The following is a 72,089-nucleotide window of genomic DNA, read 5'->3' on the forward strand; positions in this document are numbered from 1 at the left end:
TTAAGTGTCAAAGCCAGGTTTCAAAACTAGATCTCTCTTAACCCAGGTCTGTGCTCTTTCTATCCGTCCCCACAGCACTTTGTGAAAGGGCCTGGATTTGTGCCCTGAGTCATTGCCTACATTTGTGCAATTCCTTTAGTCCTTAAGTGCATGCTTCATCTTTACCCTGTTCAAAGTATGTTTGCAGCTGTCTACTCTCCCAGACCCTAGTGAACAGAAGGTCAATCTATTAAGTGCTGATATGAGCCAAATTCTCCTATCTTATCTTAGCAACTTGGTCTCCTTAATTTATATGCGCTCCACTCCTCATTCTTACAAATTCCACACCCCATCCTTGATTCCACCATAAGTTCCCCTCCCAGGTGTTATCTTATTTATCTGTCCAGCTGAAACAGAGCTGTTTGAGCAGATACCCAAAGTTCTAGGATTAGTATGGAAGACTTTCGGGAATATTAGATTTTCTACCACAGACCGCTCAAATGTCAGATGCAAAGCGCTATTAAGTGAGGTCTTCTAAAAATGATATATGAAGCTCAAATGAGGTCTGAACAGGGCATTTAAAAGTATTTTCTTCAGAAAAAAAATTAAAGGTACTGGTAGTGGTCCTGTTCATTAAGGTTATCATTTAAATCAAAGCAGGCAAGCATAAGTATAGTTATTTTACAAAGGACAATTCTTGGTGATTAACGGTCCAAAGCAAAAAGACAGTAAGTTTCCAAAGTGGACCAAAGAGGTGTTACTTTAGAAAGATTATGTTACAGTGGATATTTCCATATTTACTAGTGCTCTGGGTATTAACAGGATCTCCTTGCAAGAGATTAATATCACGTCAGAAACCTGCGTATCAAGATGGTATCTAGAAAATCATTTAGGTGTCGCCTCCTGAAAGAAGGAAATTGGCTCTTTGGGAAACAGCTGGCCTTCAGGACAGTGATTAAGTGTGAACCCAGAAGGGAGGAGGAGGACCATGTCTGCTGAAAAGACAGCTATGTTTAAAGGAAAAAGGAATGTGCTGTGCTCAATTTTTTTAATCTTTTCCATTGTCTTTTCATTTATACTTCAAGAGCAGGATAGAAAACAGAGGTGAAGAGGGAGGAAAAAGAGGTGTTTGGGGTTAAGCACCAGGTCACGTTTTGTTTGTAAACCTGAACCTAGGTCCCCACAGAGGCCTAACGGGAGGGGAGGAGGACAGATGGAGGGTCCCGGACGTCCGGTGGGTCTGGCTTCTCTGTCCGGGTATCTTGCTGCTTCTCTGCTTGTAAATTTTTCAAAATCCCCAGCCTCGCTGCTTCCACATGATCCTCACCCCCCCCCAACCATGGTTCCCTTAACCTCCGATTTCTGGGAGGACATTGACCCTTAACCTCTTTAGGCATCCTAGGCATTCTAAAATCCAGGTGGTGACCTAGCTCGTTGATAATTTTGGGAAGAATAACTGTTTGCTCTTGGCTCGGCATGGTCATTCTTCTCAAAACTACAGCGGTTGCCATCCCCCCGTCCCCAACACACACACACACATCCATGCTGATGAGTGAGGAAGTCTGTGGGTGGTGCGCTTGCTAACAACAGGAGACGAACTGACCTGGCAAACTGGCCCCATCCTGGACTTCCTCTAGGCCCTCTAAGCTTTTCCTTCAGCTATTCTTGATCAGTACCCTAAGGTTTTATTTTGGGTTTCCATCCACCATCCCTTCATTTTATTTCTCGAATTTTTCATAATTCAGGAGGAGAATAAGGAATGATCCTGTGGAGGCCTGTGGGCAGCAGTATTAGAGACGTGGAGCCATCAACATCAGAATAGGATATGTGATCCGGAATCATGTGGACGAGTGCTGTAGCATGGAGGCCAGGGAATTTTAAATTTGGTGACAGGTGGAGTCTCATATTGGCCGGTGGGTGTTCACAGTAGACCAGGTGGCCTGGGTGAGAGGTTTTAGACCATTCTGTGAGCATTTTGGATCTGGAGGGTCATGGAGCTCCTGGTGCTTTACTCACCAAATGGGACTTTCTGTGGAGTCTGAACGGCCCTCCTTGGGCCTTTGAAACGGCTGAGTAAGCCTTTAAGCAAAAGGCATGAAGACCTCAGTAAAGGAGTGGGTCACCCATCATAGAAAGTGTCATTCTTTCAGGGACTCAGAAGTTTACGGGCCCAATGCCAGGAGTCTAAAGTGACTCAGTTAATAATGAGACACACAAGATCACCACAGCATTTGCACCACCTGTTTTGAAAGTCGGCCAATCTCCAGCCACTAGAGCAGTTATCCCAGGCAAAGTTCTACTCCCAGAACACAGTGCGTAGCATGCCCAAAAGCTATGGTCCACACTCAGAGGTTTCTGAGATATGGAAAGCAGATGGAGAGATTCCTTGTATCAGTTTCCCCCCAGTGCTGGTCTGTCAATGCCCACTTTCTAAAATCTACTACCTGCGAACTCAAATTCAATTGGAAGGAATATCCCCAATAAGGCGCCCTTTGGTGGACTGCAGGAGCCTTAGAAAGTGAGTGCAACGTAGCATCGGTTAAATCAAGCTGCAAGCAGCAGGGCTGTGGATGTCCGAATACCAACAGCAGGCCCTCAGCCCAGCATGCAACCTCCAGGCACCCCTGCCGCAGTTTCCAGGCCGGAAAGCACTCTACGCCAGGCTTTTAGGCAAACCTGGGAAGAACATGTGCTTCTTCCAGCTGTTTCAAGGCAGCTAGGGGCCAATGCAGCAGAGAGTGCTAGCAGGGTTCTAGTCCTGACCAGCAATGCCAGGCCAGTGTCACCAGCACTACAGCCACTGCCCCAAGTGACATTTTGTGTTCAGGCCCAAGGAAGGAATGGTGGAGGGACTAGTGTTGGGTGCACGTGGCTTGTCTACAGTTGGCACTGCAGAGCTTAAGTCCACATAAAGGAGAAACTATCCCTCGGAGGCAGCTTTCTCAGGCCTAATTCCAGAGTTTGCTTTCAGCAAATTCACTGGGCAAAGCGGCTATAAAGCTGTCTTACAACCCGGCCTCCATCAGCAGTGTGGACTTCACCTACCATCTTTTTATTTCTCAAATGGTCCAGACCATGCTCTAGACTGCCAATAGCTCTGAGCAGCTGCTCAAAGCTTGATTACAAGGCCTGATTAGAAGTTGAATGGAACCTAGTAGAGGTGACTCAGCAGATAAATCTTTAAAAATTAAGAGGATCGGGCTCCTGGGTGCCTTGGTTGATTAAGCAAATGATTTTTGCTCTCAGCTCAGGTCTTGAGCTCAGGGTCATGAGTTCAAGCCCCACATTGGGATCCATGCTGGCGTGAAGCCTACTTAATAGGTGATAGATAGATAGATAGATAGATAAAATTAAGGACTAATATAGTACCCCCTTAAAAGCCCTAACAACCCTTAAAAACACCCTACAACTCTATCTGAAGATGGAGATTAAGTAAATCAGTAATCAGGCTAAAATCTGTGTTTCCTTAACTATCTGAGTGCTGGGAATATTTTTTTTCAAGCATAATAAACAATGAAAGATTATCTCATACAAATTCTGTAAGTCATACTGATTTGGACCAAAAGCGTAAAATTAGTAAATTCACACGAAAGGTGAGAAAATGGAAATGGAATGTACAACTGTATTCAATTAGAGGCAATTTTAGATAATTTTATTATCTGTCAATTTATCAACCAATATCTAACATTTATGGTTTTGCTACATTTGGATAAGCACATTGAAGAAGAATGTAAATTAAATACTGTAAAAGTTGCCTTTTAATGAATCATGACCTTAACAGGATATGGATATATAAATTTAATGGTTTTATTGCATTAGAAAATTATATTGTGAAAGATACAAAAAAATCAATAGATGTTATTATTTCCGTTTATTTCACCATCAGAATGCCAACTTTTACCATTATGGCTTTAAATTTTCAAACTGCCCAATAGATCTCAAAGAATAGTTTATTACATGCCTAATAAAACACTTAAAATATTTACAGATTCAAAATAGATGTTTCAAAACTGAAAAAAGTTCACCTGAGAATTCATTATAGCATTGCCATTTGATTTTTTTTCCCAAGTTGTTAATGTGGCTAAGTGTCCACATGCAACCTGTATCGTCTACTGCATCAAATATATTTAACTCCTTATTTAAAACTGGTTAAGCATTAAGCTACAGTAAATTATGTTATTAAATTTACAGATGGAGAACCAAGATTTAATTTATAACCATATTTGATCTGGATGTAACAATTTAACAGATTATTTGCTGTAGCTGTAGAATTCAAACAATGAAAGCAATTTTAAGGTAATGTTACTTTACTGAGTCAGACATAACTGTCTTGAAAATCATCAAGCACTGAGAAGGCCAATTAATAAAATAAGGAACAATGATCATGTAAATATGCCATACACAAACTGAAAACAACCTTTCCAAAATTCTGCATGAAGGAAAAGATATACACTGTATATACATAATCCTGTCATTTGTCCTCTTCTGCAGCCTTAAAAAAAAAAAATCAAAACAAACTTTCTTAGAAAAAACTTCTTTAGAAGTTAATGTTAAAATAGGCATAAATGTGTAATGCTATGCAATATATAGAAAACTTCCCCACCTTATGGCCGAAAAACAAAGATAAAATCTTTTTCTCTCTCTGTCCCTCTGTATTACAATTTGAAAATCATGTAGGTATGAGGTAGTGTAGTTACTTGTATTACATGCTGGCTATTAAAAGTAATGCTATGTTTTACAAAATATTACAGTTGGCCAATAATCAGAATTATCATGAAAATAAACCCCTAATGCTGAACTTAAGTTTATATGCAGAGAGAAATTTAAACCAAGTGTCTTAAAAATCATATTTAAATTCTGGAGACAACTGGGTTGTATCATAAAATATTAAGTAACCTTTCAAAGCAGTTATTTACAGTAGCAGTTAAAGCAAAAGGTTATGTGACATTTGCACATACACAAACCGATACGACAAACAGCTGAGTGTACACTGAGGTAGGAAATCAAGGATTCCACTGGTTTGTATAAGATTTTACATTTTGTAAACCAGAAAAGTTTTTATATTATTTTATATTTTGAAGTTAAAATTTAAAATTACAAGTATCAAAGAAATAGCTACATGGGGATATTATATAGATAGGGTATACACACACACGTCTTTGTAGCATGGGATGCATTATCATAGAATTACTCTCCCTGACAAGTTCTTAAGGGTACTTATAAAAGCCTCTAGAAAATAAGCAAGCCCAACTAGTTTTCTCTTACAACTAAGTCAGTAACAGAGATAACATACAACCACTGAAAATATACTAGCAGTATCTCCCCCAACCACCCACCTCCCCATTGAAAAGGATAAACATTTGACAAAATTACTCGGAAGTAGTAAGTCTGGTCCCCATAAGCTGTCAGGACAAAGGTCTACTTGCTTCAGACTCCCTCCTGCGGGATGGATGCTCGTCTCCCGGGTCAGCTACCCAAGTCCTTCACTAGACTCAGAATGCAAGCGGTTAAAGCCTCTCGGCTATCTGATCCCGGTGCAATTCAGTACTTTCCAGTCCAACACGGTCAGTTATTCCTGTGTTCCCTTTAAAACTCCGCTCTGCAAATGCTTCTGCCCACGTGAATATATGCAATTTTTAGAAAAAATTGTTGAGAAGGTTCATAATCCATAGGTCTATCTGCCTCTCAAACAAGCCTGTAACATCAGAATGGCCAAGAACCACTGAAAAATGTTATGGGGTATGTGCTGAGATTATACACACTTTATTTTCAAACAGGAAAAAATGAACGCAAGGACCGATTACAAAATGCCCAAGTCAAAATGATCGGTGTGCCCTTATATACCAGATTTGGGGAAGAAAGATTACATCTGGTTCCCAAATTCAAACCCACAATGGAACAAGATTGAGTTGCATCCTACTTCACAAACCTTTATGTTTGCAGATACATTTTTATCTACAGTAGTGCTTTATACAAGCAAACCACAGGACTTCAGAAACCAGAGGAAGAACTAACTGCTGCTCCGACCAATGTCAGCAGTCGGCCCTCCCCGCAGTGGAAAGACGCACGGGTGACCTCTGCTGGGAAGACCAACAGCCTTGGATTCTGGAAAGCTCTCGGGAAGTCTAGGGAGGCTACAACAATGCTGCCAACGCATCCTTCACACCACTGTATCCCAAGTCCTATTTCTTCAAAAAGGAGAACATCAGGATGTCCGTCATATGGACCTAGATGTGGTAGAGACTGCAGAGAACAAAGGAGGGGGCACAACACCTCTCCTGTTGACACGGCCAGAATTTCTGAAGCTGACGCCGGGGGAGCGCAGGAGCCTCTGCCTCAGGCCACCCGCATGCTGCTGTCTCCTACCTACTCCCAGGAGAGGTAAGCAGTCGTGGTGTCGGCCGACCAATCCCTGGCTTCAGTGAAAGAAGAGCAGAGCTCCAGGATTCAGGAAAGACAGTGTTGTTCTCACACTGCGATTCTACACGAGTTTTTCTCAGTTAGTTGACTTCTAGGCAGAACTGAGCTCCACCAGCATGACCCGGGGAGGCATCTTCTGTTAAACCCAGTGTAATGCAGAAAGGTCAGATTACAACACTTTTTCGGGCTCCTTCTTCAGTAGGAACCCTGCAGACATTTCAGGCTGTAAGGCTGTTGATTGATACGCTGCTTTCATTCTCAAATTTATTTTGCGTGCTGGGAAGTTACTACTCACAGTTATTATTCTTAATAACATGAGCTTTTAAAGCCTTACTGCTTTATCACAGGTGGTTTTTCGGGATCCAGGGGGCATGTAATTTCTGCATCTCATGGAAATCAGAGAAAAATCAGGATTCACTGCAGAGGAATTCTCTTAACAGCAAACTACCAGGGGCAAAAAACAGTATCATTAAGAGACAGAAGCTATATTATGCATTTAAGACAACGAAACAGCAGTAGAAAACGAGTGGTGTGAAGGACATGAATGCAAGTTTACTCATCAGTAGTACATTTATCCGTCATCTGCTGGCAGAAATCAGAGATGCCTCCCCCCGGCTGGCACAGTTCTCCGAGCCCGGCCTGCTCAGGCGCAGTGCTGGCAGCGGCCCGGGGCTCCTGGCCGGGCGCACAGCCCGCCGACCCGCCGCTCTGTGCACTGGGATGGCAAGCGCTTGGTTCGCAGGCGGGTGGCCCTGCTGGGGGCCCCTCGGGTAAACTCAAAAGGGACGGTAACACACGTTCACCATCAGGAGTACTTTTTTCTTTTTCAGAAATTAAAAGTGAGAGCGGGCAATCTGAAGCTGAGTACTTCGCAAGTATCTGGATCTGTTCTTGACTTAGCGCTGCTTCTTTACAGACCTGCTGGCACAGTCCAGTGAGGTTCTGCTTCGTCTCGCCCAGCGTGGACAAAATGTGATCTCTCTCTTTCAACAAGCTCTCCTTTTCATTTTGCTGGGAGGGGGAAGGAGAAGACAATGACTCGTGTTTAGTTTAGTAGCTCAATCAACATTTCTAAGGTAACCAAACATTTCGTATCTACTGCTGTCTTCTCATTAAATAAGATCACATAGAATTTTTACTTTCAACTCAATCCAAAAATCTACTAAGTACCTCAGAGGCCCATGATCCCTCATCCAAAATTCTGAGGCCCAGATGTATCACAGGATTCAGAATATTTCAGATTTTAGAAGACAACGTGGATGCACACATAATCCCTCTAGCAGGGTCTGGGGCAGTACCCCCACTGTCAAACATCTTCACATTTCTAAATAAAACACATTAAAATATAAAATTATGCACAACGTGGGAGAAAGAAGGACACAGCCCGATGTCAGCCAACATCAGTTTTCTGATCAAATACTTTATGACAAACTTGCCAGGTCTTCAGAGCTTTCTGGATTTGCAGATTGTAAACAAATGTGGGCCTGACATTTGAGACAGAATATAACCAAAAGTACAAGTACAGTCATCATAACTATGCAACTCTAATCATGGAGCATTTAGTTCATGACAGATATTGTGCTCAATGCTTTCAGATATGCAATCTCAACTGTCATTCATGCAATGACTCTGTTGATTTAAGTACTAATGAACCCATTTCATGGATGGGACACTGAGTTTAATGTGCTCAGAGTCAGAAAGCTAGTGAGTGAATTACTCAAATGTGAGGAGTTTGGGGAGGAATTTTATGCTTTTTAATTACTATTTTTGGTGCTGTTATTATTACTACTTAATTTTTTTTTTTTTTTTATCCCTACAGGAACGATCCAACCACAGAATGTTTCAAAAGTTTTCCTGGTTCCTGCCTTCCTATCCACCATCACTTGCTGATGCTGTCTCTTTCCATCAAGGTCCCACCTTGTCCTTCCTATTCTACCAACCCTGCATTGCTTCTTACCTGTATGAGCCAGGAAACCAAATAATCTTTAATCTTATAAATTAAGAGTAAATAAATGTTGATAGGTGAAAGGTTTCTCCTATACAACTTAATGACACTCTCTTGGCTTTCTGCTCACTGGCAGGCCCTGGAGAGCAGAGGTTGGAGGCTAACATCAGACCATTTATTTCAGAGTGATAATCAACAATGACCATCCTTTAAATGGATTCTATTCTGGAACAAAATCAGCTAAAAGGGTAAAAAGAAATTTACTTTATATAAAAGTGCTGCTACGGTTTTACGTAAAAGTTTTTCTTAAAAAATTATACACGAATCTAATTATTGATAGTTTTTAAATATTTCAAGGCATCTAATGTTTTGAATATAAAGTACTAAATTGTATTTTTTTAATTTATTTTATTTACTTATTAGAGAGAGAGCACAAGTAGAGGTAGAAGGAGAGAGACAAGCTGACTCCCCACTAAGCAGAGAGCCTGACATGGCGCTGGATCCCAAGACCCTGTTATCACAACCTGAGCCAAAGTCAGGTGCTTAACCAACTGAGCCACCCACCACCCCAAAGTACTCAATTTTATATCACCAAGTATTCTCCAGTTTGTTCATATTTTTATAGAATTGTTCTATTTTGGAAAGACACGTACAGGTCAAGAATATATATATATTTTTTAAATATAAATGAATAAATAAATAAAACCAAAATCAGTGTTTGACAGTGTATTTTTGGTTACAGAAAGTTTGTCAGTTGTAGGCTTCTGATAAAATGAATCCACAGGTACTGAGAGGGCAAGAACAGGGCCTACCACTCTACCTGCCCAAGAAGGAATATATTTAATGTGATCAGTACCCACTTCCTTTTATGGTCTCCTAAAAGCCAAACCAAATGAGGATGGAAACAAAGCTTCTAGAGGAAAATAAGAAGTATTTTTCCTGAGTCACAATACTCAGCCATGGACTCCTCTATCGAAGCTGAATGAGTCTCCGCTCTAAACATAAACAGATGAAATGTTTCTCGTTTGTTGTTTTTTTTAAAGATTTTATTTATTGGACAGAGAGAGATTACAAGCAGGGGAGTGGCAGGCAGAGAGAGAGGGAGAACCAGACCCCCTACCAAGCAGGGAGCCTGATGTGGGGCTCAATCCCAGGACCCTGGGATCACAACCTGAGCTGAAGGCAGATGTTTAACTGACTGAGCCACCCAGGATGAAGTGTTAACTGCTGATTGGTCTTTTAAATTAAACATGGCTAAGCAAAATCATGAGTTCTAAGCTTTCTCCCAGAAATCAGAATGGCTACTTTAAACCTACAGATACTAGAAAGATGACAAATACTTTATAACTCCTATTATCTTTAGATAAACACTGATATGACCTTAAATATTCTCCCTACTCCTACCCCACTAAATAATGGGTGACATGATGACACTCTTTGTGTGTCCCATACAGAATGACCTGCTTACAACTAAAACCAACAGGTACAACCCTGGAACTCTACCATGATTAAATGCTCCCAGATTTTCCCCTGTACTTAAACTCCCACACAGGTAAGTTTCCAGGCAGTTAGCTGATTTTTCCATTTCATTCTAATTCTAAAACACAAATTTACTTTGGTAATATTCATTAAATGAAAATAACTCAACTTAATTGCATCATGGTATCTTATTAAAGCTACCTCCCAAACATGCTCTACCAGCATCTATATTTTTTACCTACTCTACCTATTTCTACAATATATTTTAATTCTCCTATATACACCTATATTTCTATTTGTACAATACACCTATTTCTACAATATATTTTACCTATTTATACCATATATTTTAATTTTTCTACCTACTTCCACTATATATGTTTATTTTTCTACCTATTTATATATTTTAATTTTCCTGTAATACAATCATATAAAGCACAAGTCTGAGGTACTGTGGCTTTAAACGCAGATCTATAAGAAAAATAAAACTGGCATCCTGGTGCCATTCTGCATTTTATCACAACAAATTTACATTCAAATCCACATTTTCAATAGCTAGTATGCAATATTCACTCAAACACAGGAAGTTTAAAAAATATATTTTAAATATAACTCATCCAATAAAGATAAGGGATAAAAGACTTTGGCACCAAAAGGACTAGCTGACAGTGACAATTTTTTAGGTTAAAGAGTACTCACTACTAGGCAATGGTGATTGATGGTTCCTTATGATGTAAAGCCTCTACATAAACAGGAGAAATATACAAGTGGCCCTTAAAAGTATAAATACAAATGCTCAATTTCACTTATAAGAGAACAAAAATAAAAGCCACCATGCAATACCAATTCTCATGATCAGAATGAAAAAAACCCAAAGCTGAGGAAAAACTCCTTGCTGAGGCTGTGGGCAGACAGATACACAGATGCAGCTAGCTGGTGGGAAGGCAAAATACTACAACCGCTACTGAGCAGAATTTATTCATATCTAACAAAATTACATATGTATTTACCCTTGATCTAACAATCCTACTTCTAAGAATCTATCCCTAAGGACACATCTCCTTAAACACACACACACACACACACACACACACAAAAAAAAATGTATAAAGTTATTCATTGCAGTGTCCCAAATGTCCACCAATAAGAAACTGGTATGGACACTATGCTATAGTCACAGCTGAATATATGGAGCTGTAAAAGGAATGACAACCTCGGGGCACCTGGGGGCTCAGTCAGTTGGGTGTGTGACCCTTGACTTCAGGTCAGGTCATGATCTCAGGGTCATGGGATCGAGTCCCACAGCTGACTCTAAGCTCAGCACAGAGTCTGCTTGAGATTCTCTCTCTCTCTCTCCCTCTGCCCCCCACCCATCACACTCTAAATAAACAGATAAACAAGTTAATAAATAAAATCTTTAAAAAAAAAAAAGAATGACAACCTTTTTGAACTAAAAGTGTTTCCTGTAAACCACTTCTTAAGTGAAAACAGTAAAATACAGAAAGTACATATAGAATGTTTAGTAGCAGAAAGGGTACTAAGATAAACACAAAATACTAACCTGTTTTTAGAAAAAAAAAAAAAAAAAAAAACAAGGAAAAAATTCAGAGGCCAATAAAAAGTTACCCATAGGAAATAGCTACGAATAGGGTATAGGGAGAGCATGGGCTCAAGACTTTTTGGAGTACAGCTTTTTTTAAACATAGTTTTAACTTCTGAAACATATCAATGCTTTATATATTTGAAAATTACACAAAAACTGTGAAGAGCAAATCATATAATACAAACAGAAACAGATTAATTTTATCGTATATCAAATTGCTAGCACAGACAAAAAAATTACTTCAATTTCAATAGTATGGAATATATTTAAGGACAAAAAAGGGCAAACAAATCTTAAATTTTACTCCATCTGCTTATTGTTAATAGTAATACTGATGCTGTAATTTTGTGATTACATAAAATATATAATTATATATTTTAACATATAATTATAACTATAATATAGTTATGATACATTTACTATTTGCTTTATACTAACACATACAATTATATTTACTATTACTTTAACAAAATCTTTCCTGTTTGCTTTATACTTATATATATGTAGTCATATATTATAAATATATTTGCATAAAGCAAAGAGAAAATATATTAATATAACCGGGAGCCAAGATTTTCCCTATAATGGAAAGAGACAAAAGACAAACATAGAAGCAAAGAGAAAAGCTCTATACTACGAAATTTTTACTGAAAATATCTACATGAACTTGTGATTTCTATTATTTTTTTTACTTTTATTTATCAAAGCATGACAAACATACTTAATGTACACATGATTTTACACACAAACATACACACACAATTTCCCAGATCAACACACCCCAGCAAAACGCATGCTTTCTTAAGTTTAATACCTGCTAAAAGGAATCAGGGAATTTTGAAGAAATGATTCCAAATCTTGGGACACAGGAGATCTAAGGTGAGCCTGTGACATATTATTCCAGGGGGCACAGAACCACTAATGGGGTCATGTCAAAAGGACATAGCAGCTGGCTTGGGCGGGGGGCGGTTCTCTTTGGCCAAGTTTGAGAAAATATCAACATCAAAAAGGCTAATGACTACTATGGACTATAAGAAATTCAATTAGGAAAAAATTAATCCCTGAGTCCATAGTGATACTAAAAGAGTGTGGTAGGGGGGAGGGAAAACAGGAGGAAAGAAAAGTTATTTTTAAAAGAGGAATACCAGAACGCCTGGGTGGCTCAGTCAGTTAAGCATCTACCTTTGGCTCAGGTCATGATCCCAGAGTCCTGGGATCGAGCCCCACATCAGACTCTGCTCAGCGGGGAGCCTGCTTCTCCCTCTCCCTCTTCCTCCGTGCTCTAACTCTCTAAAATAAATGAGTAAAAATCTTTTCAAAAAATTAAAAATAAAAATAAATAAGAGGAATACCAAAAAATAAATAAATAAGTAAAAAAGAAAAGAGGAGTATCAATTAAGCATGACTGTAAGTGGAACAAAGGACAGAAGTGGAAAAGTCACTATTTCGCAACATCCATGGTAAAGGTCACCAACATATACTAGAAAACAAAAAATGTCGGAGTAGTGGGGAACAGGATGCTCCTAAATGGCCTAAGTAATACTTCACAGATTACTGAACAATTACAGAGGAAAAAACATAACCTGGAAAATCCCCACCTATGCAAGTGGGCCACCCTGCCAGCGCGTGCCCCACCACACAACACAACAGAAAGGACACAACACCAATTCACATTTCACTTCACTTCAACATCGTAAACTTTTGCAGTTTATGTGAAAATGGAAGAACAAGCTAAAACTAATTGTTAAAAACAATCAATTTTTTTTTTTAAGATTTTATTTATTTGACAGAGAGAGATCACAAGGAGGCAGAGAGGCAGGCAGAGAGAGAGGGGGAAGCAGGCTCCCTGCTGAACAGAGAGCCCGATGCAGGACTCGATCCCAGGACCCTGAGATCATGACCTGAGCTGAAGGCAGAAGCTTAACCCACTGAGCCACCCAGGCACCCCAAAACAATCAATTATTAAAAGTGGGACATTTTAGAGAAATTTGGCCGGGACTCCTCAAAAAGTTACTTTTAAAAGTGATTTTAAAAAGGGGTTGGGGAGCGCTCTAGATTTAGAGACTAAAAGGCATAACCAGATGTGTTCTGTGATGACTGGACCCTAGTTTGGGGAAAAAAGTGTATATATGAAATATATCTGGGGAACAATGAGCATAATCTGAATAGGAAGTAAATATAATATAGAGGATTTATTTTTTCTCAGGTGGGATAAAAATACTGGTAAAGATATGTAAGAATGTCTGTTTTTTAGGAGATACATGTGTTAGCATTTAGGGGTGAAATGTCATAATGTGGTGGCTTTTAAATGATTCAGAAAATAAAAGAAGAGCAACAGAGACCAAGAGAGAAAAGACAGTGAGACCAAGATCAACCAACTGTGCTTAGAAAGAGACCAAAACGGACTGACAGGGAGAGACACAGACAGACAGACAGACAGACCAGCCTAACCAGAGCAGGGACATACATCTGCCCAGAAAGACCAACAGAGAAGCAAATGTGACAAAATGTCAGTAACTGTTGAATTGACATGAGGATGTTTATTACACTATTCATTTCACTTTCCTGAAAGCTTGAAATTTTCAGAAGGCAAGGGAGGAAGACGAAATCTAAAGAAAACATGAGAACACATAAACCTGGCTCCCTCTGAGAATACACGCATTTTATTGGCAAGGACTACCTCTCGTTTATCTTTGATTTCCTGGTACCCAGCACAACATTTAATATGCTTGGCAGATGCTCAGAGAAAGAAAAGAGAACTACTTTTATTTAAAAATACTACAAGATTTGTTGAGCCCTGGACATGTGCTGAGTAATACAAAAATCTTCCCATCCCTAATGGCAAGTGATCTTTGCACAGATCCTGTGGGAGATGCTATCCTTATCCCCATATCACCAATGAGGGAATGTTGGTATTAGAGGTAAAATAATGTCCCCAGGCCACAAAGCTACCAAAGTAGTCAGACAAAATTTCCAGCCATTTGACTCCATAGCCTCCATCTGAACTCTGTGTCCCAGTGCAACAGGCTCTCAAATTTAAATGGGCATAAAGATTTTCCCTGGAAACACTTATAAAATGCATACTTCTGAGCCCCTCTCACAACTCTGGGGTGGGATTAAGCAACATGCATTTTATTTTCCTATTGATCTTTTTTTTTAGGAAAGTGCATTTTTGAAAGGACATCCCCAGATAACTCTGATGCCAATGGTCCACAAACCACATTTCAAGGTGTGCTGCTCAAAGGTATCACAGAATGGCAATGGGCAAATCCAGAAGGGCCCAGTGGGTGAGTCTGGAGAGGGCAGTGTGCATGTGGGTAGAGCAGCCAGTAGCATGTGGTTTATTCTTAACCTGTGCTGAAACAGGTTTATTTTTAATAAAATAATGTAATCTTCCCATAAGATGCAAACATTAAGGACAAATGAGGTCTCTGTACTCCTATACCATCACAATGGACAATGGCAATGAAACAAAATGATGTCTTAATTCAAGTGGTTTTCTGAAGATTCTGATTCTGATATCAATCAATATTTGATGCCATCTAAGAGAAACACACTTTGATAACTTTTTTCTTTAAAAGCTAAATTCCTTGGGGTGCCTAAGTGGCTCAGTGGGTTAGCCTCTGCCTTCGGCTCAGGTCAAGATCTCAGGGTCCTGGGATGGACTCCCACATCGGGCTCTTTGCTCGGTGGGAAGCCTGCTTCCCCCTCTCTCTCTACCTGCCTCTTTGCCTACTTGTGATTTCTCTCTCTCTCTCTGTCAAATAACTAACTAACTAACTAAATAAATAAATAAATAAATGCTGAGTTCCTTTGGGCGCCTGGGTGGCTCAGTGGGTTAAAGCCTCTGCCTTCGACTCAGGTCATGATCCCAGGGTCCTGGATCGAGCCCCACATCGGGCTCCTGCTCAGCAGGGAGCCTGCTTCCCACCCCCCTTCTCTGCCTGCTCTCTGTCTACTTGTGATCTCTGTCAAATAAATAAATAAAATCTTTAAAAAAAAAAAAAAAGCTGAGTTCCTTTGATTTCAGGGTTACCTTTCCTTGAGGCCAAAATGGTATAGAAACATATTATTTGCTAACTTTGGAATTAATGTTCCAGAAAAAAAAAAAAACATGGACCTTGTAAAGAACCCTATAAAGATAAGAGCTTTGTAAGCCAAATACATAAACAGAAGTTGAATGATTCTTGAACTTTGTATATTGGTTTAAAAAAAAAAAAGCCATGTTATTGGTTGGTTTGTAGATTATACATATTCAAAATCCTTATTGTGAATATAATGCCAAATCAACACTTAACCTCTAATACACTATCAAATTTTAAATAAATGTTAGAGTTACCATCAATTTAAATAAATACACATCTTTCTTTTTCTTCAAGGGTTCCAGTTAGATTCTGCAGGACTTCTTGTTGAGAAATACAGCTCATTAATTTACTGAATTCGAACTAACATCACCCTTTCGCTTCCCCAGCACACTCAGACTATTAAAGTGTTTTTTATACATGATCATTATTCCGTGGACCCATCTTGAGGACTTTTTAGAATCACTGTTCTTACTGTAACTGAAACACTTCTTTCATGTGTTGATCCATCCAGTCTATTATGCTATGACTCTTAGGACAAACCACAGAAAGTTTATAGCCAACAGCCAAAGACTGAAGCTTACTGAAATATGGGACCCTTCACATGAATATCACCAGACCAGTTACTGGGCATTTATTTATATGTTAACCTAATCAGTTAGCGGCTATAGTAACATGGCTGTTTAGTTACAAAACAAGTATTTTCCCTTAAATAGGTTTGCTAAAATACCACCCAGACTATAAATACTGGGAAATAACTGCTTGTCTACTGGCCATGTTTCCAAAGAGTATCATTTAAAAACAAACGAACAGATCTGTCACGGTCCCCCACATTCTCAGCTCTCCATACTAGTAAACACAAACTTGCGGTAGAAGTGTGGCTGTTAACTACTATAGGCCCTGCTCTCTTTACCAAAAGACAAGACCCATAACATCACCCAATAACCAGGGTCTAAATTCTAAGTAAACTTCTTAATGTAATAAATATCTTAAGGCTCAAATTATTTTACTTCTAGGAAAAGGGCCAGCTTTCTTAGTCCTATAAGCTAATAAGTAACACACTCTCTGCTTATTTTCACCAGAGAGAGATCTGTGGCAAGACTGAACTTTACAAGTGCCCCTTACCCTTTGCAACTGGAGTGTGTCTGGATAAATTACTAGAACCGTGAGCAGCATGAAGGACTGGGCAGAGTTTAAGGAAGCTAAAGCACAAGGCAAGTCACTCTGCTCAAAAAAAAAAAAAAAAGCTAGCATGTCTTCTCTGGTGATACTGGGGAGAAGAATGAAACTGGGCTGAGCTCGGACCGGCGCACACCTGGGTGAGCAGATCGCTGGCAGACTATCTACTCTGCCTGCCCAAGGGGGGCTCTCAGCAGCTACGTCGCCGCTATCTGTTCCTGCTCTCTCATCACAGAAGAGGACACCTGAGCTGAAATAAGCCAATTAGATGCTCACCTCCTTGGGAATTTAGAACTAAAACTGTCATCTCCATCTGCACTAGACCCTGGAGGAGAGTGAACTATACGGAAGTCACACTGCAGCCATTCATCCCATGTGCACTCAGTGGCACAGAGAGCCACCCATGGAGTGCCGCGTGAGCAGGTGCAGAGAGAGGAGCTGAGAGAGAAGACTGTCTGGGTTCCTGGCACTTTTCCACTTGCTCGTTCTATGCTACTTACAAGGCCTGCTCCATTCTTTGGTCTCTATATGAGACACGCCTCTATCCTTACAACAAATGCATTCATTAAGTCATTCATTCATGCTTCAGATGGTTTGTTTCTTACAGCCAGTATCCAAATTACTGTAACAGGTAAACAGGGTACTGACCACAACGTATGAGTAAGTTTTTATTTTTCCTCTCTTCTGAAGGTATATAAAGGCACAGACTGGTTTTTTATTTTGTTTTTGTTTTGTTTTGTTTTCTGTGATGAGGGCAAAGATGGATTCAATGGAGGAAATCACAACATTATCATAATAATCAGATACAGCATAAAATAAGGATGCATCTCCTGGACAGACTGTTTCTTTTTACTAAAATGTTGCTGCCCTATTGTTATTCATAGGTAGAATGTTTGTGCTTGAAGACTTGCTACAATCACAATTTTAAACTTTCACCAACAATTAACAAAGACTCAAAACGAAATATTCAAAGAATGTTTTTACTACTTCTAGGGGCTGGCTTCCCTGCTTTCTCCACCACAGTTATTTTCTTTCATACAATGCTTCCTTCCATCAACCATCAGGAGAACAGAGAAACTTGGGTGCAAATGAATCCATTTTTCAATTAATTTATTTTGATGGTGGAGTAAATAACAAGATTCAATAAAGTAAGCATTCTTCTACTTAGAGTCTCATTAGATCTTAAAATTTCTATCCATACCAGCGTATGAGTTTTTTCCCTTAGATGAAAGATCCAAGTTGTTTTATTTGTTCTGGTAGCAACAAAAACAAGTTATTCAAGTTTACAGTTCATTTAAATGAACAACTAGAACATTAGCTTTTATAGACACCAAACACCGACAAAGAGATTAAAGTGTTTCATCATTTCTTTAATCTTTACCCAGACACTAAAAATTCGGTAAACTGTGGGGCACCTGGGTGCCTCAGCTGGTTAATCATCTGCCTTCGGCTCAAGTCATGATCCCGGGGTTCTGGGATCAAGCCCCACATCACTGAGCTTCCTGCTTGGTGGGGCGCTTTCTTTTCCCTCTGCCTCTGTGGGCAGCCCCCCTCATGTTATCTTGTGCTCATGCATGCATTCTCTCTCTCTCAAATAAATAAATAAAATCCTTCAAAAAAGAATTAAGCAGTCAGTAAAATTACCCTTTATTTATATATCATTAAAAAACCACCCAGAAATAGTTCAAAATTTACATGTTATAGCATAACACCCTAAAAAGGTAGAATACTCACATAAGGAAAACAGTCTATGAAAACTCTCATTTTCTCATTTCTTAAACTTTCTGAAAATGTCATATAATTTATTTTCTTAAAATGGTAATTGGTAAATTTTGAAATTAACGTATAACTGAGCATTACAGCTGACTTGGGAATTGAAACAGTGATTTCCTCTATAAAAAAGAAAGAATGAATGAGTTTGGTAGAATTTAAGCAGCAAGAAACTTGTATCCTTACCAGCTTCTCAATTTCTGATTCAAGATTCTGTATGCAGTCAAGTTTCCTCTTGCGACAGCGCTGTGCAGCAATTCTGTTTTTACTTCTTCTTCGAATATCATGGATACATTCCAGTTGTTCTGGAGTCAGCTTGTGCATTTTCAACAAGGATTGAAAATCATTTCGAGAGAGTGAAATTATTCGTTGTGCATTAAATGGCAGTTTTACCTAGAATGTAAAATAAACATGAGTAATTGTTGCCATACTATGGAGTTACACTTAAATCTAGGAAGAGGAAGATACACATCTATATTTTCCAGGGAATTTTATTTAAACTTAAAAAAAAATAGACCTCTATTCCCAATTTCTATATAATCCCTTATTAAAAATGACTGATAATTTGATATTTCTAGATTATTTAAGAGCATTCAGAAAACAAGAAAATTGAGAAGCATATTTTTTTAGCAAATAAAAATATTAACACAAATATTCATGTATTTAAAATAAAGAGAATTTAAGTTCTTTTACTAGGGTATTTTAATAACACAAAAATATCTTTAAACTTCTTTTTAAAGCATTTTTAATGTGTCTGACCAAACTAAAAAATATATATATATATATTTTATACTTTGACTTATATTACTGGGTAGCACTGATTGAACACTGGTATAATTACACTAGTAATTTCTAAGGCATTTCAGAAAATCAAGTTTTCTGTCAAGAGAATAGCAGTTTCATATAACTCAACTTAAAAATCTACACATTTCACTTTCCAGTATAGAAATGGTTAGAAAAGCCTTATGAATATTTCAAAGTCATTTTCAACATACTTAAATTTGGAAAAAGGAGAAATTTTTTTTTTTAAATAAACTGTGTGACAATTTAATGATATTATCAAAAATGCTTACAAAACACTGATCAAGTTTCTCTGGAAACCTACTTAATCTGTCTTTCAAACTTAGAGAAACTAGTTATACAAAATGTTTTAGATTTCTTAAATGTTTTATTTTTTAATATTATTTTCATAGTTCCAAACACTGGGTTTATAAATGCCATAAATAGATCTATAGAAATATCTCACACGTACATATTACTTCTTAAATTAAATCACCTATAACCTCCCTTCAAAGCCAAGCCAGCGGTGGGTGGAGGGGGAGAACATCTGTCCCTCTTTTATTAAACCCATGTCATCCAACAGCTAGAAACTAAAGAAAATGATAAAGAACCAACAAGCATTTATTATCACTGGAATTATGGTAATGTTTTACAAAAAAGCAGCTATCAAATACAAACATTTGTACACAAACTACACAGGTCATGCTTGGTAAGGTTAATACCATATCAGCTACATGTAACTCATGCCAAATTATTAAGACATTAAATTAATGGCTGAAATGGCTAAGGAAAATAAGGAAAAAATTAATGGCTCTGAAAAACTAAGGCAAAGAAAACTCAGCATTAGAAGCCACATTCCTACACCTAGTCACTACTAAGTCACTGCTAAGTGACTAGTCCAGGGATCCTGTGGCAATGAATAAGATAGGAATATATGTTGCATTTTTCCAGGAGTTACCATGTAACAGTCACAGACTCTTTTCTTCCCTGTCTTGGGACACGGTATTTGATTTAAACAATTAAACAGCCAACGTGTGAATCCACTCCAAGGCAAACATAAATATACCTGCTTGAAATACATGAACGGAGAAGTCCTGTTCTTCACCACAGAAGAGTGGTCACACTCTTTTGGTACTGATCACATGGTCTATGGGTTTCCAACCCCCGAGCCTGCTCATATTTCCCTAGTGGCACAACAGGAGCTGACACAGAGTGAATCCTGATTAACACTGGTAAAACAAGGACTTAACAACACACACATTTTCCCCTCACCTCACATTCTTGTTCTCTGGCTGAACAGGGTTCGCTGTCACCTTCAGTATCGGTCTCAGAGTCATCTCCCAAGCTAATCACACAAGCGTATGGGCAAGGTTCCTGCTGGGGTTCTGAAACATACTCAACATTTCCAATTTCCAAATTGCTTGAACAGCCTTCGGTACTCAGAGTACTTATAAAAGGGCAGTTGACAGAACTCAACGTTGTGAAAGTCCTCTGACCCGGCTCTGGGCTCTCACTAATCCTGATACCTAACCAGGGACACTCAGACCGTTTCTGTGAGTAGATCTGTTCTGAGCCATCTTTGGCCACAGCAGGTGATAACTGCATTTGGCAAGAAGAGTCTGTGCTGCAAATGTCACTCCAGAAGCCTTTTGCTAGGTGTTCTGCCACTTCCCGTTCCACACTACTCCGATCGCTAGAGGCAAGGCTACTGTCTTCCCTGGGGCCAGAGTCAGATTTCAAATGTAAATCCTGACTTTCACCAAATGTTTTCTCCTCTTTAACCTCTGTACCTGACAAAGGCTTTTCTGTTAACACTGCTGTGTTTTGCATTCCAGCAAAATTCAAGTCACCATATTGGTCATATGTGTGTAAAAGAGACAGAGAATAGAGCCCATGAGGGTCTGCAGAAGAATTGTGGGGGAAAGGAGTCACTTCCGATTTTTCTGACGGGCAATGAGAAGCAGGATCTTCCTTCTTGGTTTCTTCATGTTCTGTTGCTAATTTACTTTCTTCACATTTTAATATCACCTGCAGATCTGCACAGTCCTGGATTCTTCCCAGACACTCATTTTCAGGTGTCTCATTCGGCTGAACAGAAGCAGCATGAACGTCCTTGACACTGGATTCCACAGTACGGACTCGGTCAGTGCCGAAAGCTTTTTGGAATTTTCTGTATTTGGGGCATAAAGATGGCAAAGCCAGAGCAGCATCCTTTTCTAAGCACATGGATTCACAGGTTTGACTGGCACTGTCTTGCAGAGGAGATGATACTTTTGCATTTGCTTGATACCTATGCAGTTTCCACTGAGAAGTCTGGACATTTTTATTTTCCAAAAATTCCTCCACTTCGTCAATTTCTAAATCCCTCTGGTCCAAAAGTGAAAATTTAAGGTCTGCTTTTTGACAGTGTGATGGGATGCATTTTTTTCTTAGGCATTCTTGCTGGTCAGCAGTGGAGTCCAAAAATTTAAATTTGAGAAACTGAAAGCAGGACTCCTCAATGTCACGTACACCTAAAAATTCCACACACTTGCACACTTCATCCACATTGTCCTTATTTAAAATCAGTTTGGCAGTGTAGGCAAACTGAATCAAAGGTTCAAATCCTTTAACTGTCACCTGTTTAATATACAAAATAAAAACAAATGCATCACTTGAAAGCAGTCTAGTAGATAAAGAAAAGTAGAAGGGGAATAGAGAGATGAATAACTTACTTGGATCATTATAAAACAGGTCTTTTAATTTGTAAGTAAAAATATTCTTCTAGAAAATATAAAGCTAATTAGGAGTCTGGAAAAGCATGCTTAACATACCCCATTCACTGGAACCATACCCTCCACTTTATACCTTACACTCTTAAAGACACATGAATTACAATTTTACTCATATGAGGTAAAGACGGTAAACACAGCCATTATGATATGTGTTGCTCCTTTCTAAAAACAAAGGCTAACCTATAGTTGGCCTTTATCATTTTCTTGGTATTGCCTTATTCACTGATCTCTGCCACAGAAGTGACAATCTGTTGATTCCCCAAACCGTAACAACAATTTCATGGAAGCACGAGTGACAAGCGTAAGCTAAACTGTATGTAGGCTTAGTATCCATCAGAGAGTTGCCCACACAGACCTGTCATAAACAAAAAAGTTCTATATACTTTCTCCAAACTCCTCCTAACAGCTGCTATTTTGTGTCCCAGTGTCACAAGGCTCAACATTCTTCTAGCTGCATTCACTCACTAAATAAAAGCAAGCTATTCTATTCGAGTAAGAGTAAGTATAACCAGCACTTCGCAGACCCGTGAGAGGTCTCTTGGAGGCAGGACATAACAAGGACAGAAACATTTACATGCTTGAGCTCCACAACAGGTTGCTGGGAAAGACATGTGTAAAACCAAGCTCTACAATTATGACACAAAATCACCTTTTGTTTACCAATGCAAAGAAACAATCTCAAGAAAGAAGAAGGGGGGCAGTAGAACACTTACGGAGTACCTACTTTCCATGAGGCCATGTCAAAAATGATTTCTAGAACCCTAAACCCACTCAGTTTCCCATTACAGGAAAAGATCAAAGGGAGAGAATGTGAGACAGTGTGTCCATGACTCTAAGCATGATCTCTCCCAATGTCTACAAACCACTGGCTGTGCCCTGCTTTGGTCACTGTATCAGAAAATAACATAGGGCCACCTGGGTGGCTCAGTCAGTTAAGCAACCAACTCTTGATTTTGGCTCAGCTCATGATTTTAGGATTATGAGATCAATCCCTGCCTCAGGCTCCATACTGCACATGGAGCCTGCTTTAGATTCTCTTTCTCCCTCTCCTTTGCTCCACACTTACACATATACTCTTTCTAAAAAAAAAAAAAAAAAAAAAAAAAGACTATCACAGTAGGTCAAGTTATTCAACTGCTCAATAAATATCGTTAACTAACATCCAAAACTAACAATTCTACATGTAAAAATGTTGTAATTTCCATGAAAAAAGTTAAAGAAATGAGTTGCTACAGAACCTGGGAACTGCTCCTCAGCCTCATGACAAGAAGGATTCTGTTTTATTTTTAAATTTATAAACCATAAAGAGATTTAATTAGGTTCAGTTAAATTAAAATCAGGTGGCTTCCAGAAGCAAGGACCTCTCTCCCACCTCTTCTGGTAGAGTAATGTTAAGCTCTGCATCGGCCTGTCCTACGATTCTCGAGTGGAGGTAGCTGCTGCACGCCGCCAACACGGATCGGTGGGCACGGAACCGCTGGCCCTCCACAAGGACAGTGACATCACACAGCACGTCCTTCTTCCGCTGGTCATTGAGGCTGAGCAAGACATTGGTGCTGTGCACCGAAGATTCATAGGCAAAAACCGCGATCTCACTCAGAGACATTCTGCATAACAAATGGTGTCGGGAAGTTCAGTGAAAGCATGCTTCTCGTCGTCATCAAACCTGCAAAAACACATGCAACATTTCACTTGAATAAAGTCTTATTAGAAGTATTTTTAAAAATGACAGTGTCAAATATAAATTACTCATCACAAAAACAAAAATGAAAACAAAATCCCCTAGAGAACCTAGACATATTTATTACTTTATTTCATTTAAAATAGGTTCTTCACCACCATTTTTAGTTAGGCTTTCTAATTTTAGGGAAAAGGATCTCAGGATGAGGGAGGGAAGAACTTTTTGTTCTCTGAAAGTAAGTCATTTCACCCTGAGAAAACACCTCCAATGAGCAAACAGACTCACTGGTCCGGGAAGTTTCTGGGTGGTATCCCAAACCTGTTGCTTTATGACATGAATGGGCGTGTGTGCCTAGTTCCCCAGAGGTCACCCTTGGGATGGGACTGGCAGTAGAACAGGCGTATGGCATTCCACCGTTCTCCATGCACCCTTCTCCGATATTTGACAGCTGGTAGGAGGCTTTGGTGCTTTATAACAAGAGACACACTCTACAGAAGGTAAAGTTCCTCCAACATAAGGAAGAAATGACTTGAGAAAAAGACTCAAATCTGTCAAGCCAGATCTTAACGAGTGTTTTTATAGAACATTTCATACTTTACACTACAAAATAGAGGAAACGAGTACAACTATTTCATCATTAAGAACATGATTTACCACAGAAACTCTTAGTTTTCTGAAAATGTTCAAAGATAAGTTATCAAAAATGTGTATGTATTTTAAAATATACCATATTTTAAATATTATGACATATCATAACCACCATTTTTATCATATACAAACTACTAGCAAAAAAGATAGCCACAATATATGTATGTCTACACAGTTCAATCATGTACTATTCTTATACATTATCTATTATATAACAGAGACTGAAAGTAAGAAATTAAAAGAGAGGTTCTAGTATCTTCCTCCAGAGCCCAACGGCCAGTGGTGAGCACACCCAAGGAGTGTATGCATACCTCTTTATGGCATGATTAGACTGAGAAACTCCTCACAGGTATCACCTGTCATTCACTTTTGTTTTTCTGAACTACTGCACTGCCTAAAACAAGAAGGTCCTCAAAAGTTCAGTGACTGAATAAACGTTATTATTTCCAGATTCGTTATACTCCAAGCAAAAATGAGAGGAGGCAAGAGGACTACTAAAGTTCAGGCACACCAGGCCCAGATCACGGGTGACTTCTGCCTCACAGACGGGCTGTTTTAGTCACAAACACATGAAATGCATCTATAAATTCTACCTTATGTGTTTATCTTTGAAGTACTCAATATAGCTAAAACGTTAAGTTCTTCAGAAGTAGTCAATGAAAACAAAAGGTCTCGTTATGTGGCTAAACTCTACCCTAGGTTAAGGCTTACAACTGATCACTCACTGATTCAGCACATCACATAAAATCATGGCAACTGCAAAACAGGCACTAGAACTAACTTAACTTTTGGATTGTGCCCATTCAAAAGAGTAGTAAATTCCCTTTTGCAACTGGTGTTAGTATTTCACTTACCAAAACAAGGAATTAGAGTTAGGAATCGTAAGGAAGAACTATCAAAGAGATCACGTGCCCCATGTGTGTGGTATCACACAGACCACCGCCCTCCACTTTCTCTAAGAATATGTACACCTCCCCCAGCCAAGCCAGACTGAACAGCTTGCCTTTCTCTGTCCCTGCACCCAAGTCCCCAGCCTCTTTATTTGTTTCTGGCATCTGCCTTGCAAACCCTTGTAACTAGACTAATCTTACTTTTACATCTTGTCATTCTGCAGACCGCTGCACAGCCAGGCAAAATCATAAAAACACACAGGCTGGTGTCACTATAAATTCATGGTCTCAGCACTGTTTATCAATTCTTTCGTGTGCCCTGATATCCCGTTCTCCACAACAACTTTCCAAGTAGACACTTTTGTCTTCAGTAAATGTCTTTCCCAGTAGACAACCAAAACGAGGATCCAACCTCGGAAATTATTATCCCCCACCACCACCTCCACAGACCCCCTCTCCTACTGAAAACAGTCCCCAGTGTCCGCTCTCAACCTCAAAGCACCCTTGCTTCTTCAATCCAGTACCTTCCCCTAACACCCTCTTCTCACATTTGTCCAAACTCTCTCTCTATGCCAGCTTTTTCCCATTAGACGTCGCTCATAAGTATGCTTAAGTCTCTCAAGAAACTATCCTAAAAACACTAACAGCAAATATTCATCGAGCTATCATTCTGTACCAGGCACAGGCCTGAGGTGCTGACACAGCTTACCTTACCTACTCTTCAACATAGCCCTATGACACTGATGCTCTTACATCATCCCAACCTTACAGATAAGGAAACTGAGGCTCAGTAAGAAGTATCTTGGCTATGGTCAAAAAACCAGTAAGACGAAGAATGAGGATTCAAACCAAGTACCCGACTACTCCATATTTGTCTCCCGTTAGTAGCTGCTGAACACACAGTATAGAAAGTCACTGCAGTACTGGCTCCCCACAGTATTACTAAAAGGTTGTGCATGAAAACAGGGAAATGGGCTTCCCAGAGCGCCAGGAGCAAATGAACTGGACCTGAACTTCAACAAAGAGGACTCTGGACTCTTCAACACTGCAACCTAAAGGTACGCTGGGGCTCAAGGAAACCACAGCAAAAACAGCTCCCACACCTTCACTTTAAAGCTGCTGTCAGCACACATCTGTGCCCTCACTACTCACCTCAAATCCCAGAAAGAATTTATTCTTGGCTCCGCCCTCCTGTTTAGGCAGTTTGGGGTGACAGATCACGTCAGTAGTTCTCAGCCAACTTAGAGATTTGCTGTGAGATACAGATTTGGGAGATAAGCCAAGGAGAGAGGAGCCAGAGACCCCGGCAGTACCACAAACAGCCTCTCCAAAGAACCCAAAGGGTCTCACGTAAGCGGACGAAGCATGCGCACGCCATGACTGATCCTGCTGCCCGCAGAACCTGGGCGCATCCTGACACCTCCTTGGGCCCTTGTAGGCAATCTCTGATTGAGACCTGCCACCTCTGCTTCTAAACACTGAAACCCACTTCTCCCCATCTGCATTGCCACAATTCTAGTCCAAGCCATCACTGGTTCTAGTCTAGACAGGTGCCGCCTACCTTTTGTAATGGCTTCTAAGCTCACACATGTACAAATACACTAAATAAAAAGTGAAACTAAGTTTCACCTGTTAATATTTTATCCTTACTAGTGCAAAGTATCCTAATATCTACTCTGCTCTATTAAATAAATAAATAAATTCCAGTTGTGATCCACTCGATTTCAAGAACCACCAAGGGACCACCACCTCATGTATGGAAAACACAGTCCAGTGGCTAACTTCACACACTAGGTTCAAATTCCAGCTCTGCCATTACCTGCTGTATGACCTTCAGGCAAGCTGCTTTAACCTTGCCAGGTCTTGGTTTCCTCACCTGTAAAATAAGGATAACAAGAGCACCTCACTGGATTGCTGCAGCCTGCACTTCTCCTACTCCTCACCCGTCTAACCCCCCACCTTTTAGGTCTCAGCTTAAAGGTCAAAATCTTGTCTGACTTGTTTTCTGCCATAACTCAAGCACATAACATAACTGTACCTGATTCCATGCAGGAACTTGCTTCTGAATGAATGATTTCATATATTTACTACAAATCCAAAACTCAGATCATCTACATTTTCTTCCAAACACACTGCAATCAGCTATTCTGGTATATATAGGAACAATGCAACTAAGCCCAGCACTCAGAGAAAAGTCCTTGGATACCAGCTTTCTCACAGTCAGGAGCAGCAAAAGAGAGCCCACCTCTGGGAGCCAGAAACATATCTGCAAGACAACTGGCCAAAGAAGAACAAGACTTGGCAACTATAAACAAAGCCAGTACAGCTGACTTGCATGAACAAAGACATCACGACCCTGGCCTCATCAATATGGGGTACTACAGAAACTTAATCTGAAAATCAATTTTCCTAATTCTGAAAACCACCTAAGTGGTCAGTAATCTATTTTTTCACCCAATAACATGATGACTAAAGACTGGCACACATCCTTCTAGCATCTGTCAGTGTGACCTTGTAACATTTCTCAAACCTAAAAGGTAAAATACACCACCACCCAAGGAACCTTCCAGATTTATAACTGTTAATTTATTAACACCAAACTTAGATTCTTACATTACACATGAATCTTTCTCTATTCCTGGAAATATACACTACTGTTATAATTCAAAATAAAGGTTTGTTGACCTTTGTAGTTTGCTGATTCATTCAGTAATGCTGATAAAGGATGAACAAGCATTTTAAAGCTTCCTGTACTTCGATTTAGAAATAACTTCTGCTCTCTGCTCAACATACACAATTCAAGTTTTAAAAGTCACCAGTTGATGTCTTTGCTTTCAAAATGATAAATAAACAAGATGCTACTGTTTCATCCCATTTTCATAATTTAAAAGATAACCTACTTTTAAAAAAACTTTTAAAAGCCTAAAGTGGTTATCTGATCATGGACCAAGTACGATACTTCACAACAAAAATTCAGAAAGTAACTGTATGAGGATGAAGTTCCACACATACAAGAGCTGGAATTTTGTTTCCCTCAAGTACCATAGAACTTTGGTTTCTTGTTTTTAATTATCAGTGTGGAAGGGCACACAAAATAACCAAGGAATCACTTACAAGGAAAAACAAAAACAAAAACTATCATCCAAACATCCTTTATCTTCACTGAACAATGACGAATGTCCTTTCTACAAGTGTATACCCGAGCTACCCAACAGATTTAGTGCCATGAAAACACAAGTAAAAGACAGTCTCTACATTCAAGAACATAACCTACAACATGTTCAAAATGAAAATGATGTCTTGGAGCAAAAGCAATGACAATGATCGTTATAATCAATTTACACAGGAATGTGAACATTCCTAAAGGTATTTATTTGCAATAACTCTTCAAACAAAAACTACTTCCTAGTCAATTCTCATTTAACCATAATATTCAATTAATGAGAACGATGATTTCCAAAACAGTTGTTAGCTGAGGGTGTGTGTGTGGGGGGGGGGGGGTGATGTGGTTGGGCATCAGTTGGACATCCCATACGGCAAAATGGGCAACTGAGTTGGCCTTTAGAGAAAAAGCAATACTCTTCATCTGCATACATCTTCATCTAAGGAAGAATTCCTTAGAGCCGCCCTCCCCTTCTCTCCAGTGGCCGTTTGTAATTTCTACGTCTTTCTCCTTATTGCTTCTGCCCACCACCAACTCCATCACACTGTATCAATGACCTTTACCTCACTCAGTTTCAGGTCAGGGTCTCCAAAGGCTCAGAAGACAGGAAAATTCCTCTTAGCACACCATCCCTCTCAGCTCCCTCCTAAGCTTCAAGCTCCCCTAAGCCAGTTTCTGTTACAATCTACCCAAGATACCTAGCGTTTGAGTGTTCTTCTGCAGTTGGGTGCACCTTGTCTTCTACTGTTCAAGTAGATGGCAAAGACCAAACAATATTGTGTGTGTACACCTTTAGTTCTTTGTCTTTCCTTTTGAAGCCTTTATATATTTATATATTAATGCATAAATAGATACATAAATAAGTTTGCTTTTAATGTAAGGTAGAGATGCCCACAGAAAAGTGTCTTTTTAAAAAGAAGGGCTTTTCTTATTACCATTTCCAATCTTGAAAGAAGCTTAATATCAAAAAGTCTGTGGGAAGACCTGTACCCCTGGGGCAAAGAACACATTATACGTTAAAAAAAAAAAAAAAAAAAAAAGTCTGTGGGAATTTAAATCAGAGACAATAATTTAAGTCTACATTCTTTCCTATATTCTCAGAGCTGAGTCATCTGCCAGGAAGAGCCAGGAAGAGTAACTCAGTTTCCAAGAATTGCTATTTTCTTTACGTTTTTGCAGATCTTAAACATCATACTTGCTTAAACAAATCTGATAACCCCATTTTCTAAATCCATTCCTCTTATGAAAAAATCCTAAGTATGAATAGATGAGATATATAAATGTGTAGATCAAAAAAAACTGAGTGAAAATAGAAAACAAAACAAAAATTTGAGTAAGTATCAGAAGACCTTATAAAAGCTCCAAAACATGGATGTTGTTTTTAGAGGACTTTTACAATAACATATGGGAAAATGACCTGGAAATCGATGTTAACTATGTGACTAAAGATGCCACAGCTTTTTTAAGCCACTGAGCCACCCAGGCACCCCTGCCACAGCTTTTTTAAAATGAGATGTGGAGAATGGAGAAGGTGAGCAAATCACTAAAATTTTTGCAGCTCATGGTTCAATCCCTGCTTCCACAAAGGGAAAGTTGGACTTTTCTCCACTTACTCTTCCTCATATTAAAAATTATGCATTTAATCATGGATCTTTTATTGTATTTACTTGGTCTAATTCCATATCTGAAGTGATAGAGCTAAAGTTAAACATAGAGGGGAGACATCTGAACGGTTAGAGAAGTGTGAAGACCCTATTTACAGACTCACCAACTAAGAGGTCAGAAACAAAAGGTTTTTTACTTCCCAAGTCAACAAATTCAACTTTGATAATTCTGGATAGTACATTTAAAATAGCTTGGAAAGGAATAAAGGAAGAAAAAAAAGAATTAACATAGGAAACCTGAGCTCGAGAACCAAAACAAAAATAACAGACTCCACAATTATACCTTTTTAACTGAAAAGAATTTAAGAAAACAAAGCAGTCTTTTATTTGCTTATTTGGCGGCTACCTGATCCTTAATAAGACTGTTATATCTCAAGTGAAATAGATCATCTTATGAAAATATGAACTAGCAATTAGAATTGGCCCACACCAATAAAGCTAATTTACTGAAAACATTCTTTATCATGTACTTGTCAGTCACTATCTTCTGTATCAACATTGAGGTATGATTTACATAGAACTGCAATATTTAAAGTGTACGGTTCAGTGAGTTTTGACACGTGCATATGGGCATGAAACTACCACCAATAAAGGTAAGAAATTTTAAAAAAAGATTAAATTTCCATCACTCCAAATTCCATATGCCCCATTCTGCTCTCTCCTTCCCAGTCCTCCTAGATCCAGGTAACAAAAGATTTGATGTCACTGTAGATTAGCATGCATTTTCTATGTTTTTTTATAAATAGAATCACACATTATGTCCTCTGCTTCAGGTTTCTTTCATTCAGCTTAGTGACATTCATACTGCATATATCAGATGTTCCTCTATTGCTGAATAATATTCCATCGTATGACTGTATCACTCTTTTTTGTTTATCTAGTTAACTACTGATGGACTAGTCTAACAAAAATGGACGTAACTGGATTGCTTCCAGTTTGGGACTACTGTAATAAAGCTTCTGTGAACGTCCAGATGGACATATACTTCATTTCTCTTGGGTAAATAAATACCTTAGGAGTAGAAGAGCTGAGTGATATGGTAGGTTTATGTTTAACTTTTCAGAAATTGCTGAGCAGTTTTCCAAAGCAAGTGTATCATTTTGAACTGCTCCCAGCAGTGCACAAGTCCAGTTGCTCCACATTCTCAGCAATCCTTGGTATTCAGTTTTTTTAATCTTAGCTACCCTAATAAATGTACCGTGGTATCTCAGTGTGGTTTTAATTTGCCTTTCCCGATGGCCACTGATGTTGAGCATCTTTTTATGTGCTTATTGGCCATTTGTCTATCTTCTTTTGTGAAAATCTGTCCAATTTATCTGCTCATGTTTAGTGGGCTGTTTTCTTACTGAACTGTTAAAGCCAGCAGTATTTTTATTAGGATTGCAGTGACTCTATATATGAATATGGGGAGAACCAAAATCTAAATTGAGTCTTCTCATGCACAAACATGGCAAATCTCCCCATTTACTTAGATCTTCTTTCAGCATTATTCCGGTGTTTTCAGTAAAGAGGTCTTGCATATCTTTTGTTATAGTTACTCCTAACTAGTTCATGGGGCTTTTTTTGTAGTTACTATAAATGAATCTGTTTATTAAACTTCATTTTCTGGTTTTCTGCTGCTACACTATAAACATAAAATCAGTTTTTTAAATATTGACCTTGAATTCTGCAATCCTACGTAATTCACGTATCAGGTCTTAACAGTTGCTTTGAAGATTCCTTACGAGTCTCTATGTACCATAATCATGTCATCTGCAAACAGAGACAGTTTTACTTCTTTCTCATCTTTATAGTTATTCTTCTTCCCTTACTGCAATGACTGAAGAGTGACAGCGCTGAGAGCTGGCATTCTTGCCTTATTCCCTTATAAGGTAAGTTTTTGATAATTCACCATTAAATATTATGTTAACTGTAAGTTTTCTAATATGAGCAACTGATTGGCAGAAAAGGAGGTGTGGTAGTTACTATCCCAGTTAACTTCGGGCTGATATAAGAAACTCAAAGGGGGGAAAAAAAGCAAAGAGTGAAAATTCCCCAAAATTCCCCAGAAGAGTGAAATTCCCAAACTCACTCAGCCTCCTCTAAGGGCACCCTTCATTCCTACACCACTTTCTAAGTATTCACCCAAGACATCCAAGGATCCCAAAATCAGGGGCTGTAGATAAGAAGGGCACTGAGTGGTTATCAGAGGGCACACCCAAGACTGAAAGACTGTCAGAACCATACAAACATAGCGCCTTTCTGCTCTAGAGATCAGTAGGGTGGACAGAATAGAAGAGCATTCTGTAGTTCGATGACAAACCCTGGCAGCTGGGCAAGGTACTTTAAATCTCCTGTCCTGTACATTTACAGCATTTTCTTTATTTTTAGGTAAAGTAGGGACAAGAATACTACTTTCTATTGGGAGGATCAAATAAAATAATACACATAATGTTTTTAGAACAGTGCCTGGCACATAATGACTGCTCAATAATTACTGACTAATTAATTAAATGTTAGCTATTATTTGATTAAATGTTAGTTATTATTTGAATCTGATGCTAGAAAGGTTTTTTGAGTGGCATAAGGAGACACTGGAACTCTAGTTAAAGAAGTGTAACAGCATACAACCTAGCTTTCCAGGGCCCCTGCATGAGAATATGGACACTTAACTGGTTTTCAACGTTCAGAATGACAAATAGTGGAAGACTTAATTATGGTTATAAAATGGGATATAGACATTGTTAATCTTGACAAAATGAAAGTAAAATGAAGAGGCTGGGAGATGGAATCAGAAAGAACTGAAAGGAAAACTAGTATTTCTATATGACTTACAATGTTGAGTCAAAAGATACTTCAAAAAAAAAGGTACTTCCTTAGATGAATGAGACCAAATTAAAAAATAAAACAAATTCTGGGGTTGTAGAGGTGACCAAGAACAGAAATGAAATAATAGATTATAAATATAGGTGGGGTGATGGTGGAAGCAACAAAATTAATATCCAGAGTAAAAGGAAGTCAACAGATAATATATTAGGTTCATAAACTGAGGTCTAAACATCTTAGAAATACACAGGTAACTACCAAAAAAATTGCACAGCGGAAATGGGTAAAGATGAATATTATCCACAAAGCAGAATTAGGGGTGGGATGGGGTACAACAGATAGGGTTGCTTCATGATAAAACTTTCTGTATTTTTTAAACCAAAAACATGTAATACTTTGACTAAGAACATAAACTTATATTTAAATAGTAAACAAACTATTAAAACAGAGTTAAGTCTAAATTGTTGATAACTTGGTTGTGAGACTTAAATTTTTTGAAGATTTTCCAAATAGAAAAGAAATTTGACAAAGAGGAAAATCAACCTTTAATTAACATTTTACATTATTTTGACTAAACTAGGAGGTGGGAGGGTAAGGAAATATAGTAAGATTTCTTACTTGGGAACAATGTTATACATATGGTTTAATATTTTATACTGATAGCAATACCAACTGAAACAGATTCTTTAAAAATCTTCTAAAGAAAAGAACTGTTGAACTGCCAAACCACTAGAGCCTTAGAAAATCTGATGAAACTTATTTCCACCAAGAAAACTACTCACATAATAAAATTTTGCATTTGCTTTTAGTTGAATTGATAAATGAAATCAAGAGCAGTTGCTTTGAGAAGACGAGTAAAACTGACAAGTTTCTACAGTCTCACCAAGGAAAAAAGATGAATACAGAGAATTCCCATTATCACACAGAGCATACTATAATGGCTCTTCTCCCAATGCCCTTCCATCTACAATAAAATTCTCTACTCCCCTTCATAGAAGTGCTCAAAAGAGCCATTTACATCCTCCCTATTTTCACTTCCCTCTCTTCCCAATTTCACTTGAGCCCACTAAAACCAGGCCTTTCCCACTCCGTTCCATGGAAACCACTGCTAAACGGCAAATTTTCAGTCTTCTTATACAGCATCTCAGCAACATTCAACAGGTTGATCATTCTCTCCCTGAATTCCTTTCTTCACTTGGCTTCCAGGATACACAATCCTGATTTCCTACCTTGCTGGCAGCCACCTATCAATTTTCACTGATGGATTGTCCTCCTCTTCCAAATCTCTAAACCCTGGAGAGCCCAGGGCTTAGTCCTCAGGTATCTCCTCTTCTTTGCACACATTTCCTAGGTGAACTCATTCAGACCCAAAGTAACAATAGGATCACTCATGGACTTAACGGTATACTCTCATAATTATATTTGGTCTAATCTCAACAGCTCTCTTGAACTTCATACTCATGTACCTAACTGCATACTCAAATTACTACTTGTATATCTAATAGGCATTGTACATTTAACAGCTCCAGAAATCTTGGTTCCCCCACCTCTAGTTAGAATGTATGTCAAGATATTTACAATGGTTACATTTAGGTAATTTTTGTTTCTGCATTCAAATTCTTAACTATAAATACATGATACTTTATTACCAGAAAAATGAATGGATAAAGAAGATGTGGTTCATATTTACAATGGAATATTACTCAGTCTTCAGAAAAGATGAGTATCTACCATTTACACTGACAAGGATGGAACTGGAGGGTATTATGCTAAGTGAAATAAGTCAATCAGAGAAAGAGAGTTATATGGTTTCACTCATATGTGGAACACAAGGAATAATGCAGAGGACAATAGGGGAAGGGAGGGAAGACTGAAGGAGAAGAAATAAGAGACAGAGACAAACCATATGAGACTCTTGACTCGAGAAACAAACTGAGGGCTATGGAGGTAGGTGGGGAGGATGCGGTAACCTGGTGATGGGCAACAAGAAGGGCACATGATGTGATAAGCGCTGGGTATTACACGCAACTAATGAATCACTGAATATTATATCAAAAACTAATGATATACTGTATGTTGGTTAATTGAATTTAAATTTTAAAAAAATTAAAATAGACAACTATAAACAAAACAATGTACTTTCATTTAAAAATGCAGTTGACATTTATTTCATTTGTCTTGAAGGCTCCCAAAGAGGCAATTCCAAGGAATGCCAAATACTATTTACTCCTTTATAATGGATATTTCCTCCAGTCATCAGTGGTACTGGTTTGTTACTATGTGTGAAATTCATGGGCAACTCTACAACACAGGAGCCTCCACTGGTATCTCCACAGTAATTACGAAAGAATAAAGGAAACTATATAGGTCTCTAAAATAAAGGATGATTTAATGTGGAAAAAAGAGATCTTTGTACAGAAAATAAGGAGGAAGGACGCATCAAGTCAGGTGTGGCTATTTAAACAAGGGCAAATGTGCATCCATTAGACTTAAGTAGGTAGCTCCTAACCTATTTTTTTTTAAAGATTTATTTATTTATTTATTTATTTGACAGGCAGAGATGCTCCTAACCTATTTTGTCTCACAAAGGCCTTTAAAAGGGATAAAGAACTAAACAAACACACAGAATTATGAAACGCTGAAGAAAAGTCAGTTTAGATTATTTTAACACTGCCAGCAGAATAACACTGGAAAGAACAGCAGTACTAAAATACAATTAGAGCTTTGCTGGTATTACCCACCAGGTGTGTGCTCTTCTGTGAGCTACCTGACTTCATGCTTCAGGTTTCCCATAAGAAAAACACTTACTCTAAGGATCAAAGGGTTTGGTGCATTTAATAGCACAGTGTTTGGCACAAGATCATTATTATTTTATCATTATTACTGCCATCATTATGCAAGTGACCAACAGAAAACTGTATTTTAAAAGGTTCTGCAAGCCCAAGAATTAAGTTACAAAAGGCGGAGACCCCTGTATCTTGGAAGAATAAAAATTTAGTAAACTTAAGATCTCAACAAGGTAAAAAGAAATCTTTTAAACTGGAAAGTCTGCTCAAGATAATTGCCAGTTGCACAGAACTAAAGCATTTCTAATTAAAAGAACACATTCATCCAGTATGACCTGCTTCCCCACTTCTGTTACAGTTGCAGAAACTGAAACCCTGAGGGGGTCAGTAACTTAAAGGCTGTAGAGATCTTCTACCCCCACATCCAAATAGTACGTTCCAATTCACAGGCATGACCTAAGTGACACATGTGTGCAGGTTTTCTTGGGGTGGTGGGGGACAGGGTAGGTGAAAGTGAAAAGGGATGGAAGAATAAGGAAGAGAGGGAAATGCCTCAAGTATCCTGTGTGTGATGAGAACAGTGTTAGACTAAAAGGGCATTCAAGAAATAGCAAATTTCCTTTTATTATTCAATACTGATTAATTAATTTCTGATTAACACTTCTTAGGGGGCACCAAGGTGGCTCAGTGGGTTAAGCATCTGCCTTTGCCTCAGGTCATAATCCCGGGGTTCTGGATCTAGCCTCAAGTTAGGCTCCCTGCTCAGCGGGTAGTCTGCTTCTCCCTCTCCCTCTCCTTCTGTGCTCTCCCTAATAATTAAATAAAATCTTAAAAAAAAAAAAAACACTTCTTGGATTACATAAACAATCTTATATATCATTAAAAGGAATCTGACATTAAACTATGCTGAACTAAAGTCAAAAGTCTATAGTTATACTCAACTATATATGGAAAAATCAAGGATAGAATGCTAGGAGGTATTTCACTAAAAGTTACTTTTCATACAGAGTATTAAGTGTTTATGTCCTACAGTCAAATGAAATACTATAAATTCTTCATATGTCATTTTGTTTTCAAACTATAAAAAGCATAACCATGATCCAAATTATTCACTTCTGATTGCGTAGAGGAAGTCAAAGTCCCAAAGCTAGATCAAGGTCAGAATGACTCTGTAGATCTAACAGTTAACACATATAGTATGTAAAGTAACCGGGGGATGCGGAGGGGGAGACAACAACAAAAAAAAGTGCCTTCAAATTCCCAACCCATCCTTAAACATCATGTTATTCCAACTCATAATAAATGTGAGTTAAAGAAAAAAAAAGGGTTTAAAAAAGTTATCAATTTAAATTAAATAAGGCAGCAATTATAGGGGAACAATTAGAATATTACATGAATCACAGATCTGAAATTTTTTTTAATTAAGTAAGGGTATGAAATTGAAATGCTTTATTTAAAAATAACCTGATCCACTAATCCCTGATAGTCACTATAGTGCTACAGTATCTCAATACATTAACTTGAAAGTCAAAATTGCCATTTCTAAACGGGGATATCCACGCTGTAGACTTTCCACCTAAACCCTCATAGCCACTTTCCCAAATACAATAATTATAAGATTTGTCAAATAAGTAAATATGAGGTCTATAAAAAAAAAAGCTAAAATATTTCTCAGTGCAAATATTATTTAAGGAACACTAAGTAGATAAATATTACGGCTTTTTACCTAAGACAATTATTTTGGCAGTATATATAGTCTTTCTAAATTCTCTCTAAAAAATTAATAACATTTCAAAACACTAACCATCTGTATCACAGCCTCCTAGTTATTATTAAATAGTAAAAACTATTAGCAATTAGCTTCTACTTTGTGAATTTATAATGCTATTTGTGTACTTATTTATTTGCCTTTCACATACCACGAAGAACACTATATAAACCTAAAGTGGCCTTATTCATGAAGTCCCAAAAGAATAACTAATGAACTGACCACAGGATCACCTTCCCCCCTACTAGGGGAATGTGTGTGTAGAGGGAACAAGATGCTCCTGTTTGTAATTCAAGAGTTTGGGTTCCAAAGAATCCTGCCCATCCAAGTGGGCATTCTTTTCAATCAACCATTCTATCCAAGGCACTCTACCCTCACCACTCAGGAGAGCCACAGAAATCACAGATATCACAGGAGAACATGCCCTGCAGATTAAGAGAGAGATTCTCTTGGTATAGATACAATCAGAAACTACAAAATTTAATTGTATATTCTCCTTTCCCCCTTAAGCAATGACAGAGAACTTGAGAACTGTTGGGAGTACTGAAAGAAATAGATTTAGATTACTTCCATAGGGTTTTTTTTTCTTTTTTCTTTTCTTTTTTTTCTTGTAAAATGGGCATTTTGTTTTTAATTTTTAAATATTTTTAAATAAAATTTATTTAATCTGACTGCAAAGGTTAAGACTTGACCATGGTAGGAAATATAAGATGATAAAGGGAGGGGGGAGTCACCTAAATTTCCAAATCCAGAGACAACCACATTTTCTTTTTCTATTCAGAAGTATGTGTCTGCAACCATAAGAGACTCTTAATCTCACAAAACAAACTGAGGGTTGCAGGGGAGGGGGGGGGGGGCTTGGGGGGGTTATGGACATTGGGGAGGGAATGTGCTACGGTGAGTGCTGTGAAGTGTGTAAACCTGGCGATTCACAGACCTTTACCCCTGGGGCTAATAATACATTATATGTTTATTAAAAAATTTAAAAAAGAAATATATAATATCCAAAATATATAAGTAATTTATACAACTCAATAGCAAAAATAAAATAAAAAATTTAAAAAAAAAGTATGTGTCTGTTTGTAGTGATGGGTTAAGTAGCAGGCAAGGATGGTACCACTGATCACCCAATACCATTCATCACCTCATTTTCTAACCAAACTCTGATTATGTTCACAAATCTACTTTCTCCCTGAGGCTATGTGTTTCTGGGGAAGCAGGTCCCAGTACCAACTAAGACGAATGATGACCCATTTAAGCTAATCGTGATGGTCTCATTTCCCTTGATATTGACTCATTTAGGTATGGGCTTATGTAAAACGCTGGCCCATGAACAGAGAGAAGGTCAGGATGGCATCTATTGTAAGGCTTTTCGAACAGGTTTTACTTAAGAGACATCCCGTGGGGGAAAAAAATTAGTCCTCTCCCAAGGAACTTAGTCACTGACTTACGACACTTGAACTTATAGCAGCCACCTTGCAACCATAATAGGAACTAACCAAGAACAAAACAAAGATACACACTGCATCTTCAACCTTTTCCTACTGACATTTTTTTTAAATTCATACATACACAAACACACACCCTTCCTGACCCAACTTCCCCCTACTAAAATCCCTCTTCTCTACTCTTCTTCAATACTAAACTTCTCAAAAGAGATGTCAAAACAAACTGTTTCCTTTGTTCAACTATGCATTCATCATTGACATTCCTAAGGCTTTCCTGATTTCTTAAAACTTAGGTTCCTACATTCTGTGGCTCCCAGGCACATTCTACATGTTGCTACTATAGAAAGTAATACATGCTATAGTAATGGTTTGTCTACTAGACAATAACTTGTTAAGAAGTTCTATACTAACAATATCTATAGAAGTTCCTGGCATAAAAAGGCATAAATATTTGTTTCCTTAATCAAACAAAAACCCAATACCTAATACAAAGGCATACCACAAATGCTGAAATTAATTTACCAACCCTACTACTTATACACAACAAAAGCTGATTATGTGTTTGTGTTTAAGTTTGGGGAGAGGAGTACCATGCACAGAAAGGTAAGAGACCAAAGTGCCTTGAAACTTAAAATCACAATTATTCTTTACTCTCCAGAGATAAGAAAGCTGCTCAAAGGTAGCGGAGTACAGGAACAGGGCAAGGGCCTGAGAAGCAAATGCGGGAAAGGAAATCTCTGAGTTCCCCTGCGACCAACCTGCTCCAGAGAGGAAAAGGTGTCCCAGCCCTCCTGGGGTCTGGAACAGACAACAAACCAGGCCAATGACAACAGACATGCCAGGAGGGGCAAAACACATTTTTTAAAAACCCAAAGAACTATATCGAGAGTTTGAACAGAACTTGTGACAATCCTTTACCACAAAAAGACCATTAAATAGGCCAAGTTAGAGTAGCTACAGACTCATCCCTATCATTTCATTTGATTTTTCTAGATAAAGGCTGGGAATGAAAGGAATATCAGGCTAAGCAAAATGCTTTTCTACTTCAAAAGTCTTCCACTAATGTGGAAAAAATGATTTAAAAAGTCAGTGAATATTTTCATTCACCTTCTAATTAAGTGATAAATCTATCTGAACCATGCTGGGAATACTCCTCAGAAAAATTGAATAAATAAGGAAATGTTAGGTTCTTTGAAAATGAAAAGTGTCTTGGGCCAAGATTTGATAACCACTTTACATTTCTGAAAAATAATATTTAAGTGAAAAATACACACTAATGAAATCACTGATCTTACTGAAAACCACTTACTCTAAAATGACAACCTAATAATTATAACCTCATAAATTTATTCAAAGACTAATAAATCTTTTATAGACATATTTTATAACAAACTCTCTGATGGATAATTTCCTTCACTGATACAGCTGACTTCTAAAAGATGGTGGCACACCTTAAAGGAGGAATAAGGCATTAGGCATAGGAAGACACCAGTAAATAGGAAGCTGAGTGGATGCAGATCACCATTTCTTCAACAGGACCCTAACAGTTCACCTCTGAGGCCAAAACCCACTTCCCCCTTGGAATCCTGGAGGCAGGCAAGTCAGTAAAAAGATCAATGCGAAAAAAAGGCAGCAGAGAGGGGCAAAACATTTCCCACACCGCACTATTTAGTCTGTTACCATGCAGGTGGGATACTGTCAATGTCAACTGTCAACTCCATTATATGAAACACTTTTAAGTATAATTCCATGTTAATGGGAAATGGGGAAATGGATTATAACTGTCTACTGAAACTCTGATCCAATCTAAGAAGTAACAAAAAAAGTGAAAATAACTTCATCAGATAGAAGCTGGGAATAACAACTTTATTACAAAAATATTCTTTTGAATACTTCCTAAGTTTCCACAGCATTAAGAAAATTATTTAGTTTTTAAAAGAACATGATTTACACATAGGTTCAACTGCATTAACGTAACATTTTCTAAACTGTGCCGGTGCTGAGAAAGGAACCAGCAGCCTGCCAACTTCACAGCATGCCCACTGTGCTCCTACAACAGTCATTAACAAACCAAGATCCTGGCAACTCCTATTTCTTCCTTATGTTTGCTTTGGGGCAATTTTTATTACCCCATTAATATTCTCTAAACTGTCCCTGATCCTAAATACAACAAAGAATCTGTTCTAAAGGAGTGAGGATATGACAGAAAAGTATTAGATACATAAGAGGTCTAACATCTGGACAATCCAAATTACATTTTGCTCAATTCAATTCTAAGTCAATTACAAGATAAAAAAGAAGTCACAAGACGAATTTTCTTTCTGTCCCAGGAGATGAACCAAAAGAATGACTTAAATTCAGCAGCTTCCCTCTATACTCCTATCAATAATGAAAACAGAAAGCAGAATTTTAAATGATCAAAAGTTTCAACTTACACATTTAACATAACTTAAGAGGTACAGCACATGTTCTCACCTTCACTCTTTCAAAAATTCCCAAGTTTGGGGGCGCCTAGGTGGCTCAGTGGGTTGAAGCCTCTGCCTTCAGCTCAGGTCATGATCCCAGGGTGCTGGGATCGAGCCCCCCGTCGGGCTCTCTGCTCAGCAGGGAGCCTGCTTCCCTTCTTCTCTCTCTGCCTGCCTCTCTGCCTACTTGTGATCTTTGTCTGTTAAATAAATAAATTAAAAAAAAAAAATTCCCAAGTTTGAAAACCACAGGACTAAAAGGAATCCATACCATACCACCACTGCAGCAACCAACCAAAAGTCTGCAACACACACAGCCAAGGCACATTCAATGTTTCCATGGGAGATAAAACACAAGATAGGTATCTTCAACATCAAGAAACTCACATTCTGGGGCACCTGGCGGGCTCTGGTGGAAGAACGCATGACTCTTGATTTCATGTTGAGTTCAAGCCCCATGTGGATGTCGAGATTATATACATACATAAATACGTAAATAAATTAAAAGAAACTCACACTCTAGCCTTTAAAGGATGGTTAGAATGCTTGACACAACCTTTCTGAATGACCTACAGGTGCAAGAAGCCATATGATAAACATATCCACTGTTTCTTATGGCTAATTTTTCTATCTTGGCATAGCATGTCATTTCAGGAAAATACAATACTTAGAAGTAACTGGCAGGTATATTTACATTCCAAATGTTCCCCAAAAACTGGTCGGGAGTAAGAATTAAGAAATGAGTCTGCCCTGATATTAATAAGCAAGGAGGGAGTGAACAGGTTACTAAACCTGCCAGACCAGAGTCCTCAACTATTACATACAGAATTGACTAGATGCAGAATGGAAAGTGTTTTTATTTCTTCAAAAGCCAATTCCAACCAACTGGTTATGACCACCTGCAGGCCTTTGCTGAGATGGTTAGATCCTTTTAGAAAAAAGCCACATCCTGTGTTCCCTGCCATGAGAAGTTGGGTGTTTGAGTTCCTGCTACTGACTTAACATCAGAATGTTCACTGGGGCTGTTTTTCCAGTAGTAGCAACGTGTTGCACATCCACATGCTCTCTTCAGTCTTCCTGATGATCAATGGTTGCGATTCAGTTCAAAGAGACTACAAACTGTGGCTGTGTGACAGAGCACTTCCCTGATTGTGAACAGATAGTAACACCTCACATGTATTAACATGGAGCCAACACTTAACACATATTAATGCATTTTTTGTCCAAAGAGTCTCTAGGATATACATTCTATCACCATCATCATCCCCATTTTGAAGATGAGAAAGGGAGGCACAACTAGGTGAAGCAGCTTGCCCAAGGCTTCAAAGCAGGTAAGTACGAGAGCCAGAATGTGATCCAGGGCAGTCTGGCTCCAGATCTCCCACTTTGACCCACTTTGCTTACTGCTTCTCTGTCAGCTGCACGCTGACTGAACCTACAACTTCAGTTTTGTTAATGCTATCCATGAGTAAGCCAGAAGTCTGGGTTTCACGGTGGCATAAGTCTATTTCATCTGCACTTCTGAAATGTTTAATCTCTTCAAGGGGCCTGGATTCTGGCAAAGAGTGCTCAGTTTACCCATACCTTCGGTTTGGGTAGATTATTGGGCATATTTTTTTTTAAATCGAAAGTTTCATAAGTCATCTATTCCACCACATAAAACAAACCCTCCAGGACGCCTGGGTGGCTCAGTCAGTTAAGTGTCTGCCTTCAGTTCAGGTCATGATCCCAGGGTCCTGAAATCAAGTCCCATATGCGGCTCCTTGCTCAGCCAGGAGCTTGCTTCACACCTCTGCCTGCTCTGCCTGCAGCTCTCCGTCCTTCTGCTCTCTGACAAATACATAAATATTTAAAATAAATAAGTAAATAATACATAAATAAACAAATTCAACCCTCCATTTAACAGAACCCTCAAGAAATGCAAGTTTTCAGATTAAAGCAATGCTCCCATTAACAGAACATTAGAAAATTGTTAGTAGCTGATTCGTAACACCTAAGTCTTAGATCTATACAGTGAAGAGAACTTCTGACAACTGGTCATTTTAAAGAACTTCACAATCATTATTCTAAACATTATTTCTCACAATACAGGAGTGTAGAAGGCACATGACCTACAAGATTTAACTGTATCTTAGCATACTCAGAAATTGATTTTCTAAATACACACATTCTCCTAAGGGGGGAAATTCTACTTCCCAAGTGATTTACTGAATATGTAGTCTTTTTTTTTTTTTTTAAGATTTTGTTTATTTATTTGATAGAGAGAATACAAGCAGGGGGAATGGGAGAAGGAGAGGCAGGCTTCCTGCTGAGCAGGGAGCCTGATGTGGGGCTTAAGCCCCAGGACCCTGGATCAAGACCTGAGCCTAAGACAGATGCTTAACAACTGAGCCCTCCAGGCACCCCTGAATATGTAGTCTTATTAATCCTTACTAAAACAGATGTAAACTTGGCCCCCCAAAAATGACTTCAAGAAGTAACAGAACAAAATAACTTTTAAAACAATTTGTTATATCCAAGTCATAATCCAATACGTAAATTATCTTCAGGTGCTCCCACTGCACCCTTTTCCATATTACTACACTTCAGATCGCATATATAAATATATATAATATATTTAACATATATATATAACATAATATATATAACAAACCAACCAGCTGGCTTGTTTCCAAATTCAAAATACATGGTATCATACGTAAAGAGCAACTCTGAATTTTTTTATTTCCATTCCGGATATCAACAATGTAATAAATTTACATTCAAGCTTCAAATCTTTAAAGTACAGCATAAAAAAGAATAAAACTACATATGCAATAAAAATTAAATGAATATTAAGAGTATTCGGAAAGAATGGTAGCTCTTAAGAGGAAATCAGAAGTTTGAAAAAATACTCCAGTTGCGAAAAGAATGATATTGGCTGCGGTTAACAAATTCTTTATGTTCCCCAACAGTAAAAGAGGAGCCCATACCCACATTTTATAACATGTATGTACTCCTATTTATCTGTATCTTGAAGCTTTCTTGTTTTACATAAAATTAAAATTTTAAAAATCAAAGTTTTATTATTTTCTTCCAAATGAATCATCTGGCACTTCACCTTGAAGATCCTAATAATTATTTTAAAAAATTCACGTTTTCTAATCTCCTATAGTCTCAAACTTAGAGTAACAAAATTAACCACTTTTCCATTTACAAAATGTTTTAAGTGAATTACCATCAGTAAGAATTAGTCATTCTTTTGACCACAGGTAAGGGCCAGTCCCTGCCTCTCCCCCCCCCCCCCCGCCCAACTTCCACATTTTCCATTCCTAAACTTTGTTAATAAAGGGGCTGTCTGGTGAGCTTGGGTCATTTTTAAAGCAAGATGTAATGAACTAAGATGTAAATACACTCTAGCACCATAACCAAGAGAATGAAATTTGTATATATATGGTTTACTTTTCATTAGACAGCTCCTTCTAGACTTGACCCAATGTGGCCTGCCAATTCTATTCATACTCTCCCTTACCCTGTCTCTCCACCAGAAACTACTACTGTATGCATGAAGAGCCAAGGGCCATGAAAACCAAGAGGAAGTGTCCTGTGTTCTCATAAAGAAGTTTTTATGAAGAACAAATTAAGTTCACTTTTTGAAATGTATAAACCACATAACAACAAAACCACAAGAGGGAAACAAAAAACTAAGTACAGTAATGGTAGTAAATATTTTTATGACAATCCTATTATTAGGTTACCCCTAGCTGTAAATTTCTCGCTCAGTTTTAGCTCTCTCCAGCACAAATTCATTCTCAGGCAGTAGGTCCTGAGGCCGCTCTGAGTTTAAACACAACCTCAGCACCACTTGGCCACTTCCTAAGACTGCTGTTGCTCTTCACCCACTCATTACCTGTATCAAAACAGACAACCCTGGCTGGGTCCCCTTCAGCCCTCTGAAGCAACCCCTCTTGAGCGCTCCTTGGCCTTTTATGGTGGAGGCATGTGATGAGCATATCTGCACCAGCTGTTCTTAATTACCTCTCAGGCTGGGGTGAATGACTCAGCAACCCAACTTTTTTAAGGAGTCATCATCCTACCTTGTTATCCAACCAACATACTGAACAATGGTAAACCACCAGACCCAGCCATATTAAACAACAATAACACACCATGCAATGCAGTCACTAAACCAAAGCCATCCCACTCCAAGCTGACTCACCAAGAGTCCTTTTCTCCCCAGGCTTCTTTCGCCAAAGACAGAAGTGGCAAGTGCCTTCAAGCCCAACCCAGCCCAGCCCTAGCACCACTACCCAAGACCAGGAAGAAGCCAGCTTGCCCACATCTTTCCATTTCTCTGCTTGACCATGTGAAGCGCTCAACTGCTCTGTCACCAACACGTCCGGTGTGTAGCCCCCCCCCCCTTATCTTTCTGGACGGCTCTAAACGCAAAGCCTCCAGATATAAGGAGCGTTAAAGTATATGAACAAAGACCCAGTAGTGGCATCCACCCTGGGTAACAGTCCCAACACTGATACAGTTCTCCAAACAGATAAGCATCCCTACAAAACAGCCTTTGTTCCTTCCAGCATCGCACAGCAGCTTGTTTTTCCCCCACACGTCTTTCACAATTACTACTACACTATACCTTCATCAGCCCAAGTTTCACGCAGAAGGCTCGCTGCACAAAGGCATTCCGCACAATACTACTCAGTGACATAAACGCGCCGCGCAAGAATGAGAAAGCAGTGGCACTCGTGTTCCCTTAGACAAGCACAAAGCTGGTGCCTCGGCAATCAGCACCCACCACACTGTGGGAGTCTTAATTACAACGTGTGGGCAAAACTCCAACAAAGGGAGCTCTGCGATGTCCGCTCCTCCAAACCCATCTTGGCTCAACCCAGCCCCGCAAGGTGGCATTTCTGCTCCAGCCACGACCTCGGCCATTCTTAACGTGACTCCACGCGCCGCAGACACTCAAGCCGGGCAGACCGGACGCAGGCAGCTCGCGGGACGCGTCGGCTGCTGAGCGTGGTGGGCGGGGGCGGGAGGACAACACGGAGCCGGGGCCGGCCGCGCGGGCGGTGCTGATGTGTCACACGGTCCCGGAGGGCAGGGCTCGGACCCGGGCGACGGAGAGGGGGCGGGGGGACCGGGCGCCCCGCGGCCCCGGGCGCTTCCCCGCCCCGCCGCGCCCACCGCGCTCGCCCGAGGGGAAAGTGCAGCGCGGGCCGGTAAACAACAGCGCTGGCCGCGCGCTCGCAGCACCGGGCGCAGGCAGGTCGCCCCTTCCGGCCGCCGAGGCCACTTCCAGGAAGAGGGGCCGCCGCCGCCGCCGCCCCCCGCCCGGAAGGCCGCCGCCCGCCTCGCCGGCCCGGCCCGCGGGCGGCCCCTCACAGGCGGGCAGCCCCGACCGCGCGCCGCCGCGCGGACCCTCCCGGGAAGGACGCGAGGAACGCCGAGCCACTCACCAGAGCCGAGGCGCCGCGCGGCCCGACTGACGGCGGCGAGCGAGCCCAGCGGGCTGCGCGGGCAGCGGTCAGGTGACTCACTCCCTCCTCGCGGCCGGCCGCCCCCTTCCCTTCCCCTCCCGTCCCCTCCCCTCCCCTCCACTCCCTCTCCCTCCCTTCCCCTCCCTCTTTTCCCCTCCCCTCCGCCACCACCTCCTGGTGCCTAAACCCCGCCTGCCGGAGGCCCCGCCCCGTGGGTCCGCCTCGCGAAGCCCCGCCCCGCCAACCCCGCGGCGCTAAGCCCCGCCCCCGCCGGAGACCCCGCCCTCACTCGAGGCCTCAATCGGCGGGCTCCGGCCCGCGGGATTCCCGCGGCTGCGGCGGCTGCGGCGGCTGCACTCTCCCGAGGCCGACGGGAGAGGTCGTGGGCAGGGACTGCGCGGGCCCGGAGCAAACCTCCCAGGTGCGGCGGCGGCGGCGGCGGCGGCCCCTCTGTGCGAGCACAGCCGGCCGCCTGCACGGAAAAGCCACCGAGGACCACCTCCTCCTCCTTCCCAAGGGTGCACAGAAAGGAGAAGGCTGACGGCCTTCTGGACCCAAGCATTGCCAGGACGCTCGGAATTGAACGAAGCTGCCAAGAGCCCAGACAGAGTCCCACGGACAACAGGAGGTCCCTCCTCTGCCATCCCTTACTGGTGGCTGGGCGCCCAGGTTCACAAGGTGGTATTTGAGCTTGCTGGTAGGACGTTATCGAATGCGTTCAGGATTTTGTAGAAAGCATCTGGCAGCCCTACTTCTGCTGTCTGACAAAGAAAATAAGGGCGTCCGCCTAACAGGTGTTCCCCTTTAGGCCATGGCTGCCAGGAAACTTGGAGCCAGGTCCAGCGCCCAGTGGTGTCAGCCAGGTCAGCTCGAGCCCTGGTCAGGCTTTCCTCCTCCGATGCTTATTCTGGTATTTATCCAATTGTCAGTTTTAAAACTATGTCCCAAGCCATTTAGCACCTCTGGAGTGCAAAGCACTGTCTCTGCGAAAAGATACACACGAGGCAAAGCCCAAGCTTATCAACCTGGAGAGAGAACTGAGACTGTGCCAGCCAACCTGATTGGAGTTGGAATTGTCTGTGCAAAGGGATTTTCCTGTTGGCTTTTGAGTTCAAGCGGAGAGAGAGAGGAGATGGAGACAAATTGGGGGCTGAACAGCTACAGCACAAGGGTGTGGGGACTCATTCTTGAACACAGGAGGACAGCCCTGGAGCTCCCAGGACAAAAAAAGTTACCAAGATAATAAAGTCAGGTATTATAACTAATGTGACTGAATGTGTACTCACAGGTTAGGGACAGCGGAGTTTCATCCAGAATACATGAGAAAGTGACAAGTGCAAGGAGTCAAGTGATTGACTGTGACTTCAAATCAGGGCAGGGGACGCCATTGCATTGGATCTTAACTGGGAAGAATGGGGCTCTGCAGCGTGCAACATGCTCTTAGTCCAGAGGTAGGAGGCAGATGGCATTCCAGACTGCCAGAGTTCACAGTGGGGTACAAAGAAATGCTGAGAAATGAGGAAAGAACACAGACCATAAAAGGATTTGGCTTCTTCCACATGTGAGAGTTTTTAAGTCTTCACTCTCCTTCCACCTAAGCCAATGAAATTATGTTGTTCTTTCCTCCCACACTTGTACCGTTTTTTTTCTAGATGAAGAACAGATCCTCCACTTTGGGAGGAACTCTTCCTCCTTTGAATGACGGTGGTGATATTATCTAGCACAACCTCCGATTTGCTTCATTATTTGAAAAGTTTTACAAATGTGGTGAGGAGACCAAGACAGCTAGGAATGACTCTCCAATTTTAGTGTGAGAATCTCTGGGTGCTTGTAAAATACAAATGCCTGGGTCCTGCCCCAGAGATTCTGATTTCATGGGTCTAAATATTACCCAAGGATCTGCATTTTTAATAGTGACACAGGTGGTCTTCAAATCACTTTTGAGAAGTACTGAGCTAAAGCTTATAGTGTGTAGTAGGGACAGGCTAAAAATTAAATTAAAGAATGAAATAAAACCAGGTCAGAATGGGCATCATGCACTGTTCTTAGAGTTTGGCCTTTGTTCCATGGGCTGACGGGAGTGCGTAGAGGTCTCTAAGTCATACGATTCTTTCTAAAACTTTTTTTTTTATTTGACAGACAGAAGTCACAAGTAGGCAGAGAGGCAGGCAGAGAGAGAAGGGGAAGAAGGCTCCCCGCCTAGCAGAGAGCCCGATGTGGGGCTCGATCCCAGGAGTCTGGGATCATGACCTGAGCCAAAGGCAGAGGCTTTAACCCACTGATCCACCCAGGTGCCCCAACTCATATGATTCTTTTTAGAAGCTAATTCCAGAGAACTTCATTCACTCCATCTCTGTTGCTTTAGCTCCCTTTGTCTTTAAAAACTGATGTGCTATCCAGGCAACAACATTTAGGGGAGGGGATCAAAAAATAGGCTTTAAACTACAGTTGATTACCAAGATAAATAAATATTGGTGTCACCATCTTGAAAAACAGCCAGTTGACATTTCTTCCCTCCAAAGGGATTGTGATTGAAACCATACTTCCCCTGTCCCTGACGGGGAGATTTTCATGGAAAATGAACATATTTTATTAGAAAACAAGGAGGACATCCTGGAGCAGCATGGACAAGCATGCCCTCATATTGACCCGACATCTGAAACAAAGAGGAAAGGGATGTAACCTCTGGCTGGAGATGTGCACAAAGTCTAAGGTCAAAACAACCAAAAAAGGCAGATGAAGGAGAAAAAAGAAGACCGTATTGGAAAAGAGCTCTGTGGGGCAAGACCCAAACTGGTGAAAGTGGTGCTGCCCAGACACCAGATTTAATGACAACCAAAGTGGTTCAATGAAGAATCCCAGCATGGAAAAATTCTTGTGCCTCCAAATGCCAATCGGAGGTCAGAGTGGACTAATAGTGGCTGTGAAATTTGTGTCACCCTCCTCATCAAGAAAGGGAGTTTCTTTTTCATCCCCTAATTTGTAAGAAGAATCACAACCAATGATCAGGGCTTAGAGGGAAGTTCAGCTCAATAAGGGAAAATATATGGAAAAGACTTTCATCTTAAGCCTGTTTCAAGCTCCCCAACCTGACACTTAAAATTTCCCACCATTACAGACTGATGGTGCCCCAAATTTCCCTCACTCCATGGCATATATTCATATAATGAAGTAGAGAAAATGTTATTCTCTCGGAAGGTCATGCTGGACAGTGTACTTATTATATAATGAATGAATGAATGAATGAATGAATGAGATTACTGAAGTTACTAAATGTTTGATGCAAATGCTTTCCTGTGGAGCCAGTGGCGTTTCTGCATGTTGCTAAGTCAGAAACAGCAAATAGAGAGCCTTCAGCCAAGGTCACATGCCTGCAAAGAACAGAGAAAAATCCAGCCCGATAGCTTTGTTATATATATTTGTTGATGTTCACATCAAGGACTATATAACCTTGGCTCTTGATCTTTTATCTTTAAAATTCATGCAAGTATTAAATTCTATTCCATAATAATAAAAATTTCCTCAAAATTAAGGATATATGTGTGTGTGTGTGTGTATATATATATTTAGTAAAAGTGACACAGTTGGTAGAGGGGCTGTATTTTAACTCACCTCTGGCCTATATCATTTTATTCACCTAGAGCAGTGTTCTCAACAGAGGCCAGTTTTACCCCCCTAGGAAATACTGGTGTTGATAAGGAAGGGAGGAGATGCTACTGATATCTAGGAGATAGAGGCCAGAGATGCTGTTAAACACCCTACAACGTACAAGACAGTCCCCGTGGATAAAAAAAAAACTTAGTGAATAAGCGCACTTCATTCCCCATTCACCACAAAGAATCCTCTGTCCCGAAGTGTCAGTAATGCCAAGGTTGAGAAGCCCTGATCTAGTTGTACTCATGCTCCAATGGGAGAAATGCGTATATATCCTTGATAAAGATAAGCCACTGAACTTTCTGTAGCTTCCTAACAACCAGGTTAAAAAGGAAACCTGATCAATCAGGACTGAGCTAAATGGGAGTTGGACTGAAGTGACCACAGTGAGAGAAAAAAGTACCGAAAGCCTAGGGAAGAGAAAATGAGCACAGCCGTGAGGATCCACCCACCCCACCACCCCCATCACACCAACTTGTTCCCCAGGCTGGGCTGCTTTAGGTAGGAAGCACTTTGGAAATGGAGTAGAATGATGGCTGACCTCTAAGAACTAAGAGCCATAAAAGGAGACCTATTGGATCAGAGGACAGATAAGTATAGTGCCACGAAATCACTGGGTTTTCACTATTGGCCACTCCAGATTCCCTCTCTAGCCTTCTCCACCCTGCTCTGTGTTGCAGGACAAAGGTCTCTAGGCACAGAATCCATGGATTCCCCTACTGCCTCGCTTCTGGTTGTATTTGGATAGTGGGAGACATCAATAGGAATATAGCTGTTTCTCTGCCAGGCAATGGGTTGGCTGTAGCCATAGTCCTCTACCAAGAACTCAGTTCTTGCTAGGCAAACTTCTCCTAGAGCTATAGCAAAAGCAGCATCATTCTAGGAGTGAGAGCTATTCCTCCCTACCTTAGTTAGCCTGCACCATTATCCCACTATCCCTTAGTGGGTTACATGTCTTCCCCTTTATAAGTGGTCCCGTACATTTCTTGCCAGTTCCCTGACTGATTCACCAGGCCAATACTTGCAGGTAGCCAGAATGAATATATGAACACATATCAGGAGCAGGGGAGTTCCTTAAAATCTGAAGCCAAGAAAAGGGAGAACTAGAGGCATAAATAGAGGCACACATCTCTCATGCTGCCCAGAGGGGAGGGTGCACTGGCCAAGGATACAGTGTTTTCTTCCCGAATACTATTTATTCCTGAGTACATCGTGAGGAGAGAAGCCACAGGCTACTGTGGTTTGGTTCCACGAGACTAGCCATTAAGGTCACCCCACTCACATCCCTCTTTGGTTTCTTTCTAATGACTTGGCTTCACATACATTTGCCTGAGATTGGTTGGTGAACATTTGGTACGCTTGCTGGCAATATTCTCACGGCAAACTAATAAATGATCTTGGCGGTTTTCTTCCTGTCTCTGCAGCTTAGGGCGAGCGTGCATCCAAAGGATGGATTGACACCGATGTATTAGCAGCTCAGCTTCCTGCATCTGCCAGTTCAGAATGTGGGACGTTTCACAAGGCAAAGCCCAGCATGGCTTGGTCCAGGTGCTAGCTACTTCACAGAAACACTCTGTATATTCATTATTGGTGACTTCAGGACTGACCTTTAGACCAGGGACACTTTATTCCCACTCACTTCCCTTTTCCTAAATCACTTTTTGGCAGACATTGCTAGTTGTCAACCCAATCCCCCTTCTTCCTTCTTCCTTTCTAACAGAATTTTAATTGTGCTCAAAAACACTTAAAAACACCACCCCAGACGCCATTAACCATGTGACCTAGCTCTGTTCAACCAGATATAAGTAAACATGCACTTTATTGAATGTCCAGGAAAGCTTTTACTTGTGTGATAGCAGAAGACCAGATCAGCTGGTATACACTTTTACCCTCTGCTATCCCCATCAAAAGACTGGAGGTGCAGGGGCACCTGCGTGGCTCAGTGGATTAAAGGCTCTGCCTTCGGCTCAGGTCATGATCCCGGGGTCCTGGGATAGAGCCCCACATCAGGCTCTCCGCTCAGCAGGGAGCCTGCTTCCCTTCTTCTCTCTCTGCCTGCCTCTCTGCCTACTTGTGATCTCTGTCAAATAAATAAATAAAATATTTAAAAAAAAAAAAAAAAGACTGGAGGTGCAGCTCTTTTCTTTCAACCTTGAGGATGAAAACCACAGGCTAAGGATAGAAGAACAGGAAGCTAAAAGGAAGCTCAGGTCCTTGATGTCTACCCTGAGCAGCTGACCAGCCCTGGTTGTGAGGTTTACTTTCTAATCGTACCAGAGGAAGTAAACCCTATTTGGTTAAGCTTCAGGAGTTCGGTTTCTGTTACATGAAGCCAAATGCAGTCTCAACCGATACCCCTTCTGCATCTCAAGACTTTGACTGGTCCCCCCATACCACTGTGTTTAAACGCATGCGCTAAGGACCCCTACCGGCATGCATCCCAGGTTATGTGGGAATAAACGGACTGTTATGAACATACACAACCTGGACACGTGACCCTGGAAGCTGGCAAATGAATGGTGGTCCGTAGCAGCATAACAGTGTTGAGAGTAGAAGGGCAAAAAAATAGATCTTATTTATGAAATTTGAAGAATAGGATTACTGACTTCAGGATGGCCATCTCCTCTTAGATATAACTAGGTCACAAATAAGAAATCAGAGATGCAGAGAAACTAGTAAAAATACTGGGATAAAATTCCAGGAAATGGCTCTCTGAAACATGGGGTGGCTGTCAAATGGTGGGGGGTGGGGCGGGGGGTGGGGAGGAAGTTAAAATCTTTAAAAACAATTTCATGGATTTAAGCTCTGCAAGAACACTAAGAGGGCATAAGAAATTGCATGGAATTATTCTGATCATTTAAATTCTTCCTCCGTTATTGTGCATTTTATAACTAAATAATCAGAAATCTGCATCATAATGAATAGATTACATGAACTAAAAGAGGCAGACCCACTTAAAGCAGCCAAAATAAAGAAATATATTTTAAATCCGCATCTATCCCAACCAACCCACGCTGGGCTTAGGGGAAGCAATAGGAATGAAGAGATGTTGAATTCCAGTTAGTAAAAAAAAATCTTCTTTGTACTAATAATTTGAAAATTTTACCTAAATAAAAGGTGGCTTTAGAATTAATATTAAGCTTAGAGTTCTGAAAGCATCAATTTAAATTGATTAGAACACTAGAAAATTGCCTCCTGGCTATATAAGATTTCCAGAAGAAATACCACTGGGAATGTTTTTTTTAATATATCCCTTAGGATAAACAAGAAAAGGAAACCGAGGGCATATCTCTAATTAGCTACATGTGCCCCTTGGGTTTCTAAAAACAAGCTCTAACATAATTTGATTCTTTGTCCTCAGCAATGAGAAGTCAAGCATAAAGCCATTTGCAAGCACCACATGATGTGCCGTAGAAAGGAGCGAAAATAATCATAGACATTTCCATCAGTCTATTTAATAGACAAAAGTCCATGTTTCTGTTACCGTATCCAGATAAATCAGGCTTCGCCTTTCTTACTTCTTTACTTGGTGCCTGAAATCCCTTGGAGATTAATTTTTGGGGATGAAAGTTTTGCATATTCAGAAGTTCTCTATAGAATTAAAGTTCTGTCAAAGGGCGAATACAGTAAGCCACACTCAAGGACAATCTCAATCACTCTAGAGAGAATAAGTTTATAAAAATACAGCAGATAGGGTTCAAATATGTCTTCGTGGGGAAATGGGAGGGGGTATCTAGAATAGGAACCATGAAGTCTTAAGAATTTAAGGGTCTTAAGATGGGGCCGAGAAGGGCAATAGAAAGGCAAGAACGCTAAGCAGTAGGACACCAACCGAGACTAATTCGGAATTATTGTGAAGAGCTAGTGCAGCTTTTGGAAAGTGTTATCTATTCATTAAGATTTTTACTATAAACCCATCTCTAAGTATGAGATTGAAAATAAGATCCTCACTGGAATGCCTGGGAGGTTCAGTCCCTTAAGCCTCTGACTGCCCCTCAGGTCATGATCTCAGGTCCTGGGACCCGCCCCCTCCCCGCCCGCCTCCCTTGCTGTGGAGCTCCACACTCGGTGGGAGTCTACGCCCGCCCCTCCCCACTCCTACTCACAGATGTGCACTCTCTCTCTTTCTCTCAAATAAATAAAATCTTAACCAAAAAAAAAAAAAAAAAGGAAAAGACGATCCTCAGAAATTATAAATTAATCAGTATTAGTAGAAAAATTAAGGACAGCAAATATAAAAGCACGAGCAGCAGGAAAGGTTCAGGTACATCTATCTTAATCATCATTAATATGTTAAATCTATGTGTGCATTCATACTTGATCATTTACAGGCCATTTTCATAGATTTTGTTTCATTTGATACACTACCCTCTAAGGCAGATAAAACAGAGTATCCGATTTCTAAAATGAGGAAGCTGAATTTGGGGGCCTAAAGCTGGTAAAGGTTGCCACACAGTGCTTCGGGCTTCTTAACCAAAAACCCTTTCCTCTACCTGAAACAGTTTCCCTGAGGATCCCACAAATAAATACAGATAAATAAACTTGAATCCATGGAGCTCAATATTGTCCCATTGCATTGAATTATATGCATGTTCAAACCTTTATATCGCACAATGCGCAGTGATACCCTTTATTTTTCATGAAGTATGATTTGTGATACTTAATCACAAATTTCTAGAAAATTTGTCTGTCAACTCTCTCTTGCAGTATGATTTGTAGGGAATTTTTTTTTAAAGCACTTTTACCTGTAATGATCAAACATGGCAAGATCTTGGCCTCTCTGGAGGCCTCCTGGGAGGGATTATGGGACAAGCCAGGGATGGCCTAGATTAGAAGCTGCTATCGGAATCACCAGGTCCAGAGACTAAGTGTTTTTATTGGTATTGAGTACTTATTAGTCCAATTCAAGTTGACAGGGAATCATTGATAAGACAGTAGATGGAACACAAATTAACATAGGCTGGTTTGGGAAGGAATTTTGTCCTCTTGGAGAGGCACTTCAGCATAGTGGGGACAAGCATGGGCTCTAGAGCCAGACTGTCTGAATCCCAATTCTACTACTTTCCCATTTTGGCTTGTTTCTTCAACCATAAATGGGGGTTATGCTAATATTCATTCCTAGCGTCGTTGTAAACATTACATGAGCTAATATGCAGACAGCATTTAGAACAACACATAGTATAAGTTATGTAAGTATTAGCTTTATTATTATGGAAGCCAAAAATATTCAAGAAAGCTAACCACATTAAAAGCAATGGAAAAGCAGAGATCAGGTCTTGCCCAGCCCCAACTTGCTGATTCTGACAGGGGACCAGAGAGCATGAAGAAAAAGATGGGCACTACCGATTTTATGGTTTTGTTCTTAATGTAATGCAAATACAAATCATTTATCAGTGTGAAACTACACAAGAGCTCTTTGCCTAAGTTAAATTTAAATTTAAATCTTAGTTACTAACTGCATAATGGTAGGTTTCAGAAGAGAGGAGGTATGTGGGCTTTGAGATGAGCATCTTCTAAAGTGAAACGAAAACCATGGGAACAGCTTGACGGGGAGTAAGTTGGGGGAATAGTGGACAATGTCCGTGATCCAGTCTGGCCCTTCAGACCCCTTTGACATTTTTGTGCCCCTCTCTACCTTTCATGTGCTTTTGCTCCCCATGACTAGCACCTGCAGTCCTTCTCTAGATGACTTCATTTGGTATACTGATCCAGAAACAGCTGTGAATCAATCTGCCCCAGGTAGTGTTTAGTTGATGGGCACAGAGGTATAAAAGCCAACTCCCTTGCTTCAAGTTCCCTGTGGGATCAGGTGGAGCCTACTTTCTGTAGGGCCTCGTTTTTCCTCCCCTTCTCTATCCTTCTTCCTCCATTTCCTTCCTGGCTTCCCTAAGGAAGAAATAATAAATAATAAGTAAATCAGGTGCACATGAATCCTTGTTTCAAAGTCCGCTTCTGCGGAGACTGACCTAAGACAGAACTAAAGATAATTTTTGTCTTATTTTATAATTAATGATCTGTAATTAGGGCAGGCTCTGGGGACAGAAGATCTGAGTTCAAATCTTATCTTGGCACTTAGCTGTGCCAACTTCTCTGTGCCTCCTTCTCATCTATGAATGTTTTTGATTTAATTCTTCTTGACACAACCAAGAGCTACCTTAGATTCTGTGTCACCTAGGTAGAGGAACAAATCTACCTTTGATGAATGCTGGGCACAGGGCTAGATATCATCAATACTATCTCATGTAATCTTCACAACAACCAAAAGAGGCATGTATGCCCACCTCTATTTCATGATGAATTTGTGAGTCAGAGAAGTTATTTGCCCAATATTATACGAAATTAGTCTTTAAATTCACAGAATCTAATGTAGAATGTATAATTATAAGAAGGATTCCCCAAAAAAAGGTAAAATTCTGTTATGCATAATGCCCTTAGTTGTATAAAGATGCCTTCCATTCCGGACTATAAAAGGTATCTACAAGCACATCCTCCATAGTGGGACTACAATAAATACTGAGACAGTGCAAAGATATGTGAAACAGACCCTACTGAATGATATCGTTGAGAGATGGCAACTCAAGTTTTCCAGGAGAAGAGAGAGAAAAAGGGGCAGATAAAGACTGGTCTACTAAACATCACTGGCAGGAAGGAAATCAGAGAAGGGACAGGGGGCTCTCAGTGTTAAAATATGATGGGAAATCAGATGCAGTGAAAAAGGAACCACTGGAGAAATGGAGACATAAACTTCTCAGAACAGTGGTAATCATCATTTCTCCAAGATTGGCGCCAGGAAAAACTCTCTGCAAGTTGTGATTAGCATAATTACCAGGGTAAACCAAATAAGAACTCAAGTGTGTTAGTCCAGGTCCTCCAGAAAGCAGACACCGAGATGAGATTAAACATTTGATTAGGAGGAGTGCCTATATGAAAGGAAGTAGGGAGGGAGCCAAAAAAGACTGGCAGAACCATAAGACTCCAATACAAATCGACTTCAAGCGAAGGCAAGAGTGGGGAGAAGGTTGCATGGAAGCTTCCTAGGAATGGGGTACAGGCTAATGAAGGGTCAGCAAAGCCATCAGGAAGGCCTTGAGTCTACTCTGACACTGGTAGGAGTCCTGTGGCTGTGTGAATGGGACTGCCTCAGTATCCCCCACTGCACTCCTTCACTGACAGGGAGCAACCCATGTAAGGCATGGACTTGAACAAAGACATCATTGAATTTCAAAGCTTAGCAGCTGTGACCCTCAGTCAATGACAATTGCACCTTGCGGTAGAAGATCTGGGAGATGCATTCTCATGGCTGCCTTATCAAGTTCCCAAAAGTGTCTGAATGTTACAAAGCTACATCCCTTTTATTCGCAGTGTTTCCTAGAAAAATCATGCAATTTGTCACCTTTTTTGAGTACGTATATGCAGCAATCCCTACACTGGATACCTCACGTTTTTCTTATTTTGTAGTCCTTAAAGTAGGCCTGTGAGGGAAATACTCTTACTCCCCTCCATAGATGAAGAATCCACGGCTTGGAGAAGTTAAAAACTTACCCATTAATACAAAGATATATAGGGGTAATGCCAAGATTCAACTCAGGCACTCTGACTTCTGGGGCTAATCGTCATACTATAACAATATTATCAATTTCGGTATTAGATAAGGTTCTTCTGAAAATTTGGTGAGCCAGTACATGTAAAGACCCTTAACACAGGGGCGCCTGGGTGGCTCAGTAGGTTAAGCCTCTGCCTTTGGCTCAGGTCATGATCCCAGGGTCCTGGAATCGAGCCCTGAATCGGGCTCCCTGCTCGGCGGGGAGCCTGCTTCCCCCTCTCTCTCTGCCTGCCTCTTTGCCTACTTGCGATCTCTGGCTGTCAAATAAATAAATTTTTTTTTTAATTATTAAAAAAAAGACCCTTAACACAGTGTCTGGCCAGGTAGGAAGAGCTCGAGGAATGTTGTTATTTGGTAGGTAAGCCAGGACTCACAAGCAACTCTGATCAATGCTAACATCTGTACTCTTGGTCACGGGTGCTGAGCAGTCATCCGTGTAAATTCAGTGTTTCGATCAGATAGCATTAGGAACAGCTGAGGAACAGTTTTTTAAAAAAGAAAAAGGAGGGCTATAACGAAACTTTCGTTCAAGAAATAATATCCGTCACACAGATAGAATTCAATGATAGGAGATACTAAAAATGTAAGTCATGCTTTCTTTGGTTCCCTAGGGAAGAAAGTCACACAGGTGTGGCCTGTTTACTGCCTATTCATAAATAGAAATAGGTAAGATTTATGAGACTGCCAATGGGAAAAGGTTGAGACAAGTTGCTCTCTACACTTCTTTTTAGAAGAAAGCAGAAAGGGAGAAAAAAAATGTTTGCAGGAAAAGATATCTGGACTTCTGCTTATGACCAAGATGGAGTAAGAGGGACAAGATTCACCCTCCTGCCAGAAAGAGCCAAGAAAATCAGAAAACAATGTGAAACAATGGCTTTTAGACATTTGGATTCTGACAACATAGGTCAGGGCTTGCTGAACAAGGGGAAACCCACAAGCTGAGTCCTATGAGTCCTATGAGAGACCCCAGGTGGAGCTTGGGTTGAGATGAAGATAGAGCAGACACTGTTAGTCTAGAGAAACCAAGGTGTCTGGAATTAACGGAGCAGAATGCTGAAGAGAGAGAGCTACATAAAGAGAGGACTCTAGCAATCTGCAGAGGGTCCCCCTTGGGTCTTCAGTTTAATAAGTGCATGTCTGTGAGGAAAATGCTGGAGGACAGGGTAAGAACCACCCAAAAGGAGCAGAGGGAGTCAATACTAGAGCTCATAAAGGCTGGGAATAGTCCAGGTTCTACAAGCCAGAATGGGAAAAAAAAATCTCATCACCCCATGGGGTATCAAGTGGAATATTCAGAAGGTTCCTCCTTCAGTAATGGGGCAAAATTGGCCCTAAACGAAAGGCTGCTCCAGTCTCAATGAACAAAGCTTAAAAGCAAGCCTTGAAACAACCATACTGTTTTCACAGCTGCATCTCAATGGAACTCAAGAATATTTATGAGAATAAAAAATATCCATCACCCAACAGGTAAAACTCACAGTGAATGACATCCAATCAAATATTACCAGGTATACAAAGAAGCAGGAAAATATGACAACCCCTAATGAAAAGAAAAACCAATCAAAAGAAAAATATCCGGGGCGCCTGGGTGGCTCAGTGGGTTGGGCCGCTGCCTTCGGCTCGGGTCATGATCTCGGGGTCCTGGAATCGAGCCCCGCATCGGGCTCTCTGCTCAGCAGGGAGCCTGCTTCCTCCCCTCTCTCTGCCTGCCTCTCTGCCTGCTTGTGATCTCTCTCTGTCAAATAAATAAATAAAATTTAAAAAAAAAAAGAAAAATATCCAGAACTGAATAGGGATACAAATGTAGAATTAATACGCAAGGATATTAAAATTGATACTGTAACTATATTTTGTATGTCCAAGAAGATAGAGAAAAAATTAGACGTTTTAAGTAGAGATGTGGCTTATTAATATTACCCAAATCCAACTTCTAAGGGGAAAAAAACAGGATGTCTTAATGAAAATTCCATCAGTGAGATGGGATTAACATCAGTTTGGACACTGTAGAAAAAACAAGTAGTTAATTTGAGGACACAGCAACAGAAGCAATCCAAAATGAAATGGAATAAACAACTGGGAGAGGAAATAAACAGAACATTACTTAAATGCAGGACAACCTCAGCAACGGAAGATCCATGTAATTGGAGATCCTAAAGAAAAGGAAGGGAAAGAAAAACCATTAAAGATGTAATGGCTGGAAATTTTTCCAAATTTGATGAAAACCAAAAACAAACACATCCAAGAAAGTCAAAAAAAATCTCAAGCACAGAAGGGATTTTAACTGTACAACCCAAACAAATTTAGAATGGATGGATTGCACAACCATAAACATCATCAAGATAAGGAGACAATACCTACAATCATATTCAAAACAATTAAAAGAGTTTTTATTCAGGAAGTCAGATAAAGTAAGAAACTTCCACCCAACCATTTCAAAAATATGAGGTTATGTATAAGGAAGGAGCAATTAGAAAGATAAAATTTTTTTTAAATATTTTATTTATTTATTTGTCAGAGAGAGAGAGCACAAGCAGGAGGAGTGGCAGGGAGAGGGAGAAGCAGGCTCCCTGCTGAGCAAGGAGTTGGATGTTGGATTTGATCCCAGGACCTTAGGATCATGACCTAAGCTAAAGGCAGAGTCTTAACCAACTGAGCCACCCAGGCGTCCCCATAAACTTTAATATATTAAAGTGTAGAATAAAGTCAAGATTAAACCCATAAAAATGGATGACTTAAATATCTCATATGATAATGGTAAAAATATCACCCCCTAAACTACTGCTAAGCTTCAGATCTGTACTTTCAATGATCTCTTGGCATATTCATGTTCTCAAAGTTTCTTAATTTGGTACTTACATCTTATCATCATACTACCCACATCACCCCATCTTAGTCCTCACCTCAAATTCCTCCACTGTTGATACTTCAATCTCCATTAACTAACTACCTTCTTCCAGAATATCTTGTCCCCATCTGTTACCTCCAGCTTCCTCAAAACCAATCACCAAAGCCTGTGGATTTTACCTCTGAAATATTCTTAATATCAAGTAGTTTCCACCCCCCACTACCCCCGTGTCTGTTCTCATGGCCTCAGGCCTTTATCAGTCCTTTGATTTTAATTTAAATATAAACCTTTTACTGAAACAACACATAAAAACAGAAAAGGCACAAATCACAAGTGGACAACATAAAATTTTTAACAAAGTGAAAATGTACCCGTTTAACCACCATCTAAATCAATGTATAGAATTTTTCCATTCCCCCAGATGACTCCCTGATATTGTCTCTCAATAATTACCCATTTCCCCAAAAGATAACCACTGTTCTAAAACCTCACGCAGAAAATTAGTTTTGCCTGTTTTGTGAACTTTTATATAAGTGGAATTACACAGTCTATGATCTTGTATCTGGCTTCTTTAGCTCTGCATTATTTTTGCAAAATTCATTTCTGTTTTTAGGAGTAGCAACATATGCATATTCCATTGCTGAAGAATGAACCAAAATGTATATATCCCTTTTACTGCTTGTCGGCATGTGGATTATTTCCAGTTTGGGGCTACTATGAATAAAGTCGCTGTGAACATACCTGCAAATGTTTTCTGGTGAACTTACCCACACGTTTGTATTAGATAGAAAACTAGGAGTGAGATTGCTAGGTTAAAGGATATCCAGAGGTTCAGCCTTGGTAGATACTACCCAACAACTTTACAAAATGGTTATTGAGTTTACCTTCCCGCTCTTGGTACATGAGAGTTCTGATTGTTTCATGTCTACCAAAACTCTTGGCATCATCAATTCTCAGTTTTTCCATTCTGGCAGTATGTAATATTTCCCTGTGGTTTTAATTTGCAGTTCCATGATGTTAAACCCCTTTTCATAAACATATCAACTGTTTCAAAATTCTGATATATGAGGTCTTGTTTGAGTCTTGCCACTTCCTATTGGATTGTTTATATTCCCTTAATGAGTTCTAGGAAGACCTTGTCACTTTTTTCCTCACCCTGTGGCTTGCCGTTTCAATCTTTCAGTTGGTTTTGGTTTCATTTAATCAACTTTCTAGTGATGTAATTTATATGCAATTAACTGCACAGATTTTAAGTGTATAGTTCTCTGAGTTGTGACAAATGTATACACATGGGTATTCCAATTTCAATCATTTGAGGAACTGGATATCTTAACAATCCTGAATCTTATGATGCACAAAAATGATTTAATTCATCATTTACTTAGATGTATTTCACTTTCTCTCTGCAATGTTTTTGTAGTTTGCAATATACTGGAGGTAATAGCCTGTTCAATAGGGCAAGAAAAATAACTAAAAGGGATGACAAATGGATAGAACCAAAACTTTATATTAACAGTCAATACCTTTTTTAATGCAGAAAATTGTAAGAAAAAATTTAACTTACAAGAATTAGTAAATGAATTTAATGAGGTCACAGAATACAAAATTAAGGTACAAAAATCAACTGTCTTGCACACATTTTGTTACATTTATTCTTACTATATTATGATAGCTGATGGCTACTATAAATGGTATTGTTTTTAAATTTTATATTCTAGTTATCTGTTACTAGTATAGAGAAAGCCAACTTCTTGTTTTCCTACCTATTATTATCTCACCCTCAAGAGCATCATGCCCCAAACCACCCATTTACCTCTCCTTTGCTGATTACTTACTTTTAAGACCCAGCTCGAAAATCATCTCCTGATTAGAACTTTCCCTAACTTTCCCAGGAAAAATGAATGGCTCTGTGCTACATGTTTCTGAGAATATCCAACATGGAAAATAAATTTTTATAAAATTAGGAGATTTTTGTTAAAATGATGTTAACAGTCTCAATCTTTAGAGATTATACCATGATTGTTAGAAAATTATGACATTCAATATAGAATTATAGCTCTTTTAAAAATAGAAGCATTCAATTGAGAAAATATAAATGACTAAGAGCAATAAAATCGTATTTTAAATTTTAGGAGGCCGATTCATCTTTTATGATTCATTTTTTTCATGATAAAGTTGTTCACTCATGAACCTAGAATTAATTACCAAACTCCAATTTTATTATCTACTATGCTAAAAAAAGCATACAGATAATTTTTTTAACTTAAACTACAAATTACTTTTTATTAAGGTGAAATATATTTTAAATTTAGTGGGCTGCCAGTTAACTGACAATATGTTTTAAGTGTTTCAAAAAGAAAAATTAAATACAAAATCAAAAGAAATATTTTAATGAAGCAGTATGAATGCTCTTCAAAGAACTACCAAGAAGAAGGAAGATATAAGTAATATTTTATATTTCTCTCTCTCTTTTTCTTTTGGTTTTGGGCCTGCTTTCTGGATAAAGTGTATTGCTGGTCATTGCCCTCCTTTCTGTAGGTCTAGCTCTTCTAATTCTTCTAATTTAAATGAAGGGTTGACTATAAAGTTCTCAGCACAGTCGTTACCCTGGGTAAGTGCTCAAAAAATGACAGCTATTATTCACTATATAAATAATTTCTAGAAATTAAGGCTTCCAGTAAGACATAGCCATGAATAATTTAGAAGTTTTAACTGAAATGATCAATTCAAAAAATGAGAATTAGAAAAACCTTTGGAAATGGGGTGTCCAGGTGGCACAGTTATGATGAAATTCTAGAACATAGGTGAGGTTCGGTGGGGTGAGGTCCGGAGCCGATGACCAAGAAAGAATTCTTGAGACATCTTTGGTGCAAAATGGTGGTTTATTAAAGCACGGGGACAGGACCCGTGGTCAGGGAGAGCTGCTGCCCTGGGTTGTGAGGGATGGCAGGTTATGTACCAAGCGGTTGGGGGAAGGTGAGGGAAAGGGGGATTTCAACAGAACTTTCATATTGCTAAAGAGGGCCTACAAGGTGCCGGGATACCTGAGGTCTTGCAGCTTGATTAATGTTGTCTTTTCCCCTTTGGCAAGCCATTAACATCAAGATAGTTGGGAGATTCCTAAAGAATGTCACATTTGTCCCACCCAGGAGTGGTGGGGGTGAGGGGGAGATTGCAAGGTGTCAGCCTTTTGCTTTGTCCTCAGCCAGCCTTCTGCTCCCTCATCAGTTAGGTGAGCGTCAGACTCTTGCTTTCAGCTCAGATTCTGTTCTCAGCATGGTGGGATTGAGCCCTGAGTCTGGCTCCCGGCTCAGCGGGGAGTCTTCTTAAGACTCACTGTCCCTCTCCCTCCACTCCTCTCCTCTGCGCTCGCTCTCTCTCTAAAATAAAATAAATCTTTTTTTAAAAAAAAAAACCTTCAGAAGTAGTCACTAAAAATATAAATTCAATAATTTGTAGTCATCCTAAATTTAAGTCTTTTGTTATTTTTTATATACCAGTTTTAATATGCCTAAAGGAAAGCTACTTGTGGTTTAGACCCTGTCATTTATATCATCTGGTATACAAAAACTGCAAAACTCTGTCATATTGAGATATTTGAACAATGTTTATATCATACAGACAGTGATACATAACAGGACAAAATGTTATTTTGAAACAATTTATTTTAACACATGAACATTAAGGGATTTGGCATAAAGAAAATAATTAACTGCCGGAAACATGGCTTTAAAGAACAATAACCAATTAACTTTGTATTAAGTATCTATTGCTGTATAACAAATTCCTGTAAACAATAGCAGCTCCAAATAACAATTCGCCCTTGGGGCACCCGGGTGGCTCCCACGGTTAAGTGTCTGCCTGGGGCTCAGGTCCTGATCTCCAGGTCCCGGGATAGAGCTTTGCATTGCTTCCATGCTCAGCGGGGAGTCTGCTTCTCCCTCTGCCTCTACCCTCTGCTCATGGTCTCTCTCTCTCAAATGAATAAGTAAATCGTTAAAAAGGAAATAACAACAAACACTCACTATCTTAAAACTGCTTTGGTCAGAACATACCAATTTTGCGTCAGTCCTTTCCCCTTAGTAGATCCCAGTGTATGTGAACTTTAAGAAGCGCAATTTAAGAAGCACAGTTACAAGCCGTGGGTATATCTTAGATTTACTTGCACAATCTCTATCCATTTTTGGAACAAAATAATTTCACATTAGAAATATTTTTAAACGACTGTTTCAAAAGACTTTTTATATACCACAAGTTTCTCTTGAAAAATAGGTGCTTTGTTATTGTTAAAATGTCGTATTTACGTTGAAAGGACAACGTGTGTTTATTTGTCAAAACTATGTGCTACATAGCATGGTTCTAATAGTCATTTATCTTTCCAAGAAAAGTGAGAAATTTGTCTTGTTTGTATTATGCATGCTATCTTTTAATACATCTTTATTTGTAGTTTAATTTTTTATCTTTATTCAAAAGATGAAAGTAGGATATCTAGAACTTTTTCATTGTATGCTTTTCCTCAATTATAATTTATATTTTTATTCATAGATTCTTTTGGGGTGTGTGTGTATGTGTTTAATTTTATTTTATTTTTTCAGTGTTCCAAGATTCATTGTTTATGCACCACACCCAGTGCTCCATGCAATACACAATACATGCCCTCCTTAATACCCACCACCAGGCTCACCCAACCCACCTCCCTCCCCTCCAAAACCCTGTTTGTTTCTCAGAGTCCACAGTCTCTCATACTTCATCCCCCCCCAACTCCTATTTCCCCCAATTCAGTTTTCCTTTCCTTTTCCTAATGTCCGCCATGTTATTCCTTATGCTCAACAAGTAAGTGAAATCATATATGACAATTGATTTTCTCTGCTTGACTTATTTCACTCACCATAATCTCCTCCAGTCCCATCCATGTGGATACAAAAGTTGGGTATTCATCCTTTCTTTCTTTTTTTTTTTTTTTTTAAGTACTCATCCTTTCTGATGGAGGCATAATACTCCATAGTATATATGGACCATATCTTCTTTATCCATTCCTCCGTTGAAGTGCATCTTGGCTTTTTCCACAGTTTGGCTACTGTGGCCATTACTGCTATGAACACTGGAGTACAGATGACTCTTCTTTTCACTACATTTTAATACATCTTTTAACTACTTTGACTAAAATTAAGCCAGGAACTTCTCTGGATTACAAAATATTTTCATAATTTAATAGTTCCACCTCTGTGATTGTTTGCTAGGTAGCCATAAATTCTGCCCATCCCTGCAGTATGATTTTACAGAACTTCCCATGAAAAGGCTAAGTATTTTTCTCTAACCTTTGAAACTGGGGTTGGCCATGTGTCTTTCTTTGGCCAATGGGAGATTAGCAAAGATGAAGCAAGCAAAGGCTTAAAAAGTGGGATTCCTCTCTCCTTTCTGCTTTTTTTTTTTTTTAAGATTTTATTTACTTATTTGACAGAGATCACAAGTAGGCAGAAAAGCAGGCAGAGAGAAAGGAGGAAGCAGGCTCCCTGCTGAGCAGAAACTCCAACGCGGGGCTCGATCAAAGGACCCTGAGATCATGACCTTAGCCAAAGGCAGAGGCTTAACCCACTGAGCCACCCAGGCCCCTCTTTTCTGCTTTTTGCTCTTCACTGATTACCGGATGTAGAAAGCCAGACTAACCTGCCAGAGGAGAGAGACTATGTGGAGGAGAGATGGATCATCCCAACTGAGCGGCCCTACTGCCCAGCCTGCCAGCCTGTAAGTGAAGGTATCCTAAACCATACAACTCCATATGAGTCAGCTCAGACCAGAAGAACCATTCAGCCTACCCACAGAATCATGAGAAAGAATAAAGGTTGCTGTTTTAAACCACTAGGTTTTGAAGTGGTTTGTTACATAACAAGAGCTACTTAATACACTCCATCTCAAATACAAAATCTTACCCATTCTATATTCAAAGGTCTTATTTTTATAAATTGACTCAAAAGTGAGTTCCCATAGCATGTAACTGATAATCTGTCCCCAAATTCTCAAAAATAGACCAACGGTGGAAGGAGCTGCTATTGACCCTTCTTCCCTCCAGAGAGCACACGTTCTCAGACTTACTGACCCTTTAAAGACACTTGTATTAATCTGTATATCACACATCAGTAAACTTAGTTTATATTTTTAAGGGTTTTTTTTTTCAGTTTTAGTAAAATTAAGTAAAAATAGAAACTGTAGTATTTTCTTCATTTACCTCCATTTTGGAGCTCAGAGGTCTAGTGAATGATGAATGTTATAACTATCTTTCTGTTTCATTTTCTTCTCCCTGTCTCATAATATTGAGAAAGGCAAGAAAGGTATGGTAATTTCTATTTTTCCTTTCACCAAACACCTTATTTGTTTGATGTTGTTGAATTAACACCTGATGCTATTCGATATTCACTTTTAATTTTGGAGTTTTCATTAAAAGTAGGAAAATAAAGTGCAATATTGTGCTCACAATTTTGTGGCAATTATGTTGAAACTCATTTTTTCCGGTTCATCGTTAGTAACCTAGACTGACCAGCCCTTCCAGTTTTCCAGGGTGTGTGAGTGTTTCTGGCATTTGAGACTTTCAGAGCTAAGCCAAGGAAAGTTCTAGGCAAACTGGGATGAATTGGTCACCCTCACTGCTGACTGTTCAGATAGCTTTCAAAGGACTTGAGTACTTTGGTACTTCCTTTGCCCAGTGACTTCTGTTTGAGCTTCTCTGTGCAAGAGCTCTCAAGAAACTGAGAAGGGCAGTGCAAAGTAGGGGAATGTTGAGTAACTTTCAGTTTTTTAAATAATTTTAGTAGGAAATGTGCCATAGCCCTTCACTGAAAAAATACCTCAGTATTCTGAGGAGTAATTTCTTAATGCTGTAAGGTAATTGGAATGAGTCTGAATGTTACTTGTTACAGAGAACGTTCCTCAGAGAGAAAGGTTATACAAGCGTAAATAAAATCATATGGTTTATTAAAATGACCTGGTCATGAATCTTCCATTCAAAATGCAAAGACAATTATTTAATTAAATGTTAAATAATACTTGTAGCTGCCATACTAATTTAGAGCAAATTTACATTGAAGTTACATTTTTATATACTATATATATATATATATTGCAGCAAATTAACATTCTTTACATAATTAACTTTATAGTATATTTCTATTTGTTTTATTGGAATTGAAGCATTAAATTGCCTATTTCAAGAGGCCATATAGAAATTTTACTTATAGATTTTCTTTTATGATGTTTTGGTCAGAGCTATGAATTAGTTCATGGTGAATCAGGATTGTAACCCCCAATTATACTATTAGCCCTATGAGAAAATACTGTTTTTAAATGATGAAGTTTCTGAGAAAATGCTGCAAATAAAAGTGAGAATGTTTTTATATTACGATATTTCAAAATGCAAACTCCATATTTTCCATCTATATTCATATGCTCAGTGTGTGTGAGAGAGAGAGAGCATGAGAGAGAGAGAGAGAGAATGGGAGGGAGAGAAAGAGTGAATACCAGCCACCAGCAACAGAAACTTGGTGTCTGCTGTTCAGTGCTTCTCAAACTTTTATGTGCACATGAATCACCTAGGGAGCTTGTTAAAGTGCAGGTTCTGATTATGGGGTAGGTTTGGGTAGTTTCTGAGATTCTGCCTTCCTAACCAACTCTCAGGTGACACTGATGTTCCTAGGCGGTTGACAATGCTTTGGAGTAGCGAGTTCTATAAGTCTACCTGAAGCAGAATGTACCTTCCCGTAGCCACCTATGGTTTTATCCTGTCATACATTCTTTTTTTTTTTTTTTTTAAGATTGACTGATTGATTTGAGAGAGAGAGAGTGAGAGAGCAAGGGGAGGGACGGGGGAGAGAGAGAGAATCCACAAGTAGACTCCCCACTGAGCACAGACTCATGTGGGGCTTGACCCCCGGACTCTGAGATCATGACCTGAGCTGAAACCAAGAGTCTGCAGCTTAACCAACTGAGCCATCCAGGCATCCCATCCTGTGTGCATTCTTTTTTTTTTTTTTTAAAGATTTTATTTATTTATTTGACAGACAGAGATCACAAGTAGGCAGAGAGGCAGGCAGAGAGAGAGAGAGAGGAGGAAGCATGCTCCCTGCAGAGCAGAGAGCCCGATGTGGGGCTTGATCCCAGGACCCTGGGATCATGACCTGAGCTCAAGGCAGAGGCTTTAACCCACTGAGCCACCCAGGCGCCCCCTGCGTGCATTCTTAATAACATCATCCCCTACCTGAATCATCCTATTTCTTTATTTGGTGTATTGCCTATCTCTCAACCAGAGTCCATGAAGGCAGGGACACTTTTTGTCTTATTCTCTCCTGTATCTCCAGTGTCTATGACATGACGAGCTACTGCTTCTAAAGATCTACTGGTTAAATAATGTATATGCATGAAGACATGTTATATGTACTGTGTTGATTACTGGATACACACCATGTTTATATCAAGCAAGGGTATTGATGGTGAAGATCATGGCTCATAAGTACACTGCCTAGCTGTTTGACACTGGCAAGTGACATAATATCTCCCACTTCTCTGTCATCATCCATAAAAGAATAATAATAGCCACACTTACAGCTGGAAGGGGAAGTGCCTAGCACGTAATAAACATTATGTAAATATGAGCTCATGAGCTAAAATGTTTTACCATGGATAAGTATTTGTATTTACAAAACCTAAAAGCTTCCAAAAGGCAGCAGGCATGTCCTATGTTCTATTTGAAAGAGATCAAGCCTGGATGGACGATTTTCAACCTGTGCTTCTCAGTGAGACAAGGGGTCTGTGTAAATCTCCAAAGGCTATCCCTGAGGGGTGGGTAGATTGAAAGGTTCACAGAACCCAGCCACTCCAACCTCTCTTACTACACACTGACATTTCAAATAGGTTTCCCAAATAAAGGGATGTGTTGCTTTAAAAAACAAAACAAAACAAAACAAAAAACTAACTTAGGGGATGCATGGGTGGTTCAGTCAGCTAAGCATCTGCCTTCAGCTCAGGTCATGATCCTAGGGTCCTGGGATGGAGTCCAGCATAGGGCTCCGTGCTCAGCAGGGGGCCTGCTTCTCCCCTTCCCTCTGCTCTTTCCCCAACTCGTGCGCGTACAGTCTCTCTCAGACAAATAAATAAAATCTTTAGAAAAATTAAATAAAGTAAAATAAAATAACTAACTTGAGAAGCACAGCACGAGGAAACCTCCAAATCTTTATTTGGCTCTATAATATTACCAATTTCTAAATATCGATTCTTAAGTAGCACTGCTTACTACTCACAGCACTGTTGGGGAAGTCTTCAGGTCAGTCTTCTATCTAGTAAGACTTCTGTATATTATGTGTAGATTAGTTATGTTATTGTATTATATAATGTATTATGTATTGATTATGCATTAATATATAGTGAAACGAATTAGTTATTGAGACTTAGTAAGACCAGTTTCAGGAAGGTGGAGACAGACCATGACTGCTGACTTCAGGTGGATTGAGAATGAGAAAACAGCTTCCACTTTTCAGACAGTGGTGCTGAGGTAAGCACTTGGCCTCTCAAGTGGGTTCAAGTTGAAAGCAAGATTCTTTAGTGGAAGCTGGACAGATGTAGGTGTTCACCATTTTCTTAAGCCCTGTGCACTTAATTCATTTCAACAAGTATTCATTGTCCTTTTAATTGGTTTAATTGGGTGCTCCTGCTTTTTCTTGAGACCAAAATCTCAGCCATGGATGTCTAATAGAATCACTGGGGAGTTTTCAAACAATACTAGCTCTCTGACCAGCTCACACTCAACCCTTAGGAGGGGCTCCCAGGCAAAGGGCACTAAACCATTATGCACACCGCCTCAGGCAAGGACCCAGTCTCCTACTTGCCCATTCACGTAGCTGGTGTTACATGGAATACTGTCTCCCTATCCAAAACGCTGTTTCCTACAGACAGAAATAATTAAGTCCAAGAAAATATAATACAATATTATTTTCATTTCATTAATGCTTTTCTTAAAATAACAAAAAAAGTACATTTGTAAGGTAACACACTAACATCCAGTATCATCTATATTATTACCTAGGTATAGTTATCTCAGTAATTAACCTCTAGCATTTCTGAATTGCTGCTTATTCTAACCCTGGTCTAATCTGGTCTAAGTAACTTGAATTCAAGCTGAAACTCTTAACTTGCAGGTTAAGTTTCCCATAGCTGTTCTGGCTTCTCAACACCTTTGTGTCTCCCTCTATCCCTTTTCTCCCTTTGCTGACTTGTGTCTCATTTCTGGACCCAGTGAAATGAGAAATATTCACCAATACTTGGGTGAAACATGATCTTCCTCCTAGTTATGAGCTTCCTGACAGCTTTCTTCAAAGTCTTCATTAGTGTTTTCTGTTGGAAAAATTCTGTACCTTTCTCTAGCCAATTTCTGAACAATGTCTCAAACATATTTCTCAGAGCAAGACCTTTCATATAGATTCCTTTCTGTAAGCAAGACAGAAAATTCACCTACAATAGATTCTAATTCTTTAAAATCTATTTACCTAGGACACAGTAAAACTTAAACAAAGTTATGAGCTATATACTCTGTAATTATAGTATTAAATTCTAATATAGAATACTTACATGTTACGGCCAAAATCATTTGCAACATTATTGTAGAAATTCCGCCTTTTAAAAATCAATTCTTGTGAACATTCTTAAGGAGCAGAGTAGACAATTGCTAATAGACCATACCAAAATCTATGCCTTCTACTTTGGCTACTAAGTGGCCAGACGAAACTGGAGACAATAACAAATATAAGTAATTTTTAATAACTTTCATTATAATTTTTCATTATGATTTTCATTATAGTTTTTATAGTTTTCGTGATTTTATTATAATTTTTATTATAATGTTATTATAATTTTCATCATAATTTTAACTTTATAATAATTGTGAAAGCTAACATGAAATGAAACCGTGTCCTGTCATATGCCATTCTCACTGTCCACCTCTATTAACATATAATCATGACAATAATCTAAACAGATGTCTGCTACTCATTATCTCCATTTCACCGATTAAGAAACTGAAGTGAAGAAACTTGCCAGGGGTCACACACCTAGTTAAGCGTGGAGCCAGGAACCAGGCCCCGGCCAGCTTCCTTCTCCACTGGGCCACACTGCCTCAAGCAAGTGCCTTCCTTCACTCACTCATTAAAC

The 72,089-nt window shown here is 39.6% G+C and overlaps 1 protein-coding gene across 5 annotated transcripts; it reads right to left on the reverse strand.

The window, feature by feature from the left end:
• Window positions 1-6,756: 6,756 nt before the first annotated feature.
• On the reverse strand, window positions 6,757-46,886 carry BACH1 (BTB domain and CNC homolog 1). Of its 5 annotated transcripts, XR_004383625.1 has the most exons (6): window positions 46,777-46,886; window positions 23,384-23,677; window positions 20,510-21,856; window positions 18,644-18,850; window positions 7,570-7,723; window positions 7,322-7,410 (listed from the first exon to the last, which is right to left on the reverse strand). XR_004383625.1 is itself a non-coding variant. In XM_032865455.1 (5 exons), exons 2-5 carry the CDS (start codon window positions 23,615-23,617, stop codon window positions 6,952-6,954), a joined length of 2,247 nt encoding a protein of 748 aa, XP_032721346.1. In that variant the 5' UTR covers window positions 23,618-23,677; window positions 46,777-46,886; the 3' UTR covers window positions 6,757-6,951. The 5 variants fall into 5 exon arrangements, 4 of the variants coding, with proteins under 4 accessions (XP_032721346.1, XP_032721349.1, XP_032721347.1 ...); XM_032865455.1 differs by lacking the exon at window positions 7,570-7,723 and having other exon boundaries at window positions 6,757-7,410; XM_032865458.1 differs by lacking the exons at window positions 7,570-7,723; window positions 46,777-46,886 and adding an exon at window positions 45,649-45,667 and having other exon boundaries at window positions 6,757-7,410.
• Between the last annotated feature and the right edge of the window lie 25,203 nt (window positions 46,887-72,089).

The sequence above is a fragment of the Lontra canadensis genome, unplaced genomic scaffold (genome assembly GCF_010015895.1).
Source record: "Lontra canadensis isolate GAN:19392208 unplaced genomic scaffold, GSC_riverotter_1.0 scaffold29, whole genome shotgun sequence".
In the NCBI taxonomy this organism is placed as follows: Eukaryota; Metazoa; Chordata; class Mammalia; order Carnivora; family Mustelidae; genus Lontra; species Lontra canadensis.

What these genes read in the sequence shown, in the direction of transcription:
- BACH1 (XM_032865455.1), bottom strand. Translation starts at nt 23,617, where the DNA reads ATGTCTCTGAGTGAGATCGCGGTTTTTGCCTATGAATCTTCGGTGCAC. An exon ending in ACATTACTCTACCAGAAGAG is followed by an intron (nt 21,857 to 23,383) that starts GTGGGAGAGAGG and finishes TATATTAAACAG; the next exon opens with GTGACAGTTAAAGGATTTGA. An exon ending in AATCAGAAATTGAGAAGCTG is followed by an intron (nt 7,411 to 18,643) that starts GTAAGGATACAA and finishes TCCCCCTCCCAG; the next exon opens with CAAAATGAAAAGGAGAGCTT.